Raw genomic sequence first — 72089 nt, 5'->3', positions numbered from 1 at the left:
TATACAATAAGGTAGAAGAAAGAACAATTGAATCTTCTCTTAATTTCTCAGGAGACAAATAGATGCACCTCGTGATAGTCTCCTGTACACCTCTTAAGAGTTCATTTTGGAGGAATGTGATTATTCCTCCAAAGGCCAGAAGGTCCATACCTTGCGTTGTAAAATCAAAAGGTCATGTCTCCTATTGGGCCTATTATGTTTTCAAAGAGACACCCTAATAAGAGGAAGGTAGACAGCCTTTCTCCTCAAAGAAAATCTCACCATTTTACCTTTACAATTTTCCCATTTCGTTACTAGTTTATAATAACATAACTTTCTATATAATGCCATTTGCCATATCTATTTTTCTTTGAGCAATAGCAATATACAAGCAAAGCAATTATCAAAATTACAATAGGATGAATTAAGAAATTAAATATGAATATAACAGCAAAGCAATCTACTTGCTTAGTAGCAAGCTTGTTAGAATATCTCTTTTTCTTAGGTTGGTGCAAAAGTAATTGCAGTTTGGACCATGAATTTTAAATCATTATAACTAGGCTCAAACACATCTTTATTAATCAAAATAGGAACCATTACAATCAACACATTTTTACCAATGAGAAATAAGTTTATTACTGTAGTGTAAAGATCCTTGCTTCAGGATTTGACAAACTCTTGGAAAGTATTTTCTGCCTCCTGTTGTTTGTGGAAACATTTCCCTGCAAGTTCTCCAGATGCTTGAAGAAGTGGTAGTCAACTGGCAAGGGGGCAGGTGAGTACGGCGGTGAGGCAAAACTTCGTAGCCCAATTCGTTCAACTTTTTTTTTTTTTTTTTTTTTTGAGATGGAGTCTCGCTCTGTCGCCCAGGCTGGAGTGCAGTGGTATCGTTCAACTTTTGAAGCATTGGTTGTGTGACATTTAGTTGGGCAATGTCGTGGAGAATTAAGCCCTTTCTGTTGACCAATGCCGGCTGCAGGAGTTGCAGTTTTTGGTTCATCTCATCAATTTGCTGAGCATAGTTTTCAGATGTAATGGTTTAGCCAGGATTCAGAAAGCTATAGTGGATCAGAATGGCAGCAGACCACCAGTGACCATGACCTTTTTGGTGCAAGTTTGGTTTTAGGAAGTGCTTTGGAGCTTCCTCTCAGCTCAGCCACTGAGCTGGTCATCGTCAGTTGTCATACAAAATCCACTTTTCATTGCACATCACAATCCAAACGAAAAATGGTTCGTTGTTGCTGCATAGAATAAGAGGACACTTCAAAACAACAATTTTTTTTTAACTTCCGCTTAGCTCATGAGGCACCCACTTATTGAGCTTTTTCACTTTTCCAATTTGCTTCAAATGCAGAATGACTATAGAATGGTTGATGTTGAGTTATTTGGCAACTTCTTAGCTAGTTGTAAGAGGACCAGCTTCGATGATTGCTCTCAGTTGGTCGCAGTCAACTTCCAATGGCCAGCCACTGTGCTCCTCATCCTCAAGGCTCTCTCGTCTCCTTTGCAACATTTCTTGAACCATCACTGCACTGCATGTTTGTTAGCAGTTCCTGGCCAAATGCATTGTTGATGTTGCGAATTATCTCCGCTGCATTATAACCCATTTTGAATTCGAATAAGAAAATCACTCGATTTGCTTTTTGTCTAACATCATTTCCATAGTCTAAAATACACATAAAGTAAACAACAAGTAATAAGTCATTAGCAAACAAACATAAAGCGAGAAAAGTTCATTAAAATGATGTATAACAACGACATTTCAGAATGTATTCCAATATCAAATGGCAAATTCCAGCAATGCAAAAACCGCAATTACTTTTGCACTCACCTAATAAGTTGAGTGCATTAGATACTCTAGCAAACTCAGATATTCTAGGAAATAAAAGATTCTCTAGGGAGCTAATTTCAAGTTCTTTGTGGGAGTCATATATCAGTCTTCTTGAGTCAATGGCTTTAAAGGAAAAGCATGAGTCCAGTTGGGTTTTTCTTTGACTCTGATAGCAGTATGAAGTAATCAGTGACATCTAAAAGCTTACCCCTTGGACAGTGATGTCTGTCCCTTCCTCAAAACACATTTATATTGATGAAATTTCGTGGTCACAAACTTCTTCAGGACACAAAGACTTTCTAGGTCCTTCTTCCGCAAATAAGAATTTTCTATCCTTAGGACTCTGTCTCAGGGTTTCTGATTCTGGGGGCATTGCTGAAATTTCGCCAGCTCACATTTTGCAGAAAGTCTTCAAGTACAGCTGGCTGTCAGCAAACCCTCTTAATGGGCCTCTAGCATTTTCAGCCCTGCCACTGTTATGGGGTGTTAGACAGTTAGCCTTTGTTGCCATCACTCCACCAATATGGTGAATTATCTTCGGGCTCCTGATGGGTTTGTTTCATTAAACAAGCAAAGCCTACTGGTAGTGGTATTTCATGCATCAGCCAGTGCCTTTCTTCATGCATAAGGCTGTGAATTGAAAACCCACTAAGGAATATTTTTGCAAACCTCTATGGATTTTTCTGGGGTGAGGATAGAGAAGTCTTTAAATGAGGTCTCTTGGCTGGAGAGAAGGGCATCTGCACTCCTAGATTAAGGTCCAGGATAGCTTCTTAATGGATCCATTTCACTGGTGACTCAAGTTCTGATGCCTTCATGTGTGAATACTGTTTTATCTAGGTTTTCGATTATTCCTTGCTCACCTTTTATCATTTCTGCTTCTCTGATTACATGATATATGGAAGGTAGGGGACTCTTAGAGATGGAATGTGGGCTTACTCTTCAAACAGGAGACTGGATTTTAATCTTGGCTGTGTCACTTAAATGTACAAATAATTTAAGCTCATAAACGTTCAAATTTTTAACCTGTAAAAAATTAGACAAATGCCCAGACTTCTCCCTGGGTTGTTGTGAAGATTAAATGAGACAATGTATGGAAAGTACTTTAGAAACCATAAAGTGTCATATGAAAGGAAGTTATGATTATCATCAGTTAGAATGGTATTTGGCTATAAGCACTGGAAACTCTGACTGCCAGTGGCTTTAACAGGCAGAAGTTCATTTATCTCAAGAAAAAAAGAATAGAAAAGTGAAAAGGAAGGCAGTTCAGACTGGGGCAACTACTCAAAGAAGTGACCCAGTACCCAGGCCACTATTTTCTGTTTGCCATCCTTTGTTCTAATAATTTGTCTGTGACATCTCATGACTCATATTTCCATCTAATTAGAGAGAATAAAGAAAGATGAAATAGGAAAGTGAGATTATCACATGGGAGAAATAAATGCTTTCCAACTATAACCAGCAGACTATACTGGCAAAATATACTGCTTGAATGCCATCGGCCAGATCTTCGCCATATGGTCACCCTAACTACAAGGGAGGCTAAGAAGGTGAAGGATTTTTTTCCTTTTATAGTGACATTTTCCCATTTTAAATAAAAAAAGGATTGCTGTTAGGAAAAAGAGAAGAATGGGGATGGGATGGACAACCAGCAAAGCCTGCCATTGTGCTAGTATAGAAGCAAGTACCTCAGAGGCATGTGAAAACAACTTCTATGCCCAAACAGGATTCTTTTTATATCTCTGATATAAAATGCAGAATATGAATTTTAATAAATTCCCCAGGTGAATCATATGCACATTAAAGTTTGAGGAGCACTGATCTATACTGTCTTTCTACACACTTTTTAAACCTTACTTTATCCCTCAGGATCCTGGCATCGAGTCCCTCCCTATCAGTCTTTAAAAACTGTAGCCTTAAATCAGTAAGGATTTAGAAGACATGAACAATATTCTCATCCATCTTGACCTAATTGCCATTTATAGAACGTTCTATCCCAAGACATCAGAATATATATTCTTTTTAAACATTTAATGAAAGGATTTAACTCCTAAATTCCAAAGATAGATATTCTAAGAAGACTCATTAAAAAAATTAATCTTAAAAAACAGATTTTAAATTGTACAGGAGAAATGTGTATATGAGTACAGAATTATGGGGCATTCTGAATACTAACTTAAGAAAGAAATATAAACCCCTTTTAAAACTCACATAATTTTCCCATTTCCCTTGAAGAAGATACTAATATTTTTGATATGACATAGGAGTAAAAACTGAGGGGAAGTCCTAATATCCAATATTAATAGAGATGTGATTATTCAAGCTTTAGACTTAAATTTTTTAAATAGAGTAATGGTTGTTTAGTAGAGATTAATATCTAAATAAGGAAAATGAAGAAAGGGACCAAAAATCAAGTAAATAGGATAATTGAGTTTTAATGGGGAAGAATTTGTATATCATGATTTTACGACCCTGAATACCAAAGTCAGTGATGTCTCCAAAAGGCAAAGGGAAGTGTACCATTTTTTTGAGCACTATAAAAAGTGAAAGGTCATCTGCCAGATCTAACATGGTATACTCTAATGGAAAAATCAAGATTCTCTTCCTTCTTATGATTCTATGGTAACTGTTGAATCGAGAAAATCATAATTTGTGATTTCAAACATTTAATATGTGCACGTGTATATTATAACATACTCATCCTTTATATTTATCATGTTTTTTTGAATAATTTTTCCACCGTATTGAATATGAAGTATAGCTCCATGTTCTTATAGCTGTTTTTCTTGGTTGCTTTCAAATTCATTTCCTCCCTTATTGGTTACCTATGAATTGTTTAGTTCTAACAATGATTTGTAAATTTTAATATTATAGATGTACTGCTGTTAATTATTACATCTAAAAATAAATTATTTTACAGATGCTACTAAGAATGTCCATGTTTTTTCTGAGAGTCTTGCCATATTTTAAGGGTGATATGTAATTATGGGGATAAGGGATGGTATGTAAAAATGGCAAGGACACACTTTTTTAAAAAAACAAAAGTTTACATTTGAAGAAAGCCCTGGACTTTGATGATATAAGAAGAATTTTAATTATTGTCCCCAAGCAAGATTCAATTTTCTGATTTGATGGGGCTATATTTTTCATTTACTACAGTAAAAAATAAAGCATATGAAACTATAAATAAGACACCTGCACGTGTATGCTTATCATCGCACTATTCACAGTAGCAAAGTCATAGAACCAATGTAAGTGTCCATGAGTGGTTGATTTGATAAAGAAAATGTTTCATATATATATATATACACACACACACACACACACACACATATAACATTTTTGTATATATACACAATAACATTTATTGTATACATATTGTATATATAGTGTGTATATATATAGTGTGTATATATATAATGTGTGTATGTGTATATATACACACATTCCATGATATATATAATACATAATACATAAAATTATATATATAATGGAATAGTATGAAGCCATAAAAAAGAATTAAATCATATCCTTTGCAGCAACGTGGATGGAGCTAGAGCCCATTATCCTAAGTGAACTAACTTGGAAACAGAAAATCAACTATCACATGTTCTCACTTATCACTGGGAGCTGAACAGGTACACATGGACACAAAAATGGAAATAATAGACACTTGCGATTACAATGGGGGGAGTATAAGACAAGGCTCAGGGTTGAAAAATTACCTCTTGGGTAATTTTCACTCTATGAGTGATGAGTACACTAGAAACCCAATCTCCACCTTTACACAATATACGCATGTAATAAACATGCACATGTATCCTCTGAATCTAAAATTTAAAAAAAGTATATGAAATTTAAATTTCAAATTGTTACATAACTCAACTGACAGATTTCAAATACCTTACTTTCCTATATGGCTGAGAGGTAGTTATTAATTTGTTAAACTTAGTTTTGGTATATTCTGGAAAAATATTAAGAATAATGAGTATCAAATTGGGCCAAATAATAATATTCATTTTGCTATGTGATCTAATTCAAAGAGTACAGGTTTGGGGTCAGACATATTTGAGATCAATTCCATGTTCTGTCTATTACTAACTCCTTTTTATAAGGCTAGGGTATAGATCAAATGAGATTAAATGTACACAATCTACAAAAGATTACATTCCTTCCCCCTGTTTTATGACTATACATAGAATAGGGTATTCATTAGGTTACCATTTAGAGTACTATTGACGAATATTAGTTTTTGGAAATGAATCTAATTCATTATATATTGAAATGCCAGGTTCATGCCATCCAAATGATCTCTTGTAGAAAAAAATAGTTAAATGTAATTATTGGTAGAAAGTCATTTAGAGAAGTGAAATTATAAATGGTACAGGTTGCTTTGATTTGTTTAAAAAACTAAAGAAAAATGATTGTGCAAGTTCAGGTCCTTCCCAGAAAAAGAAAAAAAAAAAAAATAAGCATACACACACGCTGTGGGGGCAATGGGAGACTGTCTGCACTTACACATAGCTACTAAGTAGAAAGCTGTAAATAAATACACTGACAATGGAGATGAAAAAAGGAGATGAACTGAGAGAGTTAGACATTGAATAAATGGATTCTGTGAGGTGGACATTTCGCTTATAATAATTATCAAAGAAAAAGAAGAGAGAGAGAGAAGGAGAGGAGAAAGAGAGGCAAGTGAGAAAGAGGAAGGAAGGAGTGGTAGAGACAGAGGTGTGACAGGACAAACCAATTAGGTATGAGCTTAAGCCAAGGAAGTGAAAGAAAAAGGTAAGAATAATAAAGTCTATGACAATACATATCAGAAACTTTTTTCATAGACATTTATAATTAAAGTCATGTATATTATTTTACAATTATTTATTTATAAACACTTATTGTAATAAATATTAATAGCTTAATTTTATAACTATAAATTGTCATATGCTTATTACTACTACCTGACAGCTGTAGATTACTGGACAGGGCTAGAAGAGAGAGAGGTGCAAAAATAGATAAATTATTAAAATAAAATCTGATACTTCTCTCTATATATGGTTTGAAATATATATTTAAGGATACATGGGCATGGGTTAAAAAATGAGAAATTATGGTCTACAATTCCCTGTATAAGCTTACAATTAAAAAATATCAGAGAACACACTGTGTTCTTCTTTTCTATTTATAGTTCTTCAACATAACTTAATTGAACTTACACATCATAAACATCAATAGGGAATATAAATGTATGCCATACATTTAGAAATTCAAAAATACTATTGCTAGACATATTATGCAGATTACATTATTGTAATATTGCATTTTAATGCCTTTTATGTGCTGTACATTATTCCAGGTACTCCAGGAAATCTACAAATATGACTCCTGATCTCAAACAGCTTAAAATTATGCAGGAAATATAAAATGGGTATAAAATAACTATGAAACAAAAATTCCTGAGGTTGGGGAGCTCTAGAATGTGGTTATCAAGAGCTATTGCTTCTGAAATTATTTTTAGCAGAGCTTGCATTCTGGGATTTGGATGAAGAATTTTTACCATACTCTTAATGAATATATTTAGGAAGTATAGGGAAATTCCTTTGTAATATTGGTCTGGGGAAGATAATTTAAATTCATCTTACAAGATAAGCAATATTTCTAAGATTTTGTTCATTCGAAGTATAGAACCAGTAATGAGGATAGAGAAAAAGTTATCTCTCTTTATATACATAGAGTTCTCTTTCTCTATATATAATTACTAATATATTAGCTTTATATATATTACATATATAATATGTTTATATATAATATATGAACATATTTATATTATATATAATTTAGGTTATATATATATAAATATATATATATACAAAAGTTTTAGAACTGAGAGGTACCAGGGAGATTTCATGATTACTGCAGTAATTAATTCAAGAAAATAACATTTTATTAGGTATAGCTGATATAAAAGGCTACAATTAATTTGATTTAAATTCATAGTAAGACTCCTTACCCTCGACTTATTTTCCTAAGTAGAGAAACCAATTAGAAACACTCTCTAAATAGATGCTGAATCTAATTAGTATAACAGGCCATATGCATAGTATATTTGCATTGTACATTGTGTTGCAAAATATGTATTGTAATTTCTAGAAGAACAGACTTGCCAGAGTAGGTATTGCTTATGTCAATTTCATGAAGATAAAGAAGCCAATCAACTCACCTATGGTCCTGAGGCCATGGTTAACCGAGATCTGCCTTCAAACACTGCATGAGGAAAACAAGTATTATCACTTCAACTAGAACAAACCCTAGGTCTAATCAATCTTCTCAGAAATAAATTTCAACTGGAGTGAAAACATAACTAAATCTGACTTCTTCAAGTGGATCTTATTGGATCCCACATTTTGATACTATTGCTGTACAAATACCATGGGGAGAGGAAAGAGAATGGGTTTGGGAGCCAGGCAGGCTTGGAGTTAAATTAGGGTTTAACCATTTTTTTTTTTTTTTTTTTTTTTGAGATGGAGTCTCGCTCTGTCACCCAGGCTGGAGTGCAGTGGCCGGATCTCAGCTCACTGCAAGCTCCGCCTCCCGGGTTTACGCCATTCTCCCGCCTCAGGCTCCCGAGTAGCTGGGACTACAGGCGCCCGCCACCTCGCCCGTCTAGTTTTTTGTATTTTTTAGTAGAGACGGGGTTTCACGGTGTTAGCCAGGATGGTCTCGATCTCCTGACCTCGTGATTCACCCGTCTCAGCCTCCCAAAGTGCTGGGATTACAGGCTTGAGCCACCGCGCCCGGCCGGTTTAACCATTTTTTTAACTGTAGAATCTTGGGCCAATTAATCTCTCTGAACAGCATGGCAACCTTGTAGAGTGATTATAATTATGCAGAGAAGATATGCTTAGCACATAACATGGTGTCTAACCTGCAGTAAAACACTGAATAAATACTAGTTCCGTCTCTCCCCCACTCTCTTATTTAAAAGATAATAAAATAATCATAAAATTTTGCCAGCTTAAAGACTATTCTTCAGAATTCTCATCCATTACTAAAAAGTATAAGGAATTCAATTAAACAATAGACAAATATATAACAACATTAAGAATATAATGTTCTGAGGCGTTGCTACAAAGTAACCCTTGGAACATACTTGAACAATATTCCAGAGTGAATATTCATTATACTCTTGTTAGGCAATTAATGCATTAAAATGTCTCACGTGGCACATCATCATATGCAAGGGAGGATGTGATGTATGAAAATTTGATACCTAAAAGTGAATTACAGTTATCATAATCCTAACCTGACCCTATCAAACTAACAGAAAATGTCATCATGAACAGAATTGGTGTCACAATTGGATAATGACAAATTTAAATAGCGTGATGTTTCTGAGTTTATTCCAGTAGGGTCAGAGAGCATACTTATTTTGCTCTTTAATCCTTAAGTCCAAGGAGGGAATATTGGTAGACACCACTGAGTATAGCACAAAGCATCCATTGTAAGGTTTAGAGGCACTGTATTGTACAAAATAGCAGATGATAGAAAACAGGTAAGAGATAACGACCCTTGCAAAAACTTTCAAGATACCAGGGGAGAGATGTGCAAGAGAGACCAAAGTACTTACTTATTCTTCCTATTCTTCTTCTCAGGAAGATGTTCATAAATTCATTTAGTCCTAGCCATTTTATCTATCCTTTGACTGAATCCTGCAAACATGGGCATTTCTGTCTCTCTTGGAAAGAACAAATGAAAAAGTCCTATGTTAAGAATTCATATATTCTGAACGACTTGGAGGTTACACTCAATGAATTAAGTTGAAGAGGAACCTCTAAGAAAGTGGAGACATGTGCCAGAGTGGGACCATCTGGAGATGCAACTCATATCAACATGTTCAAGCTTCCAGAGTGTGTCATCAGTTGTCCCTCCCACAGTGGGATAAATGTTTGTTCATATCATGTAAGCAAAACTGTACCTTTTTTTTTTTTTTGAGAAGGAGTCTTGCTTTTGTCGCCCAAGCTGGAGTGCAATGGCGAGATCTCAGCTCACTGCAACCTCTGCCTCCCGGGTTCAAGTGATTCTCCTGCCTCAGCCTCCTGAGTAGCTGGGATTGCAGAAAGGCACTACCATGCCAGCTAATTTTTGTATTTTTAGTAGAGATGGGGTTTTATCATGTTGGCCAGGCTGGTCTCGAACTCCTGACCTCAGGTCATCTGCCTGTCTTGGCCTCCCAAACTCCTGGGATTACAGGTGTGAACCACCACGCCCAGCCCTGAACTCTATTTCTAATAAAGGGTTTGTGATTCTTGTTTTAAGTGATGATCTCTTGGGATTCTCTCTTTTAGGTGGCAGAGAAGTTGTCTGGACTACTTCTTATGGCATGATGGTTCAAAGAGTTAGCATCATATGATGTCACTTTTCTAACCCTTTCCATAATCATGCTTTATCAAGCATATGACAAGACCTATGCCAAAGGACAAAAACAAACAAACAAACTTGAATGGCTATAATCCATTAAATTGGCATTTAATTTTTTAAACTATTGAAAAAGCGATTTGCTGATTATTCTATTATGGTATATTGCAACAAAACTTAACTGCCTGGAAAATTGAATATAATTAAAGATTTAAGTAAGGGAACATAGATATCACCCTCAAAGTAGAAGCATATGTAATACATAAAGTAATTTTAAAAGTATATTTAGGTAAGAAAAATATGTTTTATTCCCCAATATTAGGTCATAACCTAGTACCCCTGAAAGATACTTAATAATTACTTGTTGAATGAATAAGTGAATGAAATTAATTTGAAAAACCATTAAAACTAACTGTTCTGTATGGATACTTCGAAGATCAGAACTACACCTATTTCATGTTTGCATTTCTGGCATCTAGCAAAATGCCTGACTCATAGAAGTTTCACTAAACTTAGGCTAAACTCATCATGGCCTCATGCAGTTGTTCAGGTCATGCAGTACACAAGTTACCACACCTAAGGAGACACAATTTTCACTCTAGTATTATACTTTTGTTTTCGTGACACATTTTTGCACATCTATTAAAACTTTGAGTAGAGTCCGGAGATGGTTTCTTTGTATATTTATTAAACAAATGCACTTCTTCTGGCTAATGCCAATAAAGTATCTTTGTTGTAACAAAATTAGTAAATCATGACGATTAACCAACAGATGAAATAAAAGTATTTTGTTCTAATGGGAGTCAACATATATCATTCCTTTCAACTTATGAAAGGGAAAAGATATTAGTAGATTGTTAATACAACATGTTACAACCATGTGTAAAATAACTTGTGATTTTCAGTAAAAAGTTGCTTTTAATTTCTATAAGAATCCACAGGAGTAAACTGAAAATATAATTTGGCAATAATGTACACTGTCTAAACCTGACATGTCTTTTTTTCTTTTAAATCCGACATTTCTTATTGTAGTTCATATTTTCTTCTGTTTGTTTACAGTCTTAGTTTAAATAGACAAGCATTTTTATTATGAATAAGTCATATTGTATTTAATGGTTATTTATCAGTAATAATTCACTTCTAAAAGCAGTAGATCCATTTTATAACAAATCTAATGTTATAGAGAAACAAATAATATGCTTATTTTTAAAGTATATATGTACTTAAAATAATTTACTTAATTTAAGTAAAAACAAATATTATTCTTAATTTATTTTTTACTTATACAATGGTACTGTATGGGCTTTTTGAACATAGTGAACTTTAGAACCTAAAAGTTTCTTCTAAATGTATATATATACAATGGAATACTATCCAGGTTTTAAAAAGCAGGAAACAACATTGGCATTTAATTTTTAAAACTATTTATAAATATAAATATAATTTATAAATTAAAATTATTCATAAGTATAATAAATAGTTTAAAAATTAGATGTCATTTGTAACAACCTAGAGGGCATATGCTAAGTGAGATAAGCTAGGCACAAAGGGACAAATATTGTATGACCTCACATATAAGTGGCATCTAAAAAATTCGAACTCACAGAAGTAGAGGGTGAATGGTGGTTATCACATGCTCCTGGTGGTTGGAAGGTAGAGAGAAAAAGGGGAGATGTTGGTCAGTGTACAAAGCTTCAGTTGGACAGGAGGAATAAATTCTGGTGATTTTTTACATGGTATGATGACCATAGTTGATAATAATGTATTTTATACTTCAAAATGGATAAAAGAAGATTTTGAATGCTCTCACCGGAAATAAATGATAATATTTGTGGTGGCAGATATGTTATTACCCTGATTTGAGCATTCCACAACAAATACATGCATCAAAACATCACACTGTACCCCATAAATATGTGTAATTATAATTTGTTAATTGAAAACTTAAAAAAACCTCAAAAAGCACAAAAGTTGTATCATCTCCAAGCATACTCACTGACAGGAGAACAAGAGCATCAAAAATAATGGAAAAAAAAGGCATGAGGTAGAAAAAAATGGAAAAAATATTTATTATTTAATGGATATTCATATTTTATATTTCTACTCATTCTGGTTCTGGTATATTTTAGATTTTAAAGAATTTATCCACTTTAAGTTGTTAAAATTGTTGGTATTAAGTTTTTCATAATACTACTTTATTATTTTTTAAATGTCTATGGAGATCTCCCCTTTCATTCCTGATAATGGTCATTTGTGTTCTCTCTGTCTCCGTCACTCTCTTACATGGGCTAGCTATGGTTTATCAATTTAGTTACTCTTTTCAAAGAACCATATTTGGTTTCATTTATTTTTCTCTACCTTTTGTACATTTTATGCTTCATTGATTTCTACTCTTATTCTTTTCCTTCTACTTTTTTAAAGTTTAAGTTGGAAGCTTAGGTCATTCATTGTTAAGTCTTTCTTCATTTGTATATAAATATTCAAATGTACAAATTTCTCTCTAATCACTGAATTAGCTTCATCCCACATTTTCGTATGTTATGCTTTAACTATCAATCATTTAAAATGCTTTCTAACTCCCTTCATGGTTTCTTTTTTGATCCATGGCCTATTTAAAATGATCTTAAAATACAATTTTTAAATATTTGTGGGTTTTCCAGAAATATATGTTTTACTGAATTCTAATTTCAATCTGTTGTGATCAGAGAACATTTACTGTTGCATTTCAGACCTCTAAAATGTATTCAAACTTGTTTTATGGTCCAATGGTCTACCTTGGTGAATGTTTCATGACTATATAAAAATAATGTATAATCTTCAGGCATTAGGTGTAATGTTCTATGTATGTTAATAGGTTTAGCTGATTGGTAGTGTTGTTTAAATTTTCTGTGTACTTACTGATTTCCTTTCGTCTAGTTGTTTATTGGGAGAGGAGTGATTAAAATCTTCAACCACTATGAAAGTAAGTTTGGCTTCAGATATTATTTCATAATTTGACAAATCACTTCTTAAATAATCCAAAATTCTTGACTTTTAAGAGAAACTAATAAATTTACATAATGATTTTTAAAATGATCTTTCATTGTCAAAACTTTCATAATCTTACTTTCCTCTTTAGCAGGACTACCAAAAGAAAACCTACTATCAGAAGTTTTAACCAGATTGCTGTATCTGAGAAAAAGAACATTTGGGTCTCTTATTTTTCCTGAGAAATTACTTGGTGATTGCTAAGTAAAAAAAAAAAGTGTGATAAATAACACTACTATTTTAATACTGATATTAACATAAAGTAGCAACCGTATTACATAACACTCATTTCTGACAGAAGAGACAGCAGCTCATAACCATATTAATAATTATATAAAATTAGTATATATCTATCTACTTCAAATTTCTGAGCTGTATGAGTTTTATATTAGTATGCAATTGAAAAATTATGGCTGAGTAGTACTAAACTGAAGTTGCTATAACTCTTTAAGTGGAGATGGCATGATGTGATAGAAAGAGTCCTGAAGTCAAAAGAGTTTAGTAATTCTTGCCCTGGCTCTTACACGTAGTTATATTTTCTTGGTTAAGTACTTTCTCCTAGGCTCAGTGTCTTCTATCAGGTGTAGATCTTATCTGTACTTCTTAACTTAAAATAGTTGTTGCAAGGATTTAACAAGATAGCATATACTACTATTTTGTGAGGTAGTGAAGTAACAGAAGAATTTGCTCTTGAGCTTTACTACTGAAACTATTCTAGAACCCCAAATAAAACCCACTGTCTATTTTAACATAGGTTTTATGATTTCAAAGTTCTGCAGTTTTCACAAAATGTTGTAAATCCTGACATTGATTATTAGGTAGTCTATTGTTTGTGGTTTATAATTTCATGCACACAGGTTTCTATAGTAGCCTTATTCACAATTGCCAAAACTTGGAAGAAACCAAATGTCCTTTGACACATGAGTGTATACTTAAGCTGTGGCACATCCAGATAATGGAATACTATCGAGTATTACAAAGAAATGAGCTCTCAAGCCATGAAAACATGGCTAGTGATACAGTTTGGATATTTGTCCCCGCCCAAATCTTATGTCGAATTGTAATCTCCAGTACTGGAGGTTGGACCTGGTGGGAGGTTTTTAGATCATGGGGGTGGATTTCTGACGAATGGTTTAGCACCATCCTCTTGGTGCTGTACTGGTGAGTGAGTGAGTTCTCACGAGACCTGGTTGTTTAAAAGTGTTTTGCACCTCCCTTCTCTCTCTCTCTCGCTCCTGCTTTTGCCACGTGACATGCCTGCTCCCCCTTTGCCTTCTTCTGCCATGACTGGAAGCTTCCTGAGGCCTCCCCAGAAGCAGATATGGTATGCTTCCTGTAAATTCTGCAGAACTGTGAGCCAATTAAACCCCTTTTCTTAAAAATAACCTAGTCTCAGGTATTTCTTTACAGCAGTGCAAGAACGACCTAATGCAGACATGGAGGAAACTTAAATGCATATTACTAAGTGAAAGAAGCCAGTCTGAAAGGTTACATAGTGTATGATTCCAACTACAGTATATGACATTCGGGAAAAGGCAAAGGCCTGGAGACAGTAAGATCAGTGGTTGCCAGTGGTTGGGGAGAGGGAGAGACGAAAGGGCAAAGTAGAGAGAATTTTTAGGGCTGTGAAACTATTCTACATGACACTAACATAATGAGGGATACATCATTATACATTTGTCCAAACCCATAGAAAGTACAAGACCAAGAGGAACCCTAATGTCAACTACAGACTTTCGGGTGATAATGATGTCTCAATGTAGGTTAATCAACTGTAAAAATGTACAACTCTGATGGGGTGATAATAGTGTAGGCTATGCATGCGTGAGACCAAGCAGCATATGGAAAATCTTTGTATCTTCTTTTCAATTTTGCTGTGGATTTAAAACTGCTTTAAAAATTGTCTATCGGCTGGGCGCGGTGGCTTACGCCCGTAATCCCCGCACTTTGTGAGGCCGAGGCGAGCAGATCACGAGGTCAGGAGATCCAGACCATTCTGGCCAACATGGTGAAACCCCATTTCTATTTAATATACAAAAATTAGCTGGGTGTGGTGGTGCATACCTGTAATCCCAGCTACTAGGGAGGCTGAGGCACTAGAATCGCTTGAACCCAGGAGTCGGAGGTTGCAGTGAGCCGAAACCGCGCCACTGCACTCCAGCCTGGTGACAGAGCAAGACTTCGTCTCAAAAAAAAAAAAAAAAAGTCTATTAAAAAAAGAAAAAAGTATGTTAACTTCGTCAAAAATATTTTAAATTCAGAATTGAATATGTTATGGAAGTATTTTTCTCTTATTACATACTTTTCTATAATATACTAATATTTGATCATCAGAAATGTGTCTACTAAAATGGAAATGATGTGTATCTACTTTATTTCTATTGCTATTTATATTTAATGAAACCACTTTAAAGTTGTCAATCAAGTGGTCTATAATGGTGAGTTGTAAAAAGGATCCAGCTAAAGGTGTGTTGTCCCCCGACCCCCCTGTTCCCCACCCCCAATTCTTTGCGCTGTTTTTAAAGATTTGATTTATGAAAGACTGATAGGCACACTTGGCCTGGAGTCTGTGTGCAGTTACTGTTTTAGGTGCTTCGGTGTCCCTGGCTGAAGGAGCCTTAGAAGGACAGAACAGGCCTCTCAGAACTTGAAGACTTGACCAGCTCCGCAGCGGTGGACTCAAGGTCAGAGCGCGCCTCTCCCAGAATCTGTCCTGGGCTCAGACCCACGGGGCCTGTGTGCCTCCTGTCGCGCCGTCCTGTTACCTGTCCTTTTTGACTCCTAGGTTGAGACCATAGATTCCCAGCAAAACACTGTGCTGCATTTTCGCCACGCTGCCCAAGCGGCACCCCGGTGGATTTTCTCCGCCTCTGTCATGGCGCACGGTTCCCATCCCTCGTCTCTAGCCAGCGCCCTGAGGCCTCTCCTCTAGTCCTGGAGGAGCCGGGGGCCACTGTCCCTTTCTTCTGCGGGAGAATAAACCGTTTCATGTCTCTGGGGAGAGGGCTGAGGATAGCCCGGACAAGTCCAGACGCGCAGTTCTCCTCTCTGCTTTTCGCAGGAACCCCTACACTAGGGCTGAGTCACAGAAGCAGGTCTCGCTGTGACCCCTAGCACCAAAGCCCTGCTGCTTACAAACCATGGCTTCTGAGGCGGGAAAGGACGTCACAGCCAACTCCGCAGGTCTGCCCATGCGCGCGCCCTTTTGGTCGGCGCAGACCCAGCGCGCACGCGCAGACCAAGCACGCCGGCTCTAGGCTCTAAACTGGGTGGCGGTGGTGTTCATTGCTAGGTCTGGAGGTAGAGTATCTGGGGAGGCGTTCAAAGGGAGACTGATGTCTGTGGAGAAGAAGGCTTGCACAGGACCTGGACCGTGCCGACCGGGGCTCCAGGACCCTGAAAGTCTCGTCGCAGTAAGCTTCCCCTGGCATCTCGCACTTTTTTTTTTTTTTTAAAGAGTCTTCTTCTCCCACTTTAATACCAGCCACCTCAGTCCCGGAGCATATTCTTTTCCCTGTTCCCTCTGGGCTCTTCCGCATATGTTTCTAGAAGGTAAAGGAGATTATTAATGATTGAGAGCCTATTCAGCAACCCATGTCGCGGCTGTGGTTTCAGAGTGTGGCAGCACATCTTCAAGGGAAACTTATAAGAAAGAAGAGAAGTACGCAGTCTAGATGTAAAGAAAAAAGGGTATTCTGCAGAATCACTCCTCCTGTCCTCTTCTGGCTCTGTCTCGTTCCATAAAACCTTACCTTTAAATTTTAACCCTAATGTCAAATGAGTGTCATGAATTCAGTCACAGAGATACACATACAAGATTTGAAGAATTCAAATTTGTAGCCAACGAATGCAATTCATATCAAAGATACATGGTTCCGAGGATGCTGAAGTAACATACACATAGGGTAAAGGAGAAAAGGTTCTCCTTTATGAGGTCAATCCTGGGAAGTGACCAGTACATCATCTTTATATTACATCGAGGGAAGTGGAGCTATGGTTAATGTCTTAGTCTGTTTGTGCTGCTATGACAAAATTCCTTGAGACTGGATAATTTATAAACAATAGAAATTTATTTCTTACAGTTGTGGAGGGTGGGAATTCCAAGATCAACGTGCCAGCAGTTTTGGTGTCTGCTGAGAGCCCAGTGTCTGCTTCCAAGATGATGTCTTAAACACTGTGTCCTCTAGAGGGGATAAATACTGTGGCCTCGCATGACAGGCAGAAGGAAAGAGTTAAAAGGGCCAAGGTAGTTATCTCCAGACCTTTGATGAGGCAGTAATCTCATCCATGAGGTCAGAGCCTTCATAGCCTAATCACCTCCAAAAGGCCCCTCCTCTTAATACTGTTGGATTGGGAAGTGAGTTTCAACATAAATTTTGGAGGAGATGCATTCAAACCTTAGCAGTTAAGAAGTTTGAAAATTATGATGCTTCTAAGTGACTAGGTAGGAGTTTGAATCTACTATATCATTTTCATTCTATTACTAAGATTATCAATGGAAATAGTAAATATATTAAGGAGGCATACAATATGGAGAGTTTTTCTCTTATGTTTGTAGAGGACAGAAAAATAATTTAAAAGCTTTAATAATAACTCTCATTAAATAGCCACATTTTCTGAAGATTTAAAACTTAAAAATCAGGAGGCAAAGATATAATATTAGAATATGTGTCAGAGAGTGAATGTACAAATAGACAATGGCCAGACCATGTATAAAAGTAGAACTCTGACCCACAACCTCTGCAGCAATCAGCCCAGAATGGTCAGTGACTGCCAGTGTTTTGCCTCGCTTCGACCAGAACCAACCAGAGAAAACCAAATAGATCCTCAAACCAATCACATAAGTTATCCCATTTCTAGTTCGCCAACTTCCAGCGTCCCCATGCCAGCAAACCCCCAATCAGAGCACACTGGAAGTCTTTTCTTTTTTTCACCATTAAAGTTTTTTCATTTTCCTTTTTGCCTTTGAGTCTCTGTCAGATGCAAGTAATGGTGGCTGACTCCCTTGCCATGCAAACTCTGAAAAAATAGGTTCTGATTATTCTCATTTGGGTTATCTTTATGTGCACAGTTTCCCTAGACCACCAGTGAGATTTGGTCTATACTATCTATTACTGCAGACCCCATCCTTCAACCAGTGCTTCCTGTGGGGACTCCTTGCACCTTGCTTTTCATGGCTTGTTGAGTCTTTGCTGATGTGACTAAGTCAGCACAAGTCTGCATTCTGCTTTATGTATGTGTGTTCAGTTCCTCTACTATTTTTCTTCGATTTATTGGTTTCTTAGTTTGGTATCTGGATTTTGCTACTGAGTCTCATTTGTTTGGCATCTTTGGTGAAATCGGGCCATTCTCTTTTATTCCTTCTTGCTCTGTATTTGGACTTTCATTTTGCATTGTGTTGTCTAAAGTGTTGTTTGTCATAAGAAGGAGAATCACAAGATAAAACATATCCAGTGTTTTGTAAGCCTGGTGTTTAAGCTGGTCTCACAGACCAGTGAATGCACCAGGCTGGCATCCTATTTGGACAGACTTTGTTTTTGGTCACCAATAAAACTGGATGCAGTGTCAATTTTTTTTTATCCTGAGATCTTGAGTTTGAGTACTGTTTCTGATTTTCTACCTGTCAGGGGATTAGGAGAGAGACACATTGTAGAGTCTGTGTTTGGAGCAGGTCAACCATCAGATCGGGTACCTGAGGTACAAAGTGTCCAAGCATCACTTTTGTCAACATAAGAATCACAAATGTATAAATTAAGAAAGGAGACTTTTTATTTCTTATAAAAGGTTGCAGCCTATAAAGGTGGCCGGCCATTCTGACAGGCTGGGAAGCCTAGCCTTTAGCAAAGACTGTAAGCATGCACTTTGAAGGAGGAAGTGTTGGGGCAGGAACTTTATGTTGCACAGGTTGGCTAAAGATTACATATTTAACAGGTTATAGGAAGAGCTGTGAATAATCATAAAAGGGGTCCTGACACATGAATGAGGAGCATACCTGCATGCTACATGCATTCCATGTTCACTTTGCATTTAAATGCATTACATTTAGGCCCATATGTCAAAAGGTGAAGCAGGGATATAAAGGCACTCAAGCACAGAGCCTCTGTAAACTGGCCAGAGCCAGTCTATGGTCAGCGAACTCTTATCAGAAGAAAGTTACTGAAACCAGTCTCTTGTCCAATCAAAACAGAGGTTATGGCTTGTGGAACAGAGGGGTCAGTTATTCAGTGTCTGTCAGTTGGTGAAATGCAATTGTTTGAATATTGCTTATCATGAGGTCAGTGCTTGTTTAGCTGCTAGAGAAAAAAAAAAAGTATCCTGACAGAACAGTTTATTCTTTAGGTGTAGGCGGGGTGTGTGTCAATTAACCCTTGCCTGGCATGACTCTAGCAATAAGATACCAAATTAAAAACAGGACACAGATATCTTATTGCTTTAGGTATCTTGTTCCAATTTGATACCTTATTGCTACAAAGAGTCCATTCTGTCATTCTTATGATCTCTGTTTTGACATTAATGCTGATCAGTTATTGTGTCTGCACCACAAAAGGGAGGGGGTATAATGAGGCATATTGAGGCTCCTGTACTGTCATGGCTGGGAGCTCAGTTTTTAAGGTTTCTCTGGGGTCCCTTGGTCCATTCAGTCAGTTGCAGGGATTAGGATTTTATTTTTAGTCCTCACTTTAGACTGACTGCTGCCGGCTGTATGGATGGAATCATCTAAATCAAAATTCTCTCCTCCTCCAGGAAAAGCTGCTGCTTCTTACATGTACACTTTTAAACCATGGAGGAAAAAACACTGATAGTACAAAACTGAAGCTAAAATATGTCCCAGGCAGAGAGAACAACATGTGTGAGAGCCCTGAGACCACAAATAGTTTGTGGCATGAGCACAAATGAGCAAGGGAGAATGGTTTAAAGATATACTCAGAACATAGATCATGTAGAAGCTTGAATATACTGGCTAAGAATTTTTCATTTTTCTCCATGAAGAAACAACATAGAGTTTTAAGCAAGGAGAGTGACACAATTTGATTCATATTTTGAAAGAAATATCTATGTAAGAATTATCTAAAAGGTTTCTTCTCTCAGTTAGGCACAGCCTGGTCCTATAAGATAAGCAGACATCAAGAGATCAATAAATTATCTGAAAAATACTCCAAACCAGCTCTGTCTCTTCTGTGTTATCTCTTCTGTGTTCAAGGCTGTGTGTTACAGGACTTGGGGAAATTGCTCTATGTTACATCAGGCTAATGTTTATATTTTGAGTTGTAGGAAGTGAAGATATATTGGAAAGTTTTCATCAAAGTTTTTAATAAAGTTAATGCTGGCAGCAGTGTGGAGGATGGGCAAGACTAGTCATAAAAGTTGCGGCTCAGTGATCATTTAGATGTCTGTTGTAATAGTTTAAGGAACAAAAAGAGCCTGGACTAAGGCAACAGGAATGGGAGACAAGGGAAAAAGGGAAAAGATAAAAAACAGCTCGTCAGAGATAGAAGGCCATAACCTTTCTCTGTATCTGTGTGCCTCTCACATAAATGTAGATCTCCTGGGCTGTAGGTTCTGATGGGCAGTCCTATAGGATAGAGGTGTTATCTTCCCGAAGAGAAGGAACAGATATCTGGTGGAAGCAGGTTTGAGAAAGAATGTGAGGAGAAAAACTAGAAAAATAATTCCACACAACTCCATTAAGGAATTTTTGTGCTAAGAGAAAATGAGATCTAGGCAGCAGCTGTGTGTGTGTGTGTGTGTGTGTGCGTGCACATGTGTGTGCATAAGCACACTATAAAGCATTGAGAAACTGCAGTATCTATTGAATGAAGGTAAAAGAAAACATCATATTCAAATCAGAAAAGGGAGAATTAGTGGAGCAATATCCTTCAGAAGTTAAGAGGTGATGACCTGTTTCTCAAGGGCTGGTCTACTTAGGAGCAGGTGTATTTCATCCACAGTAAGAGGAAAAAAGGAACAATGGGCAAGGTGCAGGCAAGAGGGTCAGAGTGGTCCAGGAAGCCTGTGTAAGTTGCCTTCTGCTGGCTTTTCATGTCAGTGAAATACAAAGTCATCAGAGTAGGAGACAGGTAGATATAGAAGATAAGAAATAGTGATCTGCAAGGATAGAAGTGTCAGTAGATCAGGGAACTATCATTATAGCCAAGTGACATTTAAATGCAGTAGAGGAAAAATTTCACAAAATATACACACATCAGGTATTTTCAATGACTCACTTAGAATTTAATAATATTGTAAATGGAACTTTGAAAGATCGTCTAGTACAATAGCCTTTATTCAGAAATGCTTTATTTAAAGAGAAACAGAAATCTTCAATTGGCACTTAGTACTAATACTCTTACTTTTTTTGTTTTTTTTTTTTGAGATGAAGTCTTGCACTGTGGCCCAGGCTGGAGTGCAGTGGCTTGATCTCTGCTCACTGCAAGCTCCAAGCTCCGCCTCCTGGGTTCAAGCCATTCTCCTGCCTCAGCCTCCTTAGTAGCTGGGACTACAGGTGCCCGCCATCACGGCTGGCTAATTTTTGGTATTTTTAGTAGAGACAGGGTTTCACCGTGTTAGCCAGGATGGTCTGGATCTTCTGACTTCATGATCTGCCCGCCTCAGCCTCCCACAGTGCTGGGATTACGGGATTACAGGATTACAGGTGTGAGCCATCACGCCCGGCCACTTTTACATTTTTCAATCACACTCACCAGAAATAGATGAAAATTGTTTATAGCTGGAAGGTCCTGAGAAATGGGAGTAAATGTCACAACAGGGCTCAGTTCACCTCTGAGGTATGTATGAATGAAAGAACTAATGGATAAAGGCCCTTGGAGGACTATTTTTAAAGAAAATTCAGAAAGAAAGGTAATAATTTTGGTATAGAAATATCTCACAATTTTGCTATTTTTAATTTTCAATTTTCTTAAGTAGGACTTGATTCTAATCTTTGTAAAATCTACAGAGTATATTAAAAAATACGTTATTTAATTTGGAAAAGGAATTATATATTTTCAAGTAATTCAAAGAAACTACTAATACTATAACAAAAGAGATATAATCTTTAGGTTTATGAGATTTCTGTTCCTGTACTTCCCAAGAACAGTTTCTTTATACTAAACTTTTAGGAAAATTTTGTATATGAGTATTAATGTTGATTATAGAAAGTAGGAAAATTGATGAAAAAAAGATAAAAATAGTAACCATAAACAAATGTGAAAAACAACCATTTATCATTTTAAACACACATACTTCATTGCCACTTTTATTCAGAATCATTTTTTTTTTCATAAATCTTGCTTGGATACTTCAACAGTTGATTTCAATTATTATTCTTTCTAAATTTGTATTGTCTATTTTTAAATACTTCTTGGAATAGGCATACTGTAAGTATTGAAAATAAGCCCTGATATGTAGTTCTTGTCAATTTTCTTGATGACCACTGTTCACACTGTCCACTCTGGGACTGAGTCATCTGGTAAAAATCAATATATAAGTCAATATATAAATTTGGAATTTACACGGATTTTTATTTTTTATTTTTATTTATTATTATTATTACTATTATTTTGAGACAAAGTCTTGCTCTGTTGCCCAGGCTGGAGTGCAGTGGTGCAATCTTGGCTCACTGCAAGCTCCACCTCCCAGGTTCACGCCATTCTCCTGCCTCAGCCTCCCGAGTAGCTGGGATTACAGGGGCCCACCACCATGCCTGGCTAATTTTTTTGTATTTTTAGTGGAGACGGGGTTTCACCGTGTTAGCCAGATGGTCTCGGTCTCCTGACCTTGTGATCCGCCAGCCTCGGCCTCCCAAAGTGCTGAGATTACAGGCATGAGCTACCGAGACCGGCCGCCTATTTTCATTATGTAAATACTCCCATTTCTGAGTGTAAGCTTCCAACAGTTCTTGTATATTTAGCAATCTAACCCTAGGTACGATATGAATGACCTCCATGAAGCTCACCACTGTTTGAATGATGTTTAAAGTGAAGGTACAGAAGCTATTTAAAAGGTCACAGAAGTAATCTAGGCAAGAGATAAAGAGACTAAATTAAGGTACTGGAAATAGGAGAGACTTTTTCTGAATAGCAGAGATGGAAGGGAGCTCCTGAGGGAAAGAATCCTTCCATATGTCTTTATATCCCCCATATGGATGTTGGACTCCTGTGTTCTGATGACTTGTTCTGTCAAGCAGAGGGTATATTGCCCTAAACATAGTGGATTTTTAAAAAGCAGTCATCCAAATAAAAGACATCCTGGAAGAGGAAATGAAGGATTGAGTTGCGGGTCTTTATCACATGGTAGAACAATTCACTAGTCTCTTAGTGCTGGACTCAGAAGATTCTAAGACATGAACGAGGGCATATTCTTTAAGTTGATGGCCTTGGAAAAGCAAAACAAAACACATTCATAGGTACAATCATGTGCCATTTAACAACAGGATATTATCTGAGAAATATGTTGTTAGGTGCTTTTGTCATTATGTGAAAATCCTAGAGTACACTTACACAAACCTATATGGTATAACCTACTACACACCTAGCCTATATGGTGTAGCCTATTGCTTCTAAGCTACAAACCTGTACATCATGTTACTGTACTGAATACTGTAGGCAGTTGTAACACAATGATAAGTGTATATCTAAGCTGTCTAAACATAGAAGAGGTACAGTAAAAATACAGTATAAAGGATAAAAAATGATACACATATATAGGGCACTTACCATAAATGGAGCTTGCAGGACCAAAAGTTGCTCTGGGTGAGTCAGTGAGTGAGTGGTGAGCAAATGTGAAGGCCTAGGACATAACCGTACACTGCTGTAGACTTTATAAGCACTGTGCACTTAGGCTACACTAAATTTATAGAAAAACATTTTTCTTTTTTCAGTAATAAATTAACCTTAGCATACTGTCATTTTTTTACTTTATAAACTTAAATTTTTTGACCTTTTGACTTTTTGTAATAACACTTAGCTTAAAACACACATTGTACAGCCATAAAAAATATTTTCTTTTTCTACATCCTCATTGTACAAGGTTTTTTCTATTTCTATTTTTTTTTAAGTTTTTAAACTTTGTAGTTATTGTACACATTAGCCCAGGCCTACAGAGGGTCAGGATCATCAACACATCCAAGACATCAGCAGGTCACAGAAATTTTTCAGCTCCATTACAATCATATGGGCCTATAATTGTATATGCAGTCCCTTGTTGACTGAAATGTCATTATGAGGCACATGATTGTATTTTTTTGATTTACATACTAAATATACAAGTTCATATGTCAGTGCACTGATATATCATGTCTATTGTAGAGCATATAAAATTATTTTCAAGGGAAGATGTAGAAATAGGTGTGAAGAAGTTCTGATACTTTTTTCCCCACCTGGCGGATCACTGTTTTTTATCACTTGAGTATTATGCACTGCTCTTTAAAGATTCCTGCTCTCAGGAGCACCCTAAGGGAATAGGAACTGGCAGTCTCCCATGGCCAGGACACTGCCTTCTGGAGGCACTTATGGAGATGGACTGGAGTCTGGGGTCTTGGAAAGTAGGCATATTTGATGGGCCAATTTTACATTAAGTTCTGTAGTCTTATTGCATCTGACACCCTCAAGATTTTTATTAAATACTACAGCCTGGTTTTTAGCTTTGTTCCAGAGTAGGAAAAGTTTGAGCATAGGAAAAGTTCTGTGCCCAAAATTGCATCCAAGAATTCAAAGGGCAAACAGAAGCAGAGGCTATTTTTCATATACTTATCTGTTCATTTGACATAGATTTACTGAGCACTTAATGTGCCAAGACCTGTTCTGAGAGTTGAAAAGTAGCCTGGAGTAAAGCATACAAAAACGGCTGCCTTCTCAGAGCTTATATTATTGGGGCAGGACCAGCATTCCAGGAAAGGGGAGTGACAAGGTCAGGTCTTGTCCTGAGACAAGAACATGCCTAGTGTGCTGGGAAATAAAGAAATCACTGTGATTGAAGCTATTTGAGCTTGGGTAGGAAGAACTTGAGGTCAGAAAAGTAAAAGTGGAGGCAGGGCTTATGGGATTGGGGTCACAGATTGCATAGGGCCATGTGGATCAGTATAAGAAATTTAGCTCTTACTGTTAGGAATTCGAGAATCAATTGGAGAGTTTTTTTTTGCAAATAATTAACTTATCTGACAGTATGTTAACTGGATAATTCAGGTGGCTAGGTTGAGAATAGACCAGGGCAAGGGCAGTATACAAAGGCAGAAGCATGAAGATCAGTCAGGATTCTAGTGTAAAATATTAAAGTAAGGTAATGCAAATGAGAGAGATGATATTAGTCTGGGATACATCAACAGGAGTGGTCAAATTCTGTTTATATTTTGGAAATAGTGCAGTTAGGCTTTGCTAACTGATTAGATGTGGCCTTTGAGAAAGAGAAAAGTCAAGGATGGTATCAAAGCTTTTGCCTTGATCAACTAGAAGAATAGGATTACTTGATCTCAAGTAGGAAAGACAGTAAGAGTGGAATGTCAGGAGACCAGTTTAGACCTGTTGCGAGTGAGATGTTTTCTGGGTCTATAATAGAAACAACCAAATTCAGGTATTGAATAGGCAAGTGGATATACCAGTTGGGAGTTCAGGAGAGGGACCACACTGGAACTCTCAATTTGAGTGTCAGTAGCATATAGATGCCATTTAAAGCCATAAGACTGTGATAACTCAGAAGGGAATATGGATAAAAAAAAAAAAATTCTGAATATATTTTGTAGTTACAATTGACAGGATTTGCCGGCTGTCTAAATGTAGGTATAAAAGATAAAATTTGAGAATGTCTCCAAGGATTTATAAAGAATAAAAAAAAGGTGTTGGTGGATTCATTCTGGGGCTCTCCAATAATTGAAGATAAAGAGGAACCAACAAATTGGATTGAGAAAAAATGTTTAAAGAGGTAGGAATCAAACCAGGCAAGTGTGATATCTTAGTGTGATATCTTGGAAGCCAAAAAAAAAAAAAAAAAAAAAAAGTGTTTCAAGGAGTTAGCAATGGTCAGCTGTGTCAAATGTTGCTGTATTTACATGAAAGCTCAGAAATGACCATTAGCTTTCATGTGATAGACATCATGGTCAATCTGGCTTAAAAGTAGTGTCAATTGACTGATGGGAGCAAAAAGATGAAGATGGGAACTGCTCTAAGTGAGAACAGAAGGAGAAAAATTGTAGCAGAGATTATAACATTTTAGACAATCCTACTGAGGAATTTTGCCACAAAAGAGAGCAATTGCGGTGATGATTTCAGGGGTAGATGTGGTCAATCTTCCTGTTTGTTTTTTTTAGGATGAGGCAAATACTAGCATGTATTTAAGCTAATAAGAATTGGTTAACAGAGAGGGAAACTTTAAAGATACATATAAAAGCAGGGAAGAAGGGTTTACTGAATAATGTTTTTGGATAGGCTAGAGAGGATGGGGTCTAGTACATGCAAGAATGGTGCTGGCCTTTGCAAGAACATGAACATATCATCTATATGAACAAGAGAGAGAGGTAAAGGGTTTTTTGTTTTGTTTTTTTTTTGCAAGGTGCAGGTAGGTGGGTAGATATCTTGGGAGCAGGTACAGTTTCTCTTTTGATTGGATCTTTTTCTCAATGGATCAGGAAAAAGGGCCATGAACCAAGGAGGTGTGAAGAGAGAGGAAGAATAACAGATAATCTGAGGTGGATTTTCCTGAACTGGAAATGAAAGATGATGGCAGGACTGTGTTTTTTCCTTCGGTCACATTTCAGTGGCTTAGGGCAGGCCAAACAGTTTAGATTTAATGAGGGTTTTGGTTTAGGCACAGATAGGTAAGAAAGGGAATGGGGGAAAACTTACTGAAGGTATCTGCATGAGAGTGATTATGATGATTGACCGTGGAATTTAGTTAAGTAGTGAAGTGAGGACACAGGGTGTAGTGGTCCAGGCCAGGGAAAGGATATGAGACTCATGGACTGTAGGCGCAGTGAGTTAGATTTTCAAAGGACTTTTGGAGTTTTGTGACCAGACAAAATGAGCTGGAATATGAGAAGTGGTGTTAAAAAATTTGTATGAAATTGAGGTTATTGAGGAATTGCAGTTATTATGAAGACAATTTGTAGCATGTGGCCAGGGAGGTGAGAGGCTGGGAGTAGGTTGGAGGGAAGATCACTGGAAGAGATCCATCCCTATCCCCATCCTCATCCCCATCCCCATCCCCATCCCCATCCCCATCCCCATTACAAGGAAGGTAAATATTAGTTTGCAAGAGTTCAAGCCCTTAGATCTACTTCTGAAGGAGAAAAGGCTATTTGTAAGAAAGTTGGTAAGTTTCTATTCCAAGGTTCATGATCTGATAGGAAGACTGCAGGTGTGGCTGTCAGGCCCAAGTCCTAGGTGAGAATGCAGGTCTGCGAGCCCCTGGGACCGGACCATAACGACCTTAACAACCATAACGACCATAACTGCCATAACGACCATAACTGCCATAACGGCCGGCTGCGCAAGGCCCTTCCAGCATTTCCACTTTCGTTGGGTACTGGAGAGAGCCGCCGGCCGGGTGCTAGGGCAGAGTGGCAGGGCGGACGGCTAGGAGGCCAAGGAACATCCTGGTCTGACGGAAAGACTGCAGTCTGCACCGCCATGAATAAGCTTTTCAGCTTCTGGAAGAGGAAGAATGAGACCCATAGCCGTACCTCCTCAGACCCGTCCATAGGCCAGGGCTACAACCTTCGAGAAAAGGATTTAAAGAAACTTCACAGAGCTGCTTCAGTCGGGGATTTGAAGAAGCTGAAGGAATATCTTCAGCTCAAGAAATATGATGTAAACATGCAGGACAAAAAATACAGGTGACCAGACTGAAGAGCCAGCGGGGGAGGACGGGTTGGGGCCGGGGTCCTTCAACCAGAAATAAGACAAGTAGGGGCTGTTTGACCCTAATTGTCACTCAGGGTTTCCCAAAGAAGAAAGATTGTCTGGTGATTATTGGCAGAGGGTCCCACTCCAACTTCTGGCTATTTATTTATTTTTAAATGCTGGGCCGGGCACGGTCGCTCATGCCTGTAATCCCAGCACTTTGGGAGGCCGAGGCGGAAGGATCACCTGAGGTCAGGAGTTCGAGAGCAGCCTGGCCAACATGGCGAAAACCCGTCTCTAACCAAAAATACAAAAATTAGCGGGGAGAGGTGGCGGGTGCCTGTAATCCCAGCTACTCGGGAGGCTGAGGTAGGAGAATCACTTGAACCCGGAAGGCGGAGGTTTCAGTGAGCCGAGATCGGCCGCTGCATTCCAACCTGAGTGACAGAGCAAGGCTTGTCTCAAAAAAAAAAAAAAAAAAAAAAAAAGGAATGCTTACTTGAGTATTTTCTGCCCTTCCTGAATCCATCCCCTCCTCTCACCGGCTTGGTCTCCACTGGCAGTCCATCTTTTCCCCACCTTGTTGTTTTGCTTCTTGGTAATTGATTGTCCCCAGGCACTAAGATGCACAATTTTGCTCATTGAAGAATAGTAAAAGAGTAGAGATGACCCCCTAGAACATTGGTTAGTCAGATTTTAACACTTGGAAACATCAAAACAAGTAACTTTTTAATTTTTTGAAAAAGAAGCTTGCTGAGTTTATTGATACTTAGCAAACTTATTTGGACAGAGGATGATTTTTTTCTCCCTTCAGTGCTACTCATCACCAATTTTCTTAAATCTGTTTTCATTTTCTCACCAAATATGTGCTGCACATATGTGTAACAACTGTATAAACATGTCAGATTCTGGGATAATATGATAAGCCGTACTATTCATTAACCACACTCATTACCATTGAACTTGTCAAGTCACAAAGGTCCCTTGCAGCCCCCTGGGGCCTTGATGCAACACAATCAGCAATATGAACTCTATTAAACCACTGTCCTTACTTTAGTTACAATTTAAAAGAGACTTTGAGAGTCTCCAAACTCAGAATTGCTGTTGAGCTGGGGTTGACAAAGAGAGGGACTCCCCAGATAGCTTCATACCCAGGTTAGCTTTATAACAAGTACAGTTTTAGACTCTATCTTGGCATGCTTGAGAGCACAATGGCTGCTTCCAAACAGGCATTTGAACTCGCTGTTTAATCAAATTCTCCTTAAATCTAAAGTGAGTTTCTGATAGAGAGCATATACACTTAACCCTTGAACCACATAGGGATTGGGGTGGGGAGCCAACCCCCTGTGAAGTAAAAATTTGCTAATAACTTTTGGCTCCCCCAGAACTTAGCTACAAATAGCCCATTGTTGATTGGAAGTGTTACCAACAGCATAAACAGTTGATTAACACATATTTTGTATGTAATATATATTACCCATTGTATTCTTACAATAAAATAAAGTTAGCAAAAGAAAAGAAAATGTTATTAGGAAAATTATAAGGAAGAGAAAATATATTTACTATTAAGTTGAAGTGGATCATCATAAAGTTCATCCTGTTTTCTTCACATTAAGTAGATGGAGGGGGAGGAAGAGGAGGGGTTCATCATAGTATGTCTGGTATTTTATGGTAGTTAATGATAAAATAGACTGGTTCTACATATATTTTATGCATTCATGGCGTATGTAACCTTTTCTTAATTTTTTAGTATTTTTAGGCTACTTGTTTCATCTGGAAGTTTTTTCAAATTGTTGCAAATTTCCAAAATTTTTCTAATATAGCTATTGAAAAAAATCTGTGTATAAGTGAACTTACACAGTTAAAACACCTGTTCAAGGGTCAACTGTAGTTGCACCTTGTGTTTTATCTATTCAGCCACTCTTTGATTACAGAGCTTAATCTATTTACATTTAATGTATTTATAGATAGGGAAAGTTTTACTATTGCTATTTTGTTAGCTTTCATATTACTCTTATAGTTCCTTTGTCTTTTTCTTTCTTCCTGTCTTCCTTTGTGTTTTCTTGATTTTGTGCTTTGATATTGATGTGCTTTGGTTCCTTTCTCTCTTTTTTTTTGTGTAACTTCTACAGATTTTTTGTGGTTACTTTGGGACTTACATAAAATAGCTCATAGTAGTTTAAGTTGCTAACAATTGAAGTCCAATAGCATGTAAAAATTCTAAATTTTATCCCCCCCCACAAACTTTGTTGTCATAGTTAACATGTATTCATATAGTTTATGGGGAAGTTGGGGTGCTGGCAAGCCACCCTCTTTGCTCTCTTGGGTAAAGCTGAGAGCTAGTGAGTCTCTTTCTGATCATATGGCACTGTGTTGGAGGCAGGATCTTCAGCAAGAGGGTGTTCTGAATCTGTCTATTAGTTCTAGTACCTCTGGTTTTGGGTTTTCCCAGGATTCAGGAGACTTTCAATTAGTTTCTGATTTTTCGCAAAGGGAGTTTGTCCTTACGCTGTTGCTGAATTGGTGTGTTTGTTGTGGGGAAGGGTACTTCAGGGTTTCCTACTCTGTCATATTGCTGACATCACTCTGGTTAATCTTTTTAATGTGGATCACTTATGAACAATTTCCTCAATTACATAATATCTTCAAACCCGTTAACAACCACTTGCTGCAAAAATTAATACATGTTAAGAAAAAGAGTTATGTGTTTGGCATTAGTAACAGTAAATATGTACTCTCTGTGGCTGCCTTAAAATATTTTCGGGAGTTTCAAGTCAAAGGGTATGAAAAGCATCATCTTTCATCACAATTGGCTAAGTGAAAACTATATGGTTAGAAAAAAGATTTGTATTTAGCTTACTGGTAGTATTATGTCTCCTTTTTTTTTTTTTTTTTTTTTTTTTTTTTTTTTTTTTTTTACAAAAACAGTGTTGTCCAATCTTCTAGATGGTTTTTATCCTACATCACTCCACTGAATGACTTTATAAGGTAATTAGTAACTTCAACATGACTTCATTCAGGGGTCAGTTTTCAGTCTTACCTTGCTGGCATGTCAGCAAAGTATTTTATTTGCCATATCAGCGGTATTTGAATTAATGTCTTTCAGAACACTGGGGCCATCTGGCATTTCTCTTAATTCTGTGGACACTTCTTTTGAGACTCCTTTGCTGGTTTCTCTTCATCTTCCTAACTTGTAAACACTTAAGGAGTTTCACCAGAAATGATTTCTCTCTGTGTTTTGATCTTCACTCTCCTGGTGAAGACAGATTAGTTTTAAATATATATATTCCAGTGCCTTCCAACTTTTAATCTCCAGCCAACGAGACCTCTTGCCTGCCTATATTTATACTTGGATATCTAATATTCACTGGTGTGCTAATAAATGTTTAATAACAGGCCCTTAATGGGTAGGGGAGGGAAAGAAGGAAAACCCTGATTCATAGGGTTTGTAAATAGTGGCCAATTTTAAGCTACCAATGTGCTATCAACTGGCTTGCAAAATTCCAATTTCAATTTCAATTCTGAAAATTTAACAGTTAGCTTGCAAGAACCATGAGCTCCATCACATCACTACTTAGCTTTCTCAAACTGAGGTCTCAAACATTCCCAAACTAAGATCCTGTTATTTCATTTCTGACCTGCCTTTTCTTTTTCTATAAATGCCAAATGTTGTCTTTCAATTGCTTTAGGCTGAAATTCTAGAATATTTTTGATTCCTCTAATTCCTTCACATCCTTCATTTGATTGAATAGGAAATCTTGTTGGCTCCTCCTTCAAAATATATCTGATATCCAAGCATTTCTTACCACCTTTATAAGTACTACCATAGTCAAAGCCACCATTATGTCTCAACTAGAATTACTACAGTGCCCACTTAACTACACTTTTCCCTTTTCAGCTTATTCTCAATACAGCAGTCAGAATGATCCTGTGTAATGTATGTCAAATGGTATTACTCCTTGTTTTCATAACTTACAATCACTTCCCATCTTATTAGGGGTAAAAGCCATATCCATCCAGTGTCTCATACAACCCTATATGATCTTCATCCTCACCCTGTTACTTCACTGATCTTACATCCTGCAACTCTTCCTTTCATTCATTTACCTCCAGCTACACTGGTCTTCTTACTGTTCCACAGAAATGCAAGACATGCATTTAGGGTTTTTGGACTTGCTGGTCCCTCTGCCTGGGGTGCTTTTCCCTCAGATAGTCATATGACTTGCTCTTTCACTTCCTGTAGGTGTTATTCAATTGTTACCTTGCTAGTGAGGCCTTCCCTGGGTACTCTTTACCTGCAATTGTACCCTTTCTCCTCACTGACATTTCCTATCCTTCTTCCCTGCTTTTCTCTTTAGAACTTAATATTGTCTGATGTACTTTTCATCTTTTAAATTGTTTGTTGTTTACCTCTTCTACTAACATATATGATTTATAAAAGCAGGTATTTGCACATCTTTGTTTGCTGATATATCCTCATCAGCTAGAACCCTGCCTAGCCATAGTGGGTACTTAATATTTTTAAAATACATGAATGAAAGGATGAATACATACATACATACACATATAAATAGGATAACTTAAAGATATTATTCAGCAATAAATGCTATGAATTATGTATATATGCAAAAAATATGGGTGAATCTTGAAAGTGTCATGCTAACTGAAAGAAACCAGACACAAATGACTCCACTTACATGAAATTCTAGAAAAGGTAAAGCATTGTAGCATACAGGAAACAACGAAAAAAAAAAAAAAAAACTACAGTCCAATATTCCTGATGAACATAGACACAAAAATACTAGCAAACCAAATCCAGCAGTATATCAAAAAGATAATTCAACACAATCAAGTGGGTTTTACTCCAGGTATACAAGGATGGTTCAACATATGCAAATCAATAAATGGGATTTACCACATAAACAGAATTAAAAGCAAAAACCAGATGATCATCTCAATAGTTGCAGGAAAAGCATTGATAAAATCCAACATCCCTTCATGATAAAAACCATCAACAAACTAGGCATCGAAGAAACATACCTCAACATAATAAGGGCCATCTATGACAAACACACAGCCAATATCATACTGAATGTGGAAAAGCTGAAAACATTCCTCCTGAGAACTGGAATAAGAGAAAGATGTCTGCTCTCACCACTCCTATCCAACGTAGTACTGGAAGTCCTAGCCAGAAAAATCAGGCAAAAGAAAGAAAAGGCATCCAAAATTGTCAAAGAGGATATGAAATTATCTCTATCACATGGACATAAAGGTGGAAATAATAGACACTAGGGTCTCCAAATGGGGGAATGTTAGGATGGGCATGAGAGTTGAAAAACTACCTATAAGATACTATGTTCACTATTTGGGTAATGAGTTCAGCAGAAATGCAGCATTATGCAAGATACCCATGTAACAAACCTACATATGTACACCCCGAATCTAAAAAAAGAGGATGGTGACATAATGCAAATTAATAGTTACCAGTGGTTTTAGATACGGGGGCAGGGGAAAGAATTGATTGCAGAGAATTGACTGTAAATTGACTAGTCAAAATTCGTAAAATTGTACACTTTATTATAAATTACACCTCAATAAAGCTGAATGAAAAAATCTCAAACTGTATATTTCTGTTTGAACATTGTGTGTGTGTGTGTGTGTGTGTAGAGAGAGAGAGATACTGAAAATGAGAAAGATAAAATCTTAAAGAACATATACTTAAATTGCTATTTCTGAGAGAGATGAAATGTGGGGAGAGGAAAGTAGATAGAGTGAGATGGTCATTGGGAACTATTCGTTTTGTTTGAATTTTTAATAAGGTAAATTACAATGTTTTATCAAATGTTTCACAGACTCATTTTGGAAGCATTGTGCTTAAGGTCTCTGAAACCTCATGTAAGCATATGTGCATATTAATGGCCTAATGGAAGTAATATTTTTATATATGTTTTTTAGTAAAAATAATGATACTGAAAATTGGAATTTCTGGTTAAAAAAAAAAAAAAGGAACAGGGGAAATAGCATAAGCAGATCGTTCAGGAAGCCATAGTGGCCTAGTAGGAAAAACATTGTTCTGAGAGTCAAGATGGGAGTTTGAGGCCTTCTCTACATTTGTATAATGCAGAGATACCTTCGGTCTCATCTTTCAAACTAGAGCTACTACTCGATTAGTATTTTTTAAACAAAGATCTGCAAAGCTCTGTTGCAGGCATCTTATTAAATCAGAATCGCTCCCTGTTAATGTGCTCTGCATAGTTAGCTTCTATTATTGTTTTTATTTCAAGAGCACTGTGCCTAATAAGGTTGAAAATGAATTGGAGATGTTTAATATCTCTCCTGCTATAAAATCACTTTTATGGTTTTTAATAAAAAAGCCCTTCAGATCACCTTCATAAATTGGTAAGTGGAGGCCCAATTCTAAATTAATACCTTCAACCTTACTACTCAAACCTAGATTACATCGAAAGTGCCCAGTCTAGAGTTGAAAATAGATGACCTAGGGTGAGTTAGCATCCTTGGTTACCACTCACCCTGAACTCTTAAGTTATCAAGAGTCCAAGAATATTACTTAAAAAGGACATTCTCATGATGATACTCAGTTGAAGGCTACAGCTATGCCCTGGCCCTGTACTCTGTCTAGCAGATAACACTTTTCACTTCAGCTTTCAAAGTAATCATTCAGCCTTGACACTCATCTGAGTCATGCCTTTTGCTGAAGTTCAATTTGAGATTTCTGGTATCTGATCATCACCTGTCCATAGTCTATGCTGACAATTTTTCCATTGATATAAAAGAGAGTGGGAGTCTGGGAGAAAACAGAACTTGAGTGAAACAAAATGACACCAGTTAGCCTGAAAACCTAGTAACCAATACTAAGCTTCACAGGAATTTAGATTTCTGGTTAGATTAAGTACCATGAGTTAAGAAGTAACAATATAAAGTCTTAAATTAGGAGTATAATGTATTGATGAAAGTTAAGGATTTTTGACAAATGGAATAATATTGATTTAAAAATGTTTCTCCAAGATATCTGTAAATAAACTTTTGGAATTCAACTATTTCAAAAGATAGAATGGCTTTTGTTTTTGACATTAAGTGGAAAAGCATTCCTATTGGCCTTGAGGCATTTACATTATGTGTGTAAACATATAGAGAAGTGGCCATGACAATTTTTTTTCTTTTGCTGCTTACTTCAAGTGTGAGCTCTAAAATTTTACACTTAAATCTAAAATTTAAAATAAAATGAATGTAAATGTTAAATCTGTATGTTTTTAAAACTTTTTTTAAAACTAAGATAACTGCTTTAAAAGGATGTCAAATATTCTAAGTAAAAATCTTCTTTACAAGACTGACGGTTTGAGTGAATATTGTCAACTTTTTAGTGTTTTGTGCATGCTCAAGCTAGATTAGCTCTTGTTTTCAGATTTTGTATAAATGACCCCAGGCTGCATTGTTCAATACCTCCTTTGAGGGTGGAATCTTTCAAGGCTATTTTATTTTATTGAATTTATGGCTGATTTCCTAAGTTCTTGGAGTTTAATATGGGCCATTAAATTTTTGTGTAGATTTGTTACTGAAGGTTTTAGATTCAGTTGGTGGAAGAGTGAGGTATACAGCAGGATGCAACAGCTATTTGTGGAGGACCTATTGGGAATCCATTTACTTTCTTAGTAAGAGCAGTGTCTGTGTGTGTGTGTGTGTGTGTGTAATTTTATGTATTTATTTTAAATTAGGTAAAAAATAAAACTGGAGTTGGAGGGAGAGGCAGATCTAAAAATTGGGTGGAAACCACCAAAGTTCCTTGGAACTAAATTCTCAAGATATGTGTAATGGCAGATGAAGGGGACACATCAAAATGTTTGCCAGGATTTGCTATCTACTGCAAGGACTTATCTTTGGTGGGCTTAAAGCTATTTAGCCCTGTGTTGTGTTGGGGTTGAGGGCTCTGAAAACTCCTATTATGTAAGGAATTTCATCCTTAAACCAAATTGTTAATGTGAGCAGAAAGGTTAATCAGTGCTTCATTGTATCAGGATGACTGAGAAATTAGTCATCAGAAATTTGCTTGGTAAGGATGGAATCACAGTAAAGTAAGGTGGATAGTTTTGAGGGAAACATAATTTAGACCATGGTGTTTGATGAATCACTTTTGTCCTATAATAAAGTTCTTCTTTGTTTGTTCCTTAAATTCAGATTGTCTTTTCCATGAAGCATGTTAATTATGGATAACTTCTGGTTTTATTCTGTTATGTTAGCTGACTGTCCTCTTCCTGACTGCGCTCTCTTTAGCTAAATAATAATATAATTGGGTAAAATTTGACTTTTTATATTGTAGTTATATTACAGTCGTGCCTTCCAGAGATTACATTCAGGTAAACTTAATTAGATTTTTAGCTTTCTCCAATTTTTTTGAACTGTTTTTATATTTTCTTGGTTTACTGCCAGAGATGGTAAGTTATTGTGAATAGGTTTTGTTAGTTTATCTTTTTGAAAATTACCTTGTTTTTAAGTAGTTATCTTATTTTTGAGGTTCATCTTTTTGCTACTCCTGTGTGTCAATAGCGGGTCTATTTAGGTACCCATAGAGTACTTCTGAGGAGCTAGAGTGAAACAAGGAAAATATATTTAAGCTTCTTGTTTTAAATGGATTATTTATATGTGGCCTTGGTATTATAAAATTATCTAAAAACAAGGCTATAATGATACCATCTTAGAAGAAGATAAATGTTTATTGAGGGTCAGTCCAGGCTAAAAATTACAAAATTTAAATGGATCTAATTAGTCTTCTGTCAAAGTTCATGAATGTGTGTCTTGTTTCTGGCAGGCTACCTAGAATACGGTTCTTCAGAAGTGGAAATTAGTGTAATAACTTAAAATAGGGCTAAGATCTACAACTTAGAGAGTCCTTAGGCATTCATCTTTTACTTCTCAGATACAAATGCCAACTTTAATCACTGAGTAAATAAAGAAAAACACACAATTAGGGATAGCATGTCATTGATTAAGTAATATACTTTCCTCCTGTTACCTATTAGATGCATCTCAGGTTTTAAATATAATTTCCAAATTTTATTGTGATACCTAACTTTATTATCTTTTCCAAGCCCAGACATCATTTTGGTACTTTTTTAAAAATCTGTTTTTCATCTAATTATAGTTACATTTTCCTTGAAGTGAAATCAGTTAAATATTTAATCTTCAACACACTTGCATAGCCCTGAAAGTTCAATAAAAGGTAATTGTAGTTAATGTACATTTGTTTAAATAGAAATATGTGCATGAAGCAAGTACTTTACCAATGTACAATCTGGCTTGTTTTTAAGTAAAATAAGTAACTTGCTCAAACGGAGACTTATCTCTAACTTTGTGTTTTGTTTTATTGACATAGAACACCTTTGCACCTGGCCTGTGTGAATGGACATAGAGATGTTGTACTTTTCCTAATTGAGCAACAATGCAAAATAAATATCCGGGATAGTGAAAACAAATCCCCATTGATTAAGGTATGCCATAATTTTTCTTTTTCAATTGGAATGTGTTTGAGTTCTCCTAGTTAACTTTTGTTGATTTTTCATGTTTTAAAACATAGTATCAAACATTAATTTATCATATCCCAAATAGTAAATTTGTTACTCATCTACTCTTGTTGCATTAACAGGCAGTACAGAGTCAAAATGAGGATTGTGCTACTATTCTTCTAAACTGTGGTGCAGACCCAAATCTGAGGGATGTTCATTATAATACTGCTCTTCACTATGCTGTTTGTGGTCAGAGTGTCTCATTAGTTGAACAACTGCTTGATTACGAAGCTGATCTTGAAATGAAAAATAAGGTAGTTTTCTATTAAAGAAAAAAATCCTATATTTTAGAAAGCAACTGAAGAGCGTATTTCAGATAATTCATCTATGTTGAAATATATGTTATATAAAGAATGAATTTTCCAAACTGAAATTGGGGAGAAAGAGAAGAGATTATCAAAAACTGATAAAATTTTTCTTCTCTTAAGGTCTTCTTTATTTTATTGCAGATTGTAATCCTGACCTCCAAAGAAACACTATATTTAACAATTATAATTGTCTAACAGGCCATAACAAATGAGGAATATTTAATTTTCTTATAACTTGGTATTGATAAAAACATAAAACCCACCTTTTTTCTATTTTATTGATATACTCATGAATAATAATAATAGGGTTGAAATAGCAAATCACATAATATTAAAATTAATCTAACTCTTCCATTAAGGCATTATGAATAACTGATGAATTTTTTTAAAAAGCATATTGATACTTTACTGATATTTTGTCTACATGACATCCAAAATAAGTGCCAGCCTTGGAGGTTTAAATGAAACCCAATGGAAATCTGAAGATGACAATATTATGAAATGTGAATTGATGGTATGCAATACTTACAATAAATGCTAGGTGCTCATCACTTACTTATTCTAGGCTGCTCTTACCTACAATTTGAATTAAACCTAAAATAGCAACTATAATTTTTTGTCTGGCTCAACCTTGATTTGTTTTATTGGTCTTTGAAATCACATTTTTTTATGTACTAAAATCTTTTAAGGGTTACAGTGTATATTCAGAAGTTTTTATACACATGTATTTTAAGTTGAACTTAAATCTAAAGAGCATGAAAATTTGCTACAATATTTTAATCATTTTGAAATAATTTTTCAGGATGGTTATACTCCACTATTGGTTGCCGTTATTAGCAATAATCCAAAAATGGTAAAATTTCTTCTGGAGAAAGGGGCTGATGTGAATGCTTCAGATAATTATCGAAGGTATAATTAATAAATAAGATAGCACATAACTAGAGCTACCTAATAGGATTATGTGTGTGTGTGTGTATGTTCACAAAACACGTATAGGATACTGAGAAAATATAGAACCATAAGACCCATAGGATGTATGCTCACATGCTTTTGGACAGATTATCTGAACTTTCAGGATTTGTTTTTCCCTTTGTAAAATCAAACAGTTGGACCAACTACTAATTGGTTATTATTGTTATTATTTATTTATCATTTATTATTAGAATTTAACATTAGACTCTTACATAGGTGACCAACTGTTGTAGTTAAATGGGATCAGGGGACCCAAAGTCACAAGACACATTCCTTCATGGAATTTTGAGACATGTTTTTGAAAACACTAGGCTTCCAGGAAGAAGAGATTGAAAATGACTGAGCTAGCTGCTTCCTAGGTACTATTCATGTTTAGACTCCATGATAGGATATGTGACTGGCACACTTTTTTGAGCAGATCTGCTGTACTTTTTACATTCTTGCCTTGACTCTTTCTGATAGAGGTCCTACATTTGAGTAGTAAATTGAGAAGACTGACTTTTTAAAATGAGGCATGTTTAAGCTCTTTAAATGGGCATTCGTTTCTATTTCTTGCTCCAGAACAGCCCTTATTCTTGCTGTCAGTGGTGAACCAACACGTTTAGTAAAGCTTCTTCTTCAGCAAGTTGTGGAATTATCTTGCCAAGATATTTGTGGATTCACAGCTGAGGATTATGCTTATTTCAATGGTTTTACTGTGTAAGTGATACTGCATGTCTTTTAACAACTGTGTGGGGTTTGATTATAAGGATCAAAGCCTAAGCCCCAAAGTACAAGCCTGGAATAGGCTCAACAGTAGAGGTAACCACATACAAATCTGTGCAGGGATTCTTGATTTTCTCTGTTTATGAGTTCAGTCAATATAAGGGCTACAGATGGGCTGAATATGCAAATAAACTACCAGAGGCATGAGCAGTGAAAGTGTGCCAGGACAGGGATTTAGACACTTGTAACATAGCCATTAAAAAACAAAAGGTGATAGAGTTGGACAAAAGATGATTCTTTCACACAAAGCCTTTCATTGCCTTTAGATGTTATTAATGTATGGATTTTATTCATGTTTTGAATATTATTGTTAACATTTCATTAGCTAACTTTAGTTTGATAAGTGTTCAGAAGTCTAAAGTATACTCTATTTACACCCAAAAGAAAAACTACTTTCATGTATGAATACGAAGTTCGGATTTTTAATAGTTAATGAGAAAATTAGATATGATGTAGATAAATTTAATTTATAGCTAATGAATTTAACTTATAGATAATTTATAGCTAACTTAATTTATAGCTTAATGAAGTTAAATAACATACAAGGTATTTTCTCTCTAATTTTATTTTAAGAGCAATTTAAAATTATAAGTAGGTATTTTTTTCCATTTTTATTCTTCTTTCACTGCTTTATTCACATTTTAGGAATACTTGTTAGTGATTAGTTCCATATGAAAAGCATAGGTGGGAGGGAAGAAAAATAATCACGTATAGATACAGATGTTTAGTCTTAATTTAACTTTAGACACAAAAGAATTTTTATTCTATTAAATGTATGAACCATAATTGAATAAATATAATATTTTCATCTTTGTAATATGGAACAGGTGTACTTTGTTTTACTTTGGTTTAAGCAGATCATATGCATAAAAACTTAAATGAAATAAACCCATAAATTATTGGTGAATATCCAAACTATAAAAGGATTCTTCACTCTATAAAAGGGATCCCTAAATTTTTTTTATGTACAATTTTTTGCCATCACTTAAAAAGCTTAGGTATATGAAACTGGAAGACACATGTATCTGTTTAGTAATGTGTCTATTGGTCAAACACAGTACTTGTATATTAAAATACTTATTTACATATATGTAAGCAAGTCTTATGAAGGCATTATTGGATAGTTTGATGAGAAGGAAATCTTACAATCTTCCTTTATCTACCCCAAATGGCTTTTAAAACAGAAAATTCTTTTTGTACATTGCTCCATCATTAATTTACAAGTAAAAACATATTGACCATGAAGCTTTTGTCCTCTTAATAGATTCACATTTTCAATGTTGAAAATTCTAAGAGAATTACATTTTTTTTCTTTTTTTTCAAAGAGGTGAAAGGGAAGAGAAGCAACTTCCTAATGATTAAGCAATTACCTCTAGGATGTGGAAATGATCAACATTTAATAAAAATTACAAGTGACTCTTCAAAACTACAGTCTAATTCCCCTTGTTCTTTTGCAGTATTTGCCCCTCTTTTGCAGTGGGAACTAAGCTTTCTGTAATTGTGACTTTTGTTGCTCGAGTAGCTGTTGCCTATCTAACATACTCAAGAGTGTGCTGCTTCATAGCATCATTTGTTGACTCTCTATGTAGAATCTACATAGATTCTATGGCTTAGTAAAGTGGAAGCATAGATAATATTCCTTATATAGTTTTAAAAAATTAGTGAAACACCTCCAAATGAAGGAATTATATTTAACTATTTATTTTATGGTTAGCCATAACCCATGCATTTCTTCATTTTTCACATTAAAATTCAGAAGTCATATGGCTCTTTTCTGTCATGGAGAAAAAGTATATTCATCACTGGATGTGTTTCAGTTCCTGACTGAGTTAATTGTCTTCACTTTGTTAATTTACTATTAAACCTGAGTGCTGTGAGCTGAATTTCCCCCTAAAATTCACATGTGAAAGCCTGTGGCCTAGTACCTGTGAATGTGACCATTTTTGGAGATAGAGCCTTTAAAGGGGTGATTAAGTTAAAGTGAGGACATTAGGGTGGGTCCTAATTTAATATCTAACCTGGGTCCTTATGAAAGCGGGAGGTTAGAACATGCAGAGAGACACTGGGGTGCTTGTGCTCAGAGGGATGATGTATATGAAAAGGCCAGTCATCTAAAGGGCAGTCTCCTAAAGCAGGGGTCCCTAACCCCTGGGCCATGGACCAGACCTGTTCCATGGCCTGTTAGGAACCAGGCAGCACAACAGGAGGTGAGCCGTAGGCCAGCAAGCAATGCCACCTGAGCTCTGCCTCCCGTCAGATCAGCAGAGGCATAGGGTTCTCATAGGAGCGCGAACCCTCTTGTGAACCGCTTTGCAGGGCATCTAGTTTGTGATCTCCTTATGAGAATCTAACTAATGCTTGATGATCTCAGGTGGAACAGTTTCATCCTGAAACACCCCTGTCCCTCAACTTCTGTGAAAAAATTGTCTTCCACAACACCGGTCCCTGGTGCCAAAAAGGTTGGGGATCACTAATCTAAAGAACAGTTATCTAAAAGGCAAATAAATGCCTGGGACAGATTTTCCCTTAAGGACCTCAGAGAAAGCCTACCCCACTGGCACCTCAATAAATGTGCAGCCGACAGAACCATGCGAAAATTAGTTTCTGTTTAACCCACCCCATTTGTGGTGTTTTGTTATGGCACCCCTAGCAAATGAATACACCAAGTATAAATTAAAGCCATTTTTACTACCTTGATAGTGGCTTTGAAAAAATTGTATTTGTGATAGCAGGAAGAAAAGAGGTGCCAGAGAATGGGAGTACATGAAATAAAAGTGGTGTCTGTTGACAGAGTTGGCTCAAGAGGAAGCTTGTCCTCAAGTGTGTTACATTCTTGGGACGGCATTGGCTGGTGTCTAAGGTTTTGATTTGATACTTATAGGTTAGGAATTAAATTTCTATGCATGCTGGCATTCACCACATAATTTCCTTTATGGATAGATATCCACAATTCACTGCAAGTCATGGAAAGAAGAAACATGTTAAATAGACACCTTATTCTTGGCACTACATGTGACTAAAGGAAGGTAAGAAGATTGCTAACTGGATTAGTGTTTTTTTTCTTCCTTTTCATTTGTTAATTTTTTAGGAAAGGAAACAATTTTCTTAAGAAACATTTAATTTTAAAATGGAAATTTTGTATTATTTTGAAATGTCAAATATTTTTAAGAACATTCTAAATAATATTTGTGATTAAAATATTCCAACATTGTGTTGGCTGAAAATGTAAAGATGTAATGTAAAAATATGCTTAATGATTAAGATCATTTTTAACCCATTGTTTCATGTCTAGCTATAAAAAACAAAATTTTTGCACATATATAGACATTTTAATAGATGAAAAGCGATCATAAAATTTTAATTTTATTGTAAAAATACATTAAATAAGCAGTGTTGATAGTAGTTGATATGATATACCAAATAATTATATAAAATTTAAAAGAAATAATATTTGTAAAGAATTTACTGTGCATCAACTAAAATAAAATTTTGTTATTCATTTTCAAGAATGTATGCAGTTATTTAGGTCTGTAAAAAATAGTTTTTATTGACAAGTATGTTTTACACTGACTTGTTTTATTGGATGAGAGAAACTTTTAGAACGCTCCTCTGTATTCACTAGCAGACTCCTGCACTACAATTCACCCCCAGTGTAAAATGGAAGAAAATAAAAAGGACATAGAAGGAGTGTGTAGGCAATAGGAGATCATATAAATTCACAATTATTCAAGCCCTCTCCATCCTCCATCCCCACAAATCTATAGTGATAATGCTTATAACAATGTTTGGTCCTATCAATTCCAGGTAAATAAACTTAAGGGAGAATTTCTCTGAATTATCTTTTTGTTTGTTTGTTTGTTTTGTTTTTGAGATGAAGTCTCACTCTGTCACCCAGGCCAGAGTGCAGTGATGCAATCTCAACTCACTGCAATTTCTGCTTCCCGGGTGCAAGCAATTTTCCTGCCTCAGCCTCCCAAGTAGTTGGGATTACAGGCGTCCACCACCATGCCCAACTAATTTTTGTATTTTTAGTAGAGATGGGGTTTCACCATGTTTACCAGGCTGCTCTTGAACTCCTGACCTCAGATGATCTGCCAACCTTGGTCTCCCAAAGTGCTGGAATTACAAGCATGAGCCACTGTGCCTGGCCCTCTGAATTGCTCTTAATGCACACTCTTATTTCCTCTTCTCCTGCACCTCTCTCTGTCTTTTAAATGTCTCTGCAGCTCTAAGAAGTGAAGAATTTCTGTGATTTACACTTCGTTTCTTAAGGGAACTAAAGCAGTAGAAACTACAGAAAAATCATTGCTGCATTTTGAGTGCCTCTTGAGGGTAGACACTTAAAACCAGGCTCAATCATTTTATTTTGGCAAGCTTTGTTTACAGTTCATAGTGAAATGTTAATCTTAATTAGTGTTTTAAAGCATAGATTTATTGTGTCAAGAAAATTACCAAAAGATGTTGCAAAAATGGTGAACGTAAAAAGTTATATTTCTGTCAAATTCAAAAGGGACAACTTAATCATTTAAAAAATTACTATTAGGTATAGAAATGCTAAATTATAATTGTGTCGTAGCTGAGACATATAATTTAAGAAATACATGTAGAAATGGAAATATTTAGACATAAGTAAAGACATTATAAATATCATTTGTTTCCTAGATTTGGAACCCATTTCTACAATTTCTTTGCTGCTTCTTTGAATTGGAAAAATGTATTTTGAAAGAACCATTAAGTGAACTATTACAACATTTTTACTGACTACCCAGTTGAAGAAAAGTTTGTTAAATGGATGGGATTTTGTTTTTCACATTAGAAGACATGAAGAAATTTTAAAAGATAAACATCTACATTGTGAACCATCAGCCAAAGAGATATAATTTGTGTTCAATATATAGGCAGAAAAAATTTGTGTCAAAATATTAAATGGAATAATAATGAGTAAACTGTGTTAGGCTTGCATTAAAACATTTAAATAAAATAAAAATACATTTCAGCTACAAAATGAAGGTAAACATTATAAATAATCCCGTATAAATCAAAATTATCTTTTATTTACAAGTATTTTCATTGGTAAAGCCTTTTTGATTTTTTAGAAACACTGCAGTACTATAATATATATTCAGAAAACTTGGGTATTACAGAAAAGAAAAAAAGAGAATGCATCACTCAAAGTCTCATTACCCAAACAAAACATTTATTAAATTTTTGGCATGTTTTGTAGTATTTTAAAATTTGCTTAGATTTTTTTTTTTTCCTCAAAGAGAATTTCCAATTTTACATTTTTCTTCTTGAAAACACAATACATTGTTCAGTTTTCACTGTGCTCTTTGCTACAGCTTAAACACATCAAGTGTGGTCTGGCCTCAGAACAGTTCCCTGTAAGACCCTGTTTCCTTTAGCTATTTCCTAGGACAACTCCTCATGGGACCTCAGTCGCTGCTCTGTCATTCTGTCACAATGTACAACTCTCTACTCTTCTTGTATCTTGGAATTAAAGCTCCATGAGGGCTTGAACTTTTTGTTCCCTACTACTTGTAAAACGACTGGTAAATAGTAGATATTCAATTTGCTGAATAATAAGTGATACTTGTCGGTCCCTGTTCCAGTAACCTTATGTATCTTACCTCATGATCTTTGCACAGTCTTGTTGAGGTAGGAAGTATTTATATCCTCATTTTAAGATGAGAACATTGAGGTGCAACATGGTTCAATGACTTGCTTGAGGTTACTGAGCTAGAACACTGGGAGCTGGTGTATAAACCTATGCTCTCTGGATTTGAATCTAGCCAGTCCCATGCTAGAATTCATACTATAAACCAATATGCCATGTCATTTCTCTCATGAATGTATATCATCCTTGTAGGCTCTATTTTTAATGGCTCAGAAGGAAGATTTTCTTTAATTTGAAACTTGTTTAAATCACTCTTTTATTTAAGTATGTTTGTTTCACTTATTTCTAGTGCTAGGTGATGTTGAAGAGCTAAAATGGAGGGAAGAAAAACCCAGACAATCCTGACTTCAAGTCAAAGAACATTTAATTTCTGCTATGGTTTCAATCAGTGATTCTTAACTGGGAGCAATTTTGACCCCAGGGGATATTTGACAATGTCTGCTGAGATTTTTGGTTGTCAAGACTGAAAATCAATACTGCTTAATATCCTGTCATGCATGGGACAGTCCCCACAACAAATAATTGGCCCCAAATGTCAACAGTTTCAAAGCTGAGAACTCTGATCTAGATTCTATATTATGTGCTGGGGACCAAAGATGAAAAAGATGTTTTTATATACTCTGTCTTAAATGAACTCACAAATGTTTAGTTTCCCTCCTCCCAGTCTTTTTAGTAGGTAAGTAAATGAGAGTTAGAACATGTGTAATGTACCTTCGCCATTAGCAGAAAAGGAGGGAGTGGTAACTAACTAGAGTAGGGAGGGTCGGGTGATTTCAGCTAAAAAGGAACTTTTTGGCTGGGATCATAGAATAAGTAGGGTTTCTCTAGGTCTCCGAATCAAAACTTAACCATAATAAAAAGTTCATAATAGAGGCAGAAGCAAAACACCCAAGAATCAGAGGAGAGAGGAAGTCACCACAAGGTTAACATTGGTAGGGCAGATGAGATTTTAACCAGGTTCTGAAGGGTAGGTGGAATTTTGACATAGTACATCTAATAAAAAATTAGGCTTGGCACGTTGGCTCACACCTGTAATCCCAACACTTTAAGTGGCTGTAGTGGGAGGATCACTGAAGCCCAGAAGTTTGAGACCAGCTTGGGCAACATAATGACATCCCATCTCTACAAAAAATTTAAACTCGTCAAGCACGGTGGCACATGCTGGTAGTCTCACCTACTCAGGAGACTCCTGCTGAAGTGGGAGGATTGCTTGAGCCTAGAAGGTCGAGGCCTCAGTGAGCTGTGATTTTGCCACTGTACTCCAGCTTGACCTTGTCACAAAAAGAAAAAAAAGTAGATTAGGTGGAATAAAGAACTTTGTGTATTCTATAATAGAATTTGTGTTGACTACTCTTTGGGGAAAATGTATACTCTAAAATGGTATGCTGTAGTGCAGATGTAGTGCACAGATATTTGATCTGATTTTGCTAGTTCTGCTTCTCCATTACTGTTACCTCTCTAGGAACATTTTTGTGAATTCTCTCAAGTATTTCAATTCTTAGAATATTGTCAAATTGTGAATTACTTTTTAGTGTGTCTGGTAATATCTAAAACAGAGAACATTTACTTTTCCTTTAAGAAGTTTAACAACAGAAAACAACTATTTAATACATACCCAACTTTAGGTAAACATGTACACTTCCTTTAAGCAACCATATAAGTAGACTACTTTTCTCATGTGGACAGCTGGGAGGAATACATTTCTTCATGAATGATCTCTTCCCCTAACCAACTTAGAGTTATGGCATAAAGTGGTGCAGATTTAGAGCACCCTCGTGGAGGGAGTGATGCTGACTAAACCATGTGCTTTGACACAAGTCCGTGTCAAAGGGCACATTTTTCTAATTTTTCAAAGGTTAGTGGAAGTGACAGGTTGCCTTTTTTTTTTTTTCCTGTCAGAAGCCCATCACCCTCTTGCATTCTTGCCATCCGCTCCAAGGAGAGCGTGTTTAGATAGCAGCTACTTCTCCAACCTTGGTCTCCCAATGAGACACACATGGGGCATGTCTGAATTAAGCCCAGCTGATAAGAGGAACCCTGCCGGAATCAGCAGAACCACAGCCAATACTCAAAAGTAAGAAATAAACGTTTGGAGTTTAAACCACTGATACGGTGAGATTGTTTATTGTCCCCAGCAAAAAGAAGACTGATAACAGAAATCCTGGAGTCAGCTTGTCAGATCAACAGTGTGCATCTCGACCCATGTTCATTCTCTAGAAATCAAGCCTCTCCCCACAAAAGATTCTTTTACCAGCTGCAAGGAAAACCATTTCATGTGTTACATAGGTGATGCTTTTATTCTGCAGTCTTTACTGAGATTTATCATACATTTACATAATCACTTTTTGCCTTAAAATAAATACCTGACATTTATTTCCTAAGGAGTTCTATGAGTTTGCTGTTGTTGCTTTAACAAACTACCACAAATGCAGTGATTTGAAACAATGCCAAATGATGATCTTACAGTTTTGGAGGTCAGAAGTAAAAAGTGGATCTAGTGGGGTAACCACAAGATGTTGGCAGGATGAGTTCCTTTCTGGAGGCTCTGGGGGAGAGTTTGTTTCCTTGCCTTTTCTAGCATCTAGATGCTGCCCACAATCCTCAGCTCCTGATCCCCAGCAATTATATCACTCTGACCTCTGCTTCTGTCCTCACATCTGCTTCTCTGACTTTCCTGCCTCCTCCTTTCACTTACAAAGATGCTTGTGATTACATTCAGTCCACTTGGAAAATCCATGATAGCCTGCCTCCCATCTTGAAACTCTTAATCTAATCACATCTTTATATCATTTTTGCCTTTTAAAATAACATATTCCCAGGTTCTGGGCATTAGAATATGGATATCTTTGATAGGCCATTATTTTGCTACCCACAGGTGCAGTGGAGTGGATTGGAGATTACTTACTGATTTTATTTTAAGTTTTGAAACAAACTCAAATTTAGATAAAAATTGTCTTCTCAGTACAATTTTTTTTCTGAACCATTGTGTGAGTAGCTGACCTTATGTTGTATCACCCCTAAGCCTTTTGTGTGTATTTTCCTCTAATAAGAACATTCTTCTGCATAATCACGATATAACTATCTAAATTGAGGAATGATTAATACTGATACAATGCTAACATATACTTCTCAGATTTCATTCATATTTTCCCAAATGATCCAATAATGTTCTTTATAGCAAAATAATCAAATATTGCCTCTATCTTAGCTCTTGATTCTCCTTCACTTTCCAATAAATCTTTGGTCTTTCATTTTTATGGCCTTGACACTTTGGGAATTATAAGCCAGTTGTTTGATAGGATGTTCTAATTTTGAGTTTGGTAATTCTTTATGATTGGGTCCATGTTATGGGTGTTTGGTAAAATTATCCCAGAAGTGTTGTTGCATCCTCCCTTGTGCCACACCATTTCAATTTGCAGTTTACTTTGATCACTGGATTAAGGTGGTATTGTCAGCCAGTCTTCTGCAATGTAAAGCTGCTCTTTTTTTTTTTTTTTCTATTTGTAATAATATGTATCTTGTGGGGAAGTATTTTGAAACAATGTAAAGATCCTGATCCTCATTACACTTTCCATTTGTTTACATGAACTTGAATTCATAGTTTCCTGTTTCAATGGATTGTGTAACTTATTTGACGCTCAAATTTTCTCAGAGTTGCATGTCTAATTTTTTTGGTTTTTGTTTTTGTTTTTTTTGGTGAAAGACTGGACATTCTAGAGAATATATTTAGCAATTCTGGTTTCTGTTTTATTTTTCTGAGGGATTTTTTTTTTAAGCCTAGTATACTTCAGTTATTTTTCCTGATCCTCTCCCTCCAATTATCCGCCATCTGATAGGACCCAGTGCATGTTATTCCCCTCTATGTGTCCATGTGTTCTCATAATTTAGCTCTTGCTTATCATTGAGGGCATGCATTATTTGGTTTTCTGTTCCTGGATTAGTTTGCTAAAGATTAGGGCCTCCAGCTCCATCCATGTCCCTGCAAAGGACATGATCTTGTTTTTTTTTATGGCTACATAGTATTCCATGGTATATATATATACATCACATTTTCTTTATCCAGTCTATCATTGATGGGCATTTGTATTGTTTCCATGTCTTTGCTATTGTGAATAGCACTGCAATAAACATATGCATGCATGTGTCTTTATAGTAGAATGATTTATATTCCTTTATGTATATACTCAGCAGCGGGATTGTGGGGTTGAATAATATTTCTGTCTTTAGGTCTTTGAGGAGTCACCACACTGTCTCCCACAGTCATTGAACTAATTATACTCTTAACAGCAGTGTAAAAGCATTCCTTTTTCTCCACAACTTTGTCAGCATCTGTTATTTTTTGACTTTTTAATAATAGTCATTCTGACTGGTGTGAGATGGTATCTCACTGTGGTTTTGATTGAGCTTTTTTCATGTGATTGTTGGCTGCATGTATGTCTTCTTTTGAGAAGTATCTATTCATGTCCTTTGCCTACTTTTTAATGTGTTTTTTCCTCTCATAAAGTTGTTTAAATTCTTCATAAATGCTAGATATTAGATTTTTGTCAGATGCATGGTTTGTAAAAATTTCCTCCCATTCTGTAAATCATCTGTTTACTCTGTTGATAGTTTTTTTTTTTTTTTTTTTTGGGGGGGGGCGTGTGCACTGTGCAGAAGTCTTTAATTAGATCCCATTTGTCAGTTTTTGCTTTTGTCGCAATTACTTCTGGCATCTTCATCATGAAATTTTTCTCCATGCATATGTCCTAAATGGTATTGCCTACGTTTTCTTCTAGGGTTTTTATAGTTTTGGGTTTTGCATTTAAGTCTTTAATCCATCTTGAGTTGATTTTTGTATATGATGTAAGGAAGGGGTCCAGTTTCAATTTTCTGCATATGGCTAGCCAGTTATCCCAGCACCATTCATTAAACAGGGAATGTTTTCCTCATTGCTTTTTGTCAGGTTTGTCAAAGATCAGATAGTTGTAGGTGTGTGGTATTATTTCTGGGTTTTATTTCTGGTATTATTCTGTGGTATTATTTCCATATTCAATGGAACTATTCTGTTCCATTGTTCAATGTGTCTGTTTTTATACCAGCACCATGCTGTTTCAGTTATTAGTATAGTTTAAAGTTGAGTGGTGTGATGCCTCCAGCTTCATTCTTTTTGCCTACGATTGCCTTGGCTATTTGGACTCTTTATGATTCCATATAAATTTTAAAATAGTTTTTTCCAATTCTGTGAAGAATGCCAATGGTAGTTTAATGAGAATAGCATTGAATCTATAAATTACTTTGGGCAGTATGACCATGTTCATGATATTGATTCTTCCTATCCATGAGCATGGAATGTTTTTTCCATTTGTTTGTGTCATCCTCGATTTCTTTGAGCAGTGGTTTGTAGTTCTCTTTGTAGAGGTCGTTCACTTCCTTTGTTAGCTATATTCCCAGGTATTTTATTTTCTTGGGGGCAATTGTGAATGGGAGTTCATTCATGATTTGGCTCTCAGATTGTTGAATTGTTTAAATGTTAGACCATGCCAATGTATTTTTAATGTGGACTTAAGTAAAACTGACACTAAAAAAGAGACTGTATCTTCTAAAAATGCCTAAAATTCTAAAATGTTATTGAGAAGAGACTTAGGGGCTCAAAAATCTGGCTGAGATTTTACTCTCCCATCCTCACATACGTGAAATATTTTGAAACATAGACATTTCACAGGATGAAAACAATGTTCACTCTAACTTGGTACCTTAATCATTGGTATTACAGGGCTATGCTGCTATAAAAATAAACAGATTAAATGGAAACCACTGGATCCATATGATGATATATAAGATGCACAATAATCCTTCTTTTTGTGAGGAGACTATAACCATTTCTAATAAAAAACAGCTGTTGGTTCTATTTGTTTGAAAGTTACATATGCATCATTCATTGTAGCAGACAGTATGTGGGAGAAGTGGACACAGAGGTCAGAGGATCTCTTATATCCTGAGTCAAATATTTTCCCCACATTAGTGTATCTAATTAGTAAGCACATAAACTCTTGCTGAAAAACATGCCTAAGAAGGAAGCAACACTGTGTGCCTCAGAACTCACTATATTTTTGAACATGATAACTTTTAATATGTTGATATAACATTTCAAAAATAATTCTAAGGACATTTTTGTGGAAGCATCCATTTTTGGAAAGATGAACCCTTTTGTATTGGATAACTGAAGACTACTGTAAATCAGCAACTGTACTATTAAAAGTATATCATTGTTAGTGGACCTGGCCGTTCCACATCTTGGCATATATTCTAAGAAAATGACTAGAAAATAAGGCAAATATTTATATATATTGATGTACATCACAGATTTATTTAAATATTAGCAAAAGTTTGGAGGTCATTTTTGTTCAATCATAGAGGATGCCTTGGACTTCTAGGGTGAGATGATCTTCTCCTAATGCTAAATACGAAAAATAAGTTTCTTGCCCTCCTGCTTACTGGCCAGTAGCCTATGTTGATGATTCTGCTGATTCTTTGCTGTTCTTTATTTGTTTTGCCATTTTCTTTTGATGCATTAGAAAATATAAACTTGGGATCAATTTATATACTTATGAAGGGAATAAATTGACTTACCCATCAACCTTGGCTGTGCTTCTCTTCTCATCTGGCAGCACTGGGTATTAGCAATCTTCAGATCTACCGTTGGATACTAATGGTGGGGGAATATCTTCATATTTATTAGCCATTTGATTTCCTTTTGGGACAATAGTATAAAACGCCTGACCTATCCTTTCTTGTTTTTTTCTTAATTACCTTCATTAATACTTAAAATATGAAGACTACAAATACACATTCACATGCATTTTTTGCATATGACATACTTTGTAGTTGATTTAACTTTGATTCAACAGATTTTTTCAGTGATTTCTTACAGCAATCAGCTCCACCCCCAATAATATATTTATTCTTCACTGAACTACTACGTATTTGAATAGGTCCTCTTCATATGATTAATATTTCTCTTCTAGACATAGTTATTATTAATAAGTGATTACAGTCTTTTACAATCTAGATTGTTTTACTCACAGAGTTGATTATGGCACATGTTTATCTTATTTACACCTATTTCACTGAAAAATAACTGTGCACCTTGTATTTAGTCCCTATAGTTAAGAAAGATTTCCTTTATATAACTTTTCATTTCTTGTCTTTTTTCTCTTTTTGGCCATGTTTTTGATTTCATAAGCAATGATAAGGTAATAGGAATATCAAAGGATTTTATTCTTGATAAGATTAAGATTCAAGGTGCTTTTAGAATATTTTATTTGGCATTTGCTTCATTTGTTAAAAGCCCTGCCTTTTCTTTGTAACAGAATCTATGATTCTATATTTATTCTATTGTGTATTTCCCTGTGTAACTATTTGCCATCTAGTGGACAATCTAAATGCTGCTCAGTTTTGCAAAATAAAGTTTCCAATTTGATCTTTTCACAATGTCTTGTAGGGAGAAAACCTTTTTTCCACATTTTCAAGTTTTAAACTATTTTAGTACACAGGGATTAATAAATCAGTTCTGATTTGTATATAAAAGAATTGTTATTTTGAAGGAATTTGCATCCTCTCCCATATCTACTACATTTCTTAGCACCTAGTAGGCACCTATTGAAATTAAATATTTTATTGAATGGAATATTTGTTGAATGAATGAATAAAATGTTTAGTGAACTATACATGTCTTTCAGTGGTTGCAGCATTTACAATTTTTATACTTCATTATTTCTATTTAGTAGAGTTAGTAAAAAGAATGGCTAGAAGTCAGAGGACTTGTTCATATATTACCAAAGAATGTCTATGTTACATGACCAATTTATGCATCTAGACTACATGTGAATGAATGTTGACCGATTTGCTACTTTTGCATTTTTTCATATTCAGGGTTTTCATAATTCATGGGCATAGTGAGTGAAGCTATGCTGCTTTTACTAGGAACTATTTCCTTTGGGATTTTGCTGGCGTATTCAACTAGCAGGGAACTTCAAGTGGAAGTTCAAGGCAGTGGACATCTGATTGCCTTGAACACTTAAGGCAATTGAAGGTGCTGGAGAGTAAGGTTAATCAATGCATGTTTTAGAAGTCTGTATTCACAAAGGAAAGTCAAGTGTTCCATTCAACAAATACTGAGTTTCTGTTACATATTGGTCATGTATTATGCATGACAGTACTAAGATAAACAACATCTCATGGTCTATAAGATTCTTTAGCTAACTGGAGAGATAACACATTGAAAATCTCTTACCTTAACTTCTTCTTTGAGAACTTATGCTTTAGCTTTTTTGGTTCCCCATGCCTTGTGTGATAGGCAGAATTGTAAAATGTACCCCTGTGACCTATGCCCTTATATATTCTTCTTTTAAGTGTGTTTGGAAAGTGTGAATATGATCAAGTGTCACTCCTGTAATTATGTTACCTTAAATGACAAAAGGGAGATTAACCTGTTTGGGCCTGACCTAATCACATAGGTCCTTTAAATCTAGGTCCAGAGTTCAGACACAGAAGTCAGAGATGCAAGTGTAAGAAAGATCTGAGGTGAGGGAAACTCTCCTGCTGGCTTTGAGTATAAAGGGGGCCATGTGGCAAGATCTGAGAGTAGTTTCTAGGAACTGAGAGTATCCCATGAGCAGTAGCTAGCAAGAAAATGGGGACCTCAACCCTGCAGATACAAATTATTCAAATTATTGATTTTTTTCTGCACCTATGTGAGCTTGGAAGAGAACTCTGAGGAATAGCTGAGAAAGCAGCTTGTGGACACCTTGATTTGAGACCCTGAGCAGACAGCCCACCACCCTGTGCCAGGACTCTGACATATAAAACTTTGAGTTTATCAATGCTTTATAGCTTTCAGTAAGCCTTTCACCTCCCTAGCTAAGTTTATTCTTTTGGGTGTTATTATAAATTGAATTGTTTTCCTAATTTATTTTCCAGGTAGCTGGTTGTTGGTATATAGAAGTGTAGTTGCTTGTTGTATATTGATTTCATATACCGCAACTTCATGGAATTTGTTTATTAATTCAGAGTTTCTTTGCAGTCTTTAGAGTTTTCTATTTAGAAGATTATGTCATCTGCAAACAGACAATTTTACTTTCTCCTTTCTGATTTAGATGCCTCTTCTTTCTTTCTTGTTGTGTAATTTCTCTGTCAAGGACTTGAGTACTTGATTGAATAGAAGTGCTGAAAGTGGGAATCCTTTCATTGATCCTGTCTTACAGGAATAGCTTTCAGTTTTTCACCAGTGAGAATGATGTGAGCTACAGGCTTTTCAAATGCAGCCTTTATTGTATTTAGGTAATTTCCTTATATTTCTAGTTAGTTGAGAGTTTTCATCATGAAATGGTGTTGAATTTCATCAGAAGCTTTTTTCTGTATATATTATGAGGGTCATGGGAGTTTTGCCCTTAGTTCTGTTAATGGACATGGTCATACTGATTGATTTTTGGATATGGAACCACCCTTGCGTCCTAGAGATAAATCCCACTTGATATGATATGCGATCTTTTAATGTGCTGCTGAATTAAGTTTATTAGTATTTTGTAGAGAATTTTTGCATCTTTGTTAATCGGGCTTGTTGACCTGTAGTTTTTTTTCTTGTGTTGTTTGTCTTTGATATAAGGGAATGCTGGCTTAATGAGTTTGCAAGTGCTCTTTTTTCTTCATTTTGGGGAAGAATTTGAGAAGGTTGACATTAACTCCTGTTTAAATGTTTGGTAGAATTCACTAGTGAAGCCATCTGGCTCTGGGCTTTTCTTTGTTGAGATGCTTTTGATTACTGATCCAATCTCCACATTAAAATAGGTCTGCCTTTATCCTTGAAATAACCTTCTCAATTGTCAACAAGAAGTGTATCTGGAGACAGCTTGCATTCCTTTTTTGTTTCTTTAATGTTGACTATGTCCCTGATAATTCAGGCATAAATAAAAACATAAAGTAAAAAAATTATATGTATAAAAATCTATGTAGTCGATGTAACTAAAATATTTGAGGAATTAATGCTGGATTTTGAGAAGAATGTATACATAATGGAGATTCTGGAGAAAATGCAACTGAGCCACCCATAACAAGTGTAATTTTTCTTCTTCTTAGAAGCACATGAAATTAAAAGGCTACAGTGATTATCTATTGTTTATAAGTATGATACCATAAGTATTCTTTCCTGCTTTCCAGAGATTGACCATTCAGAGACAATAAGGAAGGGGAACATGTGTTTTACAAATCATTCTTGTTTATTTTTATGTTTCTTAAAAGTAAGAAGTTTCTCCTTTCTATTTAAGTAAGATAAATTTAAGATGTGATAGAATGTCACGATGGATTTCTGATTTCTGCTTCAAGTTTAGATATATGTACCCAACCCTTTTAGTCACATACATACACACTTGCTAGAAGGATCATCCAACTTCATTCAAAAGACTTGGCTATACACTGAAGGCCTTCATAGCCAAGTGAACCACACCTACTCTGGGACTCAAAACTATTGGGATTGTTGAAGAATCCAAATGCCAGCAGAAGCCCTGAAGCCTTAAGGGAAATGTTGATCTTCTGATGCCCTGGAATATTTCTATTATTATAATTAAATAATCAAAGTATGATCTTAAGGAAGACAAAGTATAAGAATAGGAACTTGGAAGGTGGGAGTTAAGGAGGCCACTGGAATTTTATCAGTTAATTGCTCCAATATATAATGGGATATCAAGATTTCCTGAGAAAAGAAGTTTGTGTAATACACTAGAAAAGGAAAATAGCAACACTTTCCTTTGGCCTCTCTCTTAATAGTGATTCTATCTATACATTAAAGGGCCTGAATTGTTATGGTAATGGAAGGCATAGAATTATAAGGATATTGCAGCTGGTATATAGTATGGATACACATTTACTTTTCAAATTTTGTGAATATTTCCTCATTTGAGTCGGGCATAGAAACTCCCTAATGTGCTGATAGATACTATAAGATAAAAAACATACATTGTGATATTCTGTTAACTGAATCTGTCTCAATCTTGTTTACATTGTTCCCAAATCTCAGACGCTATAAGTGAAAGAGCCTTTTAACAGTAAATCTGTCAATGATTACATATAAAAACATACCAAACCTCACAACATTGACCAATCTATATTAAATACCTGTGAGAAGATAAAAGGCATGATTGTCATGCTATGAATTCTACAGACAATTAACAATCTTTGAAAAACTGTAAATGCAACAATAAATTATCTGGTACCTTATCGGTCCCATAAGGTAAAAGCTGCTGTAGGAAGTTATATTATGAACATGCAATTCTCTATCAGTATTCAGTTAATAGTGTGTTAGTGTCCAAATAGTTCATAGAAAAAGATACATGCTTTACATCAGGTTTTCCAGTTTTACAGCTTGTGGTGGGAGCGGTGTCTAGCATCACCAAATTGTTACACCTAGGTACGATGGAAGTAAAAACTTTGTGTTGTGTAATGAAAATGAGTGCTTGCCTAGAGGGTCAGGAAACATTTCCAACTTAGTTCCATCACAGAGAAATATGAACGGGAATAACCTTCCAATCTTTTGGGCCTAGGTTTATTCATTCATTAAGAATAATATAACTTAGTTTGACTAAAACCAGCATGAAAGTAAATAAAAAAGAATAATAGAACTTAGGACTTAAAATATTTGAGATATCACCTCTCAATTTTTTTCACTGTAAATAAAACGTGAGTTTTTCAATGATTACCTTATGGATCACTCCTCTGTAGATGTTGGAACGTACTCTCCATCACTGGAGGGAGTGATCCTAGGGAAACTACAATAAATTATTAAGTAGATATTTTCTCTTTGCTTTCATTTCCTATTCTTCCTAAATGCTTGAGGTCTTTGTGATGTCATTTGCCTAGTGTGTCAAATTATGCTACAGTGCTCTAGGATTTAAGCATTTCCTAACTTCTATTAATTAAATTGTTTTTCCTCTTCACTAGAGCCCTGTTTCGTTTAGGTGAAATTGACTGGTAGTGACTTACAGTCAATATATTTATCCTACTAATATTTTTAGTAACTAATATAAATTACTTATTTCAGAGGGCTGTAAAGAACAATATTCCATAGTGATTAAGATAAAGTTTTGTAGACAGATACCATCTATTCAAGTGTAGCTACAGTTAGGTGTATATCTACTCTGTCTTCCCAGGTTCCATGACAGAGTCTATGGTTATAGTATTATTTAGAGTTGTTTCTAACCAGGCTGGTAGAAAGAAGTTAGTATAGAATCTCTGGTTAACTTTTGCTCTCTTCCTATAGAAAGACATAAAAATAGCTGACAAATATGTGTGATAGTGTGAATAGGTGATGGTGGGGATAGAGGAGAATGGAAGAGAGAAAAATAATGAAGGTATTTTGTTTTAAAAGGCTACCAGTGATTATGGCGTGATAGATTTTCCCTGTTCTGCTACCCTGCCCCTGGATTTTGAGAATCATTAACGCAGAGTTTACTTGAGAAAGGAGTATACATTTTATTATCTAATTTAGACAAGAGAGGAAGAGAACAAATGAAAAAAGAAAAATAAAAACAGGTTCTTACAGAAGTAGAAAGTATATTACTGTATTCTTGTATAAAATTCTTGCTTTGATATTGGGCTGGAAAGATAAATAATTATGTTGACTTTTTAAATATTTCTTAGGCTAAAATATACCTAACTTTTACTTTAGTATCTTTATGGGTGTTTCTAATGCCATGGATTATTGAAACCCACACATAATTACAAAATTTTATTTTAAATGATATTCTTGACAGCCATCCTTTTTATTCATTTCCTATATTATCTGAAAAGCATTCAATTTAATTGATTGGAGGTTTATATTATCTACCTATTGGCACAGGATCAAAAACTAGGCAAATGTAAGTTGCAGGTATGACAATTGACGACTCAGACTTGAAAATTTGAGTTTTTGTCCACATACAAGTCTAACTGTAGTAGACTGAAGTATGTTTCAGAAATATCTTGCCATGTCCTTGATGTGAAGCTTGGTATGATCACTTGCCCTGACCAGGATTTTGGAGTGTAGACAACGTAGAGCAGAGCTTCAGTCAACCAGTAGTGGACGTCTAGCATGGACATAAATAAATCGTTGTTGTTTTAAGCCACTGAAGTTTCTTTAGCCATAACAAAATACAGTCTATCTTGACATATACGCTATCCTGAGCTTCGTATGTGTAATATCAAAAGTATGTATCAGAAGAATAAATGTATTTGTTCTTCCTTAATTTTAGAGGTATGGTCAGTGAGAAAATAAAGCTTAATACCACCAGAGGAATCTGTTTCTATCACTTCGAAGCAACTTGTTTGACATTTAAAGAAATATCTTAAAAAACAGGCAGGAAGTACAATGATTCTTTATGTTCTCACATAGAGTGGCTAATTAGGAATATTAAAAATAATGGCATATTTTCTTTAGAGAAGTAAAACAAATGCATCACCTTTGAGAATATCATATTTATGTACATTTTCTGTGGTAAATTACTTCAAATGTATTTGTGTATCAGAAATGACAGGAATATCAGAACTACTTATGAATAGCTGTAATTAAGAACACTTGACTTTTGTGAAAATTTAGAGATCAAAAATATTTTTTCAAGTTGGTTTATATGTGCAGCAGAAGGCAGCCTAAGAAAAAAGAAAGTTAACTTAGAGAGTAACCAAATTACAACAGAGTTCTTTTTAGAAACTATGCAATCCAGAAGACAATAGAGGGCATCATCTTAATAATACAGATTGAAAGAAAAAAGTAAACCCTAGAATTATATACCCAGTGAAAATATCTCTAAAAAAGGAAGGTGAAAGTCTTTTTTACACAACAAAAAGCAGAAATAATTCCTTTCCAGCAGACATGAAGTGTTAAAAGAAGTTCTTTAGACAGAAGGAGTATGAAAAGAGATAGAAAGTTAGATAACAAAGAAAGGATTGTAGAGGCCAGGTGCAGTGGCTCAAGTCTGTAATCCCAGCACTTTGGGAGGTGGAGGCAGGCGAATCACCTGAGGTCGAGAGTTTGAGACCAGCTTGACCAACATGGAGAAACCTCGTCTCTACTATAAATATAAAATTAGCCGGGCGATGTGGTCCATGCCTGTAATCCCAGCTACTTGGGAGGCTGAGGCAGAAGAATCACTTGTACCCAGATTGGGGGGTTGCGGTGAGCCAAGATTGTGCCATTGCACTCCAGCCTGGGCAACAAGAGTGAAACTCTGTCTAAAAAGAAAAAAAAAGAAAAGATTGTAGAAATGGGAAATGTGAGAGTAAATAAGAAGTTTACCTTTTAAAAATTTATAACATAGGTAAATATAGAGATGTATAAAAACAAAGGACAATGTAGGAAAGAAAATATATGGAAGTATATTGTTTGAAGATTCTTATGCTACATGTGAAGAAACATATAAACTAAATGGACTTCTACATACTAAAGAAATGTAGATAAATATTTTTCACAAAGACAACTCCAGATTCAGATGGCTTCACTTAGTCAACATGGTAATATAATTTCTAGACAGCATAATAAAGGCATGAAAAGAAAATAAAAGGCATAAAGATTGTGAAGAAAAAATAAAATTGTTCTGATTTGTAGATGACATAATTGGCTACATATAAAATTCAAAGGAACCTAAACCAACAAATAAAAACCAACTACTAGAAGTAATGAGTTTGTCAAAGTCACAAGAAAAACATACAAAATTAATTATATTTATGTATACTAACAATGAACATGTGGGCATCAAAACTAAAAATACTTTTTCATAAAGGAAACACTCCTATGACATACTTGTAAATGAAAACATTACAGGATTTCTATGCTGAAAACTACAAAATGCTGATGAAAGAAATACAAGATCTCGATAAATGGAGAGACATAATACGTTTGTAGATTGGAAGACTCAGCATGGTGAAAATGACAATTCTTTTCAAGTAGATATGTAGGTTTAATGCAATCTCATCAATATCCCAGCAAGATATTTTGTAGGTACAGACAAGATTATTCTACAATTTATATGGAAAGGCAAAAAGAACTAGAATAGCTAAAACAATTTTGAAAAAAGAATAAAGTGGAAGGAATCATTCTACCTGATTCAAAGACATTATATGGCTATAGTAAGAAAGTCTGTGTAGTAGTATTCTTGGAGGGATAGACACATAAATTAATGAAACAGAAGAGAAAACCCAGAAATAGAACTACGCAAATATGCTTGAATTTTGATGAAGATAGAAAAGCAATTCAACAGAGGATAGATGACAAACAAAGAGAGCTGGAGCTATCATACATCCATAGGCCAAAAAATGAACTTTGACCTAAATCTCACTTTGTATGCAAATAAACTAGAAATGGATCATGGAATTAAATATAAAGCATAAAAGCATAAAACTTTTAGAAAAAATCAGAGAGAAAATCTTTAGGCTTGGGCTAAACAAAGAGCTCTTAGACCTGACACCAGAGGCATAGTCCAGTAAAGGAAAATTCGGTGAGTTACATTGCATTGAAATTGGAAATTTTTGCTATGTGAAAGACCTAGTTGTAGAGAATAAAAATTCAAGCTACAATCTATTATAGGAGAAAATATTTGCAAATTACATATCTGATAAAAGACTAGTATGTGAATTATATAGAGAATACTCAAAAGTTATTAGTAAAAAACAATCAATTAGAAAAAGGACAAAATCGATGAAAAGACACTTCACCAAGGACGATATATAGATGGTAAATAAGCAAATGAAAAGATGTTCAACATCATTAGCCATTAGGGAAATGGAAATTAAACTGTAACGAGGTACCACTATATACCTGTCACAATGGCTAAAATAAAAAACAGTGTCAATGTGAAATGCTGGTGAAGATGCAGAGAAACTCTACCACTCATTCATTGTTGCTAGAAATGTAAAGTGGTACAGAAACTCTGAAAAATAATTTAGCAGTTGATTAAAATACCAAACATACAACTATTATACAACCCAGTACTTGCACTCCTGGGCATTTATACCAGATAAAAACTTACGTTTACACAAAAACCTGTTACACCAATGTTCATAGCAGCTTTATTTGTAATATCCACAATCTACAAACAACCTAAATGTCCTTAAAGGGGAGGAGCAGTATTGTATGATATGGATGTGCCACAGTTTGTTTAACTGTGATACTTTCCTAAGTTTGTTTAACTGTGGTACATTCATATCATACAATACTACTTCACCCCTTTATGGAAATCTAGGTTGTCAGATGACCTAGATGGATGTGGTACATCCATATCATACAATACTACTTAGCAATAAAGCACAACAAACTATTGGTACATACCATGACCTGTGTAAACTGCCAGAGACTTACGCTTAATGAAAAGAGCAAGGCCCAAAGGTTCTTATATTGTATGATTCCATTTATGGAACATTCTTGAAATAACAAAATTATAGAAATGGAGAACAGATTAGTGGTTGCAAAGGGTTAAGGAAGTAGTGCAGGGCAGGAAGGAGGTAGGGATGGCTATAAAAAGACAACATATGGGATCCTTGTGATGACAAAAATGTTCTATATCTTGACTATGTCAATGACGATATTTTAGTCATTTTGCATGGGTGAAACCAGGATAAAGAGTAAATGGGATTTCTCTGTATTTTTTTATAACTGAAGTGAATTAATAATTTAATATAAAAAATTTTAATTAAAAATTATATACATATGAAAAAAGTTACTAGGCTAAAACATGTTCCTCTGAAGATATGGGTACTTAAGGATAGTTTACTTCTTCCAACCTAAGATAAATTTAGGGGCACTTTACTTTGTATATTTATGGCCTTGAAAACTAACTCTTCTATATTTTTGGAGAGCCCAGACTGTTTTATGGGTACAATATTCATATTTTTCCAGAGACATGTAAGTTAGCAAAAATAGAACTCAAAAAAAGATGTATTTATTTTTCCAAACAATAGGTGGCATCTGAGTTTCACAAATTGATAATTCATGCTTGTATCAGAAAATGCAGTTTTATTTTTCAAATTAATTTAAAATTTAGTTTACATAGTACTCATTATGGTTTATATTTATAAGTATTGATTAATTAAAAAATACTTTTTTTCTAAAATTAACACTAGGAATTTTGCTAGTTTTGAGGGAAAATATGAAAAGCCATAGATTTCATAATGTAATATTTTTTGAATGTTATAATTTATACATTGTATAACAATGCACTTTTACTCTCAAATATGTACTGGAAATTTTAACTAAAATTTAGTGATTCTAATGCATGTCGAATGTTAATTTTTCTAATTTTCTTTCACATTATTCAGCTGTGTAGAAAAATCTAAGTATGCAGTATATGAATGATATATAACTTCATTTTCTAACAAAACTTTCATTATTTGGAAATACCAACCTTCTTGACTCTCAATTTTGACTACTGTTTTATACCTCAGGCACCAAATGTTTTCTTGCTTCCCTCCCTTTCACAGGTTGGAACTTATTCTTGGGGACTATTCTAAGCCTGAGGAACCAACAACCCAAGGTGACGTGTCTGGAATCGGTGGATTCTTGGTTTCGCTGACTTCAAGAATGAAGCCGTGGACCCCCGGTGAGTGTTACAGTGTTACAGTTCTTAAAGGTGGCATGTCTGGAGTTGTTCATTCTTCCCGGTGGGTTCGTAGTCTCGCTGGCTTCAGGAGTGAAGCTGCAGACCTTTGTGGTGAGTGTTACAACTCATAAAGGTGGAACAGACCTAAAGAGTGAGGAGCAGCAAGATTTATTGTAAAGCGGGAAAGAACAAAGCGTCCACAGTGTGGAAAGGGACCAAACGTGTTGCCACTGCTGGTCAGGGCAGATTGCTTTTTGTTCCCTTATCTGACCCCACCCACATCCTGCTGATTGGTCCATTTTATAAAGAGCTGATTGGTCCATTTTGACAGAGTGCTGTTTGGTGTGTTTACAATCCTTTAGCTAGACACAGAGTGCTAGAAAAGTTCTCCAACTCCCCACTAGATTAGCTACATACAGAGTAGATTAGCTAGATACAGGGCACTGATTGGTGCATTTACAAACCTTGAGCTAGACACAGGGTGACTAAAGCTTGACATGAAGGTTTTCCAAGTCCCCACTAGACTCAGGAGCCCAGCTGTCTTCACCTAGTGGATCCTGCGCCAGGGCCGCAGGCAGAGCTACCTGCCAATCACGCACAGTGCCTGCACTTCTCAGCCCTTGGGTGGTCCATGCAACCAGGCGCCACAGAGCAGAGGGGGGCATCCGTCAGGGAGGCTCGGAGGCCACCTGGGTGTGAGTGAGGTGCTCGCGCATGGCTGGTTGCAGGTCAAGAGCCCTGCCCCCTGGGGAGGCAGCTGAGGCCCCGCGAGAATTCGAGCACAGCGCCTGCACGTCAGTACTGCTGGGGGACCCGGCTCACCTTCCGCAGCTGCTGGCCCAGGTGCTAAGCCCCTCACTGCCTGGGGCCAGTGGCACAGGCCGGCCAGCTGCTCCCAGTGCGGGGGCGCCCAGCCCACGCCCACCCAGAACTCGCGCTGGCCAGCGAGTGCTGCGGGCAGCCCCGGTTCCCACCCGCGCCTCTCCCTCCACACCTCCCGGCAAGCGGAGGGAGCTGGTTGCGGCCTTGGCCAGCCCAGAGAGGGGCTCCCACAGTGCAGCGGTGGGCTGAAGGGCTCCTGAAGCGCGGCCAGAGTGGGCACCGAGGCCAAGGAGGCACCAAGAGCGAGGGAGGGCTGCGAGGGCTGCTAGCACACTGTAACCTCTCAGTGAGACTAATCATTTCCTGTTGTTTTCGGGTCTTCAGTACCTCTATACCAGTTTTAAAAAAAGAAAAGTGTGGAGGCTTTTGTGTTATTTCTCCTAGCTGTAAGACTATACACTCTGATACGTATTCAAAGCTGTTGAGTTTATTCTTTCCTAAGAACCGCTAGATTATACTGGCTCTGAATATCTTTATATTTTGTTCTCATCCTTTTATGGTGCCTGCCAGCACACAACCCTACAGCGAAAACCATCTGCCAGCTTTGCCATAACTACCTGGGTCTGACTCTCAGGCTTCAGCTCCCTAGCTCAATAGGATAAAAGCCCAAACTCTGAACAAATGGGTGGTAGAAACAATGCCAGGTTTTCACTTTAAAAAATGGATTTGGATTCATCCCCTGCCATTTTTGAACTCAGAAACTATGGTTAAGTTTTCAAACCTATCTGAGGCTCACTTTTATCGATGACATAATCTGTTGTGAGAATTAATTTAGGTTAAATATTACATTTGTAAGCCATTCTGCAATGGGGCCTTATTTATTTTTTGTTCATTAGAAAATAAAAATTTTAAAGTGAAATAAATATGTAAATTCAAGCTATTGTTAATAGAGTAATAGATATAAATTTTGAGTAATACCTAGCTGGCATAGCTGGCAGTTGTAAGCTACAGGAAATTTTTAAAAACAGAATTTTTTTTTTTTTACTTCGAAAATTAGTGTTCAGCATAGACAGAGTAGAAATTTCCTTCCTTCCTCCCTTCATTCCTCCCTCCCTCCCTTCCTTCCTCCTTCCCTCCCTCTCTCTCTCCCTCCCTCCCTCCCTCTTCTCCTTCTCCTCTTCCTCCCCTCCCCTTCCCTCTCTCCCTCCTTCCTTCCTCCTTCCTTCCTTCCTTCCTTCCTTCCTTCCTTCCTTCCTTCCTTCCTTCCTTTCTCTTTCTCAGAGTCTCACTCTGTTGCTTAGGTTGGAGTGCAGTGGCACGTGCTTAGGTTGGAGTGCAGTGGCACAGTCTTGGCTCACTGCACCCTCTGCATCCCGGGTTCAAGTGATTCTCCTGCCTCAGCCACCTGAGTAGATGGGATTACAGGCATGTGCTACCACTCCCAGCTAACTTTTGTATTTTTAGTAGAGACGGTGTTTCGCATGTTGATCAGGCTGGTCTCAAACTCCTGACCTCAGGTGATCCGCCTGTCTTGGTCTCCCCAAAGTGCTGAGATTACAGACGTGAGCCACCATGCCTGGCCGAAGTGTTCTTTATTGTAAAGGTATTACCTGTTTGATCAAAATATTAACTATAAAATCTTCAAGGTGGGAGTTTGGAAAACCAGAAGCAGTCATGAAGAGGGTTTATTTTCACTAGACAGAAAGTAAAGACAGACTTTAGGAGAGATGAGCAATGTTGGAAGGGTTTTGGCACTCTGTGAAGTGTGTGTGTGTATGTGTATGCGTGCCTGTGTGTGTTGTGTTGTTGCTATTAATACTAAGTCAAGAATGTTAATGTGTGCTTGAAAACCTAAACTAAACATCATCTTACAGCAATGTTCTATCATATCATAGTCATATACTGCCAAATATTTAATAACTTTATGAGAGTATATCTTATCTCTGTAAGGACAGCTTTTTGAATGGTAATGCTTTATATTTTCGTGTCCCTAAGAGTGTCTAGCACTGATAATCAGATTAATATGTAATCTGACTACATAGTAGATGCTAAATGAGGAATGACTTAAGTTAGCCTTTCCAGCTTTAAAATTAAAATCTTAAACTTTACATCTAGATTACAAAATGGTTTTTTTTGTTTGTTTGTTTGAGATGGAGTCTCGCTCTGTCACCCAGGCTGGAGTGCACTAGCGCTAACTCAGCTCACTGCAAGCTCCGCCTCCTGGGTTCACGCCATTCTCCTACTTCAGCCTCCTGAGTAGCTGAGACTACAGGTGCATGCCACCACACCTGGCTAACTTTTTGTATTTTTAGTAGAGACAGGGTTTCACCTTGTTGGTCAGGATGGTCTCGATCTCCTGACCTCATGATCCACCTGCCTCTGCCTCCCAAAGTGTTGGGATTACAGACGTGAACCACTGCACCCAACCACAGAATGGTTTTTATTAACTCTGCAGTACACATCAATGCATATATTTTATTTTAGCTTTTCCTATTAGCCTCTTCAAGGATTTACTGTAGTCAAATCCTTTTAATAAAGAGTTATTTATTTTACATAAATGTAGTACATTGTAATAGAGAATAGGGAGGACACTAGCTATATTTCCACTTGATGACTGGTATCTTTTAATATTTGTGTATGCCAAGTCTAGGTAGTAAGGAAAATGTTTTGCCTAAGATTTGCATCTAATTAGCATATAAGGGAAAAATTCCTATATTAATGGAAGTAACATCACTTATTCAAACAGTCTTTCAGAATTTACTATGAATTTGACTTATGTAGGGAATATGGGTAAATGTTAGGTGCCTTAATCATGCCTCAACAACTTTTTTTCCTTTTACCTCTAAGTTTATACTGCCAATGAATTATCAAAGCATTTACAAGTGATTTAATAATATATCCAGATTTTGTTTCTGTAAGCAAGCTATACTAAATTATTTTAAATTTGAATTCCATACCAAAGGTGTTCGGCAACTCTTCTGGTGCACTAAAATTTTAACTAAACTCTTCACTGGGAAGAACATGGTTGGAAATTACGTAGTACATAAGTTCCTTGTACTGTGGTATTTTTCTTAATTGATTTACTTTTGCAATCATTATTATTTATTATTAACTAGCCAAATCAAATCAAACCTGCTGTATTTAGAGGAAGCATAGTCTTTGTGTTCTGTGCTGAAACATTTTATCCAAAAACTGACCATCAGCATTTTCATCAATATTGAGTTCCACTGTCCAGTGTGAAGCAGAACCTTCCCCCACTGCACATACACTCATGGGTAGAGGACTGAAAGAGGAGGGCAATAACATGTTCTATTGCTTTTTATTTATGAAAACATGGTTCTCATTTTGTCTGCTCTGGATAGGAATAAAGTAGCACATTGCAAACACTTTTACTGTTCACTTATCTGTGGAAAATGGCTTCCATGAACAAATTTAAATAAGGGAGAAATATGCTTAGATTTTTTTTTTGTATAGAACAAATATTGCCCTCATATAATATTTCTTTTTGCTTGGCACCACTGCTGAGATCAGTGCTTGTCAGTGCTGTAAACTGTCTAATAAATTTCCAGTCCTAATATATATTAAAAATAACACAGTGATCTGACAGACACGTCATCAGTAGAAATGATTGTTCATGCAGAATGATCTAGTGCTGAGATTAGTTTAATTTTATTGGTGTTAGTGAATGTTTTATATTGTAGAAAGTCATAAGAGATCTTGTTATTCATGTCCCCTATTAATCTTTATAATATGGAAGCTAATCCTTTTAACTACTGAATTGTAGCTACTGTAACATTTGGTGATGGCTGGCAGTGAGTTACCTCCCTGACTGGTCCTCTTCTGGTAGGTGCTGTTTGTGGAGAATTTCACCTACTATTGCAGCTTGAATAAACTAAGTTATTACATGAATAGAGTGGTTAAAACACATGTAAACATGTGTAACATATAGAATATTCATTATAACAGTCAGAGTCCCAGAAAGAAACTATAAAACTTAGATAACATGAGACATTAAGGAAGACATAATTTAGAGAGTTACGTCAGGATTAAGGAAACCAGCAAGGAAGTTGAATAATTTAGAGACTAGCAATATTGAGATGCCATTAGTAGTACAGTGACAGCTGGAGTCCTTGGACAAGGGGTGCAGGACAGGAACTGCTGTAACCAAGGGATAAAAGCACTGTCAGAAAACACATCTTAGATAGAGAGTAAGGAATACACAGACATCGTCTTCCCCTTACCTCTGATCACTGCCACCTCCCACTGGCTGAATACAAATGGGAGCCAGTTGGCAAGATGCAGTCTGTAGGGTTCAGAATCTTGAAGAATAGAGAGAGGGTACAGAGAAAGGCTAAAAATGAATCTGGGGCATGGTAAGTGGATGATATGTGAATAACCAGCAAACTCTAGCAACAATAAACTTTATTAAGATCGCCTCTGTGATGGTTATTTCTACTATGAATTTTTCTACTTGAGGCACCAGTTAGAGCCTTATTTGTAAGGCATGGACATTTAACAATACTTGGAGGGGTTCTTTAAATCAGAACTTACAGTGATGTGGTTCAGTGGCTTCTGGTGTGAAGATTCATAGTGGGGACTAGATCCTTCTAGTTGGGCTTGGGTGGTGCCTCAAACTCAAATATCCATTTGCATCTCTTCATGTACACAGAGGTCATGAAGCCCAGTAAAGATGTCTTTGACCTCTGTTCACCAACAGAGTTCAATATAATGGTTAAAGAGACTGCTCCAACAAATAGTAGTTTGCAAAGATAAAAGGAAAATGGAGTCTGTCAGTCCAGCAGTGGAGCCTGAGTTAGCAGAGAAGTGTAGGTTACAACTATATGACTGATTCTCAGCAATTCTACTACTTCTCATCTTATTGCCTGGGAAATTTTTGCTGAGACAGTGTTGTAGTGTTGTTGGTGGTGTTGGAACCAGAGGAAGCAGTCTGCCACACAGATGACTTTCTGTCTTCCTTATGAGGAAGGTATACTAACATCTTCTATGTACATGACTCGGCCCCTGTTGTGTCAGCCTGAGAAGCCTAAAAATTAAAGTGAACTGGGGAAGGTTTATTGCTGTCTCTGTCACCACAGTTTTAATGTGTAGGTTGTTATGTATATTACCACTCTTATCAATTGTTTTATTGTTGATATTTAATGTATTAAAGGGGCTTTGTAATTTGACTTATTTTCTGCCTCTAGGACAGAGTTTCTCAACTGCAACATTATTGGCACTTCAGGATGGATGATTCTTTGTTTTGGGACAGTATCCTGTGCATTGTAGGATGCCTAGCAACATTCTTATTCTCTACTCACTATATGCCCATGAGCATCCCTTTCCCCTGGTCGTGCCAACCAAAAATGTCTCTGGATTGTGCCAAATGTTTGCTTGGGGCACAACATCACCTCTGGTTGAGAACTGCCTTTCTGGAAGAACTTGATATGATGACTCATAGTAAAATTTCTTTTTTGATACATTCTTAATATGTGCAACACATATTAAAAGTTTCATATTCTCAATTTTCTTTTTCTTGTTCATGTGAGGAGCCATTCAGCGTTATAAAAATGTATTGGTGATGTTTTGTATTACAGCAATTTCTCTTAGCTCTGCAGATACAAATGTTGGGAGAGGCTATCTTAAGAGGGCAACCTTCACATTAAGCAGAAATGCTAAAAATGTAACTTACTTGTAGATATATTCTATTTGAATACATTCATATACGAATGTTCTATTACATGTGAGAACAGAAATTCAAATGAATTAGAGGAGCTTAGCTTAAACAATGAGGCTGGAGAAATGGAAAAGTTGCCTTAGTTTTTCAGCACACATACACACAAAATATAACATTGTAGTAAAATTTAAAATGCCAGCATTTTGAAGTAGTTTGTTTTAGATACAGGGAAATCAGATTTTCTCAAAAGGTAATATTTTTTTTTTTTTTTGAGACGGAGTCTTGCTCTGTTGCCCAGGCTGGAGTACAGTGGCCGATCTCAGCTCACTGCAAGCTCCGCCTCCCAGGTTTACGCCATTCTCCTGCCTCAGCCTCCCAAGTAGCTGGGACTACAGGCGCCCGCCACCTCGCCCGGCTAGCTTTTTGTATTTTTTAGTAGAGATGGGGTTTCACCGTGTTAGCCAGGATGGTCTCGATCTCCTGACCTCGTGATCCGTGCGTCTCGGCCTCCCAAAGTGCTGAGATTACAGGCTTGAGCCACCGCGCCCGGCCTCAAAAGGTAATATTTTAAAAGATGTGTCCAAACAGAAATTTCCTGTGTTTAAAGATAATAAACTTTATATTCAACACATTTAATTTGCTAATAAAAACTATTCATTCTTAAGAAGTTTCTAAAAGGCATACAATAAAAGAGTACTTCGCTATTTCCCAAAAGGCTTAATTCCAAAAACAAGCAAACTCAAATTTAAACCTTTTTTACAACTGTGTTAAGTACATCGATTACATTACTTTTTGCTATAAAACCTCTTCTGGTAGAAAGCAGCAAAAATTACGTCCGTGTTCTGCATGCCAAATCTTCACAGAGTTTCCCAGCTGCGTTGGTGTTCCAAGCCAGGCTCTTTCTCTTTAGAGTCAGTGTAATGAGCTATAATTGATGGTAGCCATGATGATGATGAAGCCTGAAGTGAGTATTTCTCATGTCAGTTCATTCAAAGGAGTTTTGAGCAATCATTTCTGTGTCAGAGACAAGCTTTTATAGTGAATGAAAAAAAGCTATATATATAGATATCTATATATCTATATCTATCTATATATATAGATATCTATATATCTATATATATCTCTATATATCTCTATATACATATATATCTTTCATTTTGGACCTGATAGCATTTTTTTTTCCTTTTGCCAGCCAATAAATGCTAGAGTTTTTTTTCTTGTTCATGTGAGGAGCCATTCAGCGTTATAAAAATGTATTGGTGATGTTTTGTATTACAGCAATTTCTCTTAGCTCTGCAGATACAAATGTTGGGAGAGGCTATCTTAAGAGGGCAACCTTCACATTAAGCAGAAATGCTAAAAATGTAACTTACTTGTAGATATATTCTATTTGAATACATTCATATACGAATGTTCTATTACATGTGAGAACAGAAATTCAAATGAATTAGAGGAGCTTAGCTTAAACAATGAGGCTGGAGAAATGGAAAAGTTGCCTTAGTTTTTCAGCACACATACACACAAAATATAACATTGTAGTAAAATTTAAAATGCCAGCATTTTGAAGTAGTTTGTTTTAGATACAGGGAAATCAGATTTTCTCAAAAGGTAATATTTTTTTTTTTTTTGAGACGGAGTCTTGCTCTGTTGCCCAGGCTGGAGTACAGTGGCCGGATCTCAGCTCACTGCAAGCTCCGCCTCCCAGGTTTACGCCATTCTCCTGCCTCAGCCTCCCAAGTAGCTGGGACTACAGGCGCCCGCCACCTCGCCCGGCTAGCTTTTTGTATTTTTTAGTAGAGATGGGGTTTCACCGTGTTAGCCAGGATGGTCTCGATCTCCTGACCTCGTGATCCGTGCGTCTCGGCCTCCCAAAGTGCTGAGATTACAGGCTTGAGCCACCGCGCCCGGCCTCAAAAGGTAATATTTTAAAAGATGTGTCCAAACAGAAATTTCCTGTGTTTAAAGATAATAAACTTTATATTCAACACATTTAATTTGCTAATAAAAACTATTCATTCTTAAGAAGTTTCTAAAAGGCATACAATAAAAGAGTACTTCGCTATTTCCCAAAAGGCTTAATTCCAAAAACAAGCAAACTCAAATTTAAACCTTTTTTACAACTGTGTTAAGTACATCGATTACATTACTTTTTGCTATAAAACCTCTTCTGATAGAAAGCAGCAAAAATTACGTCCGTGTTCTGCATGCCAAATCTTCACAGAGTTTCCCAGCTGCGTTGGTGTTCCAAGCCAGGCTCTTTCTCTTTAGAGTCAGTGTAATGAGCTATAATTGATGGTAGCCATGATGATGATGAAGCCTGAAGTGAGTATTTCTCATGTCAGTTCATTCAAAGGAGTTTTGAGCAATCATTTCTGTGTCAGAGACAAGCTTTTATAGTGAATGAAAAAAAGCTATATATATAGATATCTATATATCTGTATCTATCTATATATATAGATATCTATATATCTCTATATATCTCTATATACATATATATCTTTCATTTTGGACCTGATAGCATTTTTTTTTCCTTTTGCCAGCCAATAAATGCTAGAGTTTTTTTTCTTGTTGTGGAGATTTTAAAAGTGGATTCGTTTTCCAGAGCTTAAGCTTCCTCCATTC

General features: G+C 36.1%; 1 protein-coding gene and 1 long non-coding RNA gene across 2 annotated transcripts; one reads left to right on the top strand and one right to left on the bottom strand.

Moving 5' to 3' along the window:
• Window positions 1-6765: 6765 nt before the first annotated feature.
• Window positions 6766-9535, bottom strand: LOC117072000. Its single transcript, XR_004432675.1, has 3 exons — window positions 9435-9535; window positions 8028-8071; window positions 6766-6795 (listed from the first exon to the last, which is right to left on the bottom strand). It is a non-coding gene; the product is annotated as an uncharacterized LOC117072000 (long non-coding RNA).
• Window positions 9536-27457: 17922 nt separating this feature from the next.
• On the top strand, window positions 27458-44708 carry ANKRD7 (ankyrin repeat domain 7). Its single transcript, XM_033191758.1, is given in 8 exon segments — window positions 27458-28073; window positions 37469-37583; window positions 37739-37912; window positions 38769-38875; window positions 39500-39590; window positions 39592-39637; window positions 42644-42729; window positions 44366-44708. Coding segments are annotated over 7 exon segments (1059 nt in total). The 5' UTR covers window positions 27458-27627; the 3' UTR covers window positions 42724-42729; window positions 44366-44708.
• The last annotated feature ends 27381 nt before the right edge of the window (window positions 44709-72089 follow it).

This window comes from Trachypithecus francoisi, unplaced genomic scaffold (assembly GCF_009764315.1).
Source record: "Trachypithecus francoisi isolate TF-2019V2 unplaced genomic scaffold, Tfra_2.0 Lachesis_group4, whole genome shotgun sequence".
NCBI classification, from domain to species: domain Eukaryota; kingdom Metazoa; phylum Chordata; class Mammalia; order Primates; family Cercopithecidae; genus Trachypithecus; species Trachypithecus francoisi.
This window is presented reverse-complemented; position numbering and strand designations above follow the sequence as displayed.